General features: G+C 49.0%; 8 protein-coding genes across 9 annotated transcripts in view; 5 read left to right on the top strand and 3 right to left on the bottom strand.

The window, feature by feature from the left end:
* The window catches only part of LOC142204646 (zinc finger HIT domain-containing protein 1-like), a 3,972-nt gene extending 1,240 nt beyond the window's left edge, over nt 1-2,732 (top strand). For both annotated transcript variants that reach the window (XM_075275954.1, XM_075275953.1), the window contains exons 2-5: nt 66-233; nt 1,961-2,040; nt 2,372-2,541; nt 2,626-2,732. In XM_075275954.1, coding sequence (XP_075132055.1) covers nt 66-233; nt 1,961-2,040; nt 2,372-2,541; nt 2,626-2,647 — 440 coding nt within the window. In that variant the 3' untranslated portion in view covers nt 2,648-2,732. The remainder of the gene's footprint in view (nt 1-65; nt 234-1,960; nt 2,041-2,371; nt 2,542-2,625) is intronic.
* A 1,660-nt stretch (nt 2,733-4,392) lies between these two features.
* LOC142204645 (olfactory receptor 5AP2-like) lies at nt 4,393-5,385 on the bottom strand. The gene has a single exon (XM_075275952.1). The coding sequence runs from the start codon at nt 5,383-5,385 to the stop codon at nt 4,456-4,458; it is 930 nt and encodes a 309-aa protein (XP_075132053.1). The 3' UTR covers nt 4,393-4,455.
* Nucleotides 5,386-11,697: 6,312 nt separating this feature from the next.
* On the bottom strand, nt 11,698-12,621 carry LOC142204203 (olfactory receptor 5AR1-like). Its single transcript, XM_075275514.1, has one exon. The coding sequence runs from the start codon at nt 12,619-12,621 to the stop codon at nt 11,698-11,700; it is 924 nt and encodes a 307-aa protein (XP_075131615.1).
* An 8,851-nt stretch (nt 12,622-21,472) lies between these two features.
* On the top strand, nt 21,473-22,432 carry LOC142204202 (olfactory receptor 5B12-like). The gene has a single exon (XM_075275513.1). It carries the CDS (start codon nt 21,473-21,475, stop codon nt 22,430-22,432), a length of 960 nt encoding a protein of 319 aa, XP_075131614.1.
* Nucleotides 22,433-28,974: 6,542 nt separating this feature from the next.
* LOC142204201 (olfactory receptor 5B21-like) lies at nt 28,975-29,916 on the top strand. The gene has a single exon (XM_075275512.1). The coding sequence runs from the start codon at nt 28,975-28,977 to the stop codon at nt 29,914-29,916; it is 942 nt and encodes a 313-aa protein (XP_075131613.1).
* Nucleotides 29,917-43,121: 13,205 nt separating this feature from the next.
* Nucleotides 43,122-44,123, top strand: LOC142204200 (olfactory receptor 5AR1-like). Its single transcript, XM_075275511.1, has one exon. It carries the CDS (start codon nt 43,122-43,124, stop codon nt 44,121-44,123), a length of 1,002 nt encoding a protein of 333 aa, XP_075131612.1.
* Nucleotides 44,124-51,089: 6,966 nt separating this feature from the next.
* Nucleotides 51,090-52,125, top strand: LOC142204644 (olfactory receptor 5AP2-like). The gene has a single exon (XM_075275951.1). It carries the CDS (start codon nt 51,091-51,093, stop codon nt 52,060-52,062), a length of 972 nt encoding a protein of 323 aa, XP_075132052.1. The 5' UTR covers nt 51,090; the 3' UTR covers nt 52,063-52,125.
* Nucleotides 52,126-60,764: 8,639 nt separating this feature from the next.
* On the bottom strand, nt 60,765-67,133 carry LOC142204643 (zinc finger HIT domain-containing protein 1-like). Its single transcript, XM_075275950.1, has 5 exons — nt 67,036-67,133; nt 63,334-63,501; nt 61,575-61,654; nt 60,946-61,115; nt 60,765-60,861 (listed from the first exon to the last, which is right to left on the bottom strand). The coding sequence occupies exons 1-5, from the start codon at nt 67,055-67,057 to the stop codon at nt 60,840-60,842; spliced, it is 462 nt and encodes a 153-aa protein (XP_075132051.1). The 5' UTR covers nt 67,058-67,133; the 3' UTR covers nt 60,765-60,839.
* Between the last annotated feature and the right edge of the window lie 4,956 nt (nt 67,134-72,089).

The raw sequence follows: 72,089 nt of genomic DNA, 5'->3' as shown, positions 1-72,089 counted from the left end.
GTATGGTACTCTGCTGTATCTAATCCCTCCTATGTGATACTGTCTGCTGTATCTAATCCCCTCAGTCCGCTCTAATGACCCCTCTCAGCGGAGGGTCTTAGATACGGCCACCCGGCAGCGCCGCCTGTGCCGTCAGTTGGAGGCTTTGGAGAAGGACAATTTCCAGGACGATCCGCACAACAACCTCCCCCAGCTCAAGAGACTGCCCCAGTTTGATGACGAGAACGAGACAGGTCAGTGATGGGGAGGGGCCTGTGTAGTGGGCGTGGTCTGGATTGCTCTGAGGGTGTGGTCTATTTATCTGGGGGAGTGGTCTGTATTACTGTGGGGGAGTGGTCTGTATTACTGTGGGGGAGTGGTCTGTATTACTGTGGGGGAGTGGTCTGTATTACTGTGGGGGAGTGGTCTGTATTACTGTGGGGGTGTGGTCTGTATTACTGTGGGGGAGTGGTCTGTATTACTGTGGGGGTGTGGTCTGTATTACTGTGGGGGTGTGGTCTGTATTACTGTGGGGTGTGGTCTGTATTACTGTGGGGGTGTGGTCTGTATTACTGTGGGGGAGTGGTCGGTATTACTGTGGGGGAGTGGTCTGTATTACTGTGGGGGAGTGGTCGGTATTACTGTGGGGGAGTGGTCTGTATTACTGTGGGGGAGTGGTCGGTATTACTGTGGGGGAGTGGTCTGTATTACTGTGGGGGAGTGGTCGGTATTACTGTGGGGGAGTGGTCTGTATTACTGTGGGGGAGTGGTCTGTATTACTGTGGGGGAGTGGTCGGTATTACTGTGGGTGTGTGGTCTGTATTACTGTGGGGTGTGGTCTGTATTACTGTGGGGGAGTGGTCTGTATTACTGTGGGGGAGTGGTCGGTATTACTGTGGGTGTGTGGTCTGTATTACTGTGGGGTGTGGTCTGTATTACTGTGGGGGAGTGGTCTGTATTACTGTGGGGTGTGGTCTGTATTACTGTGGGGGAGTGGTCTGTATTACTGTGGGGGAGTGGTCTGTATTACTGTGGGGGTGTGGTCTGTATTACTGTGGGGGAGTGGTCGGTATTACTGTGGGGGTGTGGTCTGTATTACTGTGGGGGAGTGGTCTGTATTACTGTGGGGGTGTGGTCTGTATTACTGTGGGGGTGTGGTCTGTATTACTGTGGGGGAGTGGTCTGTATTACTGTGGGGGAGTGGTCTGTATTACTGTGGGGGTGTGGTCTGTATTACTGTGGGGGAGTGGTCTGTATTACTGTGGGGGTGTGGTCTGTATTACTGTGGGGGAGTGGTCTGTATTACTGTGGGGGTGTGGTCTGTATTACTGTGGGGGTGTGGTCTGTATTACTGTGGGGGAGTGGTCTGTATTACTGTGGGGGTGTGGTCTGTATTACTGTGGGGGAGTGGTCTGTATTACTGTGGGGGTGTGGTCTGTATTACTGTGGGGGTGTGGTCTGTATTACTGTGGGGGTGTGGTCTGTATTACTGTGGGGGTGTGGTCGGTATTACTGTGGGGGTGTGGTCGGTATTACTGTGGGGGTGTGGTCTGTATTACTGTGGGGGAGTGGTCTGTATTACTGTGGGGGAGTGGTCTGTATTACTGTGGGGGAGTGGTCTGTATTACTGTGGGGGTGTGGTCTGTATTACTGTGGGGGTGTGGTCTGTATTACTGTGGGGGTGTGGTCTGTATTACTGTGGGGGTGTGGTCTGTATTACTGTGGGGGTGTGGTCTGTATTACTGTGGGGGTGTGGTCTGTATTACTGTGGGGGTGTGGTCTGTATTACTGTGGGGGTGTGGTCTGTATTACTGTGGGGGTGTGGTCTGTATTACTGTGGGGGAGTGGTCTGTATTACTGTGGGGGTGTGGTCTGTATTACTCTGGGGTGTGGTCTGGCTGGTTGTCATGGTCACTGTGAGGAGATCACTGCTGCCCCCGGTGCTGGAGGGAGGAATAACAACACCCCATTTATCTTATAGGGAAGAAGAAGAAGAAGACGCGAGGAGATCACTTCAAGCTGAGATTCCGCAAGAACTTCCAGGCCCTACTAGAGGAGCAGGTGGGTCACCATGTCACCCTGTAGGGGGCGGGGCAGACTCCTAGCTCCACCCCTGTATCACCCTGCAGGGGGCGGGGCATGCTCCTAGCTCCTCCTCTCTATCCCCTGCAGGGGGCGGGGCATGCTCCTAGCTCCTCCTCTCTATCCCCTGCAGGGGGGCGGGGTGGGCTCATAGCTCCTCCTCTCTATCCCCTGCAGGGGGCGGGGCATGCTCCTAGCTCCTCCTCTCTATCCCCACCCTGCAGGGGGTGGGGCAGGCTCCTAGCTCCACCCCTGTATCACCCTGCAGGGGGCGGGGCAGTCTATCTCTGACATATCCCCTCTCTTCCAGAACCTGAGCACCTCGGAGGGCCCCAACTACCTGACCGCTTGTGCCCCTCCCTCCAACTTCCCTCAGCGTCACTTCTGCTCTGTGTGCGGCTTCCCCTCCCACTACTGCTGTGTGTCCTGCGGGGCGCGCTATTGCTGTGTGAAGTGTCTGGGGACGCACCAGGAGACCAGGTCAGGAAGCTCCGCCCTCATCCCCTATGTCTCCTCCCATTTGGCTGCTCCGCCCTCTTAACCCCTTCTTGTCTGTTGTTTCAGGTGTCTGAAGTGGACGGTGTGACGCTCTGCAGAGCTGTAAATTCTGTAAATAGGAAGATTTGTAAGAATATTTTATTTACTGCTGAATAAACATTTCTACCTGGAGGAGGAGTCTGCAGTGTTTATTGTACAAGAAGGAGGAGTCTCCAGTATTTATTGCACAAGGGGGAGGAGTCTCCAGTATTTATTGTACAAGGAGGAGAGGGATACGGCTGCAGTATATATTGTACAGGAGGAGGGGGATGCGGCTGCAGTATATATTGTACAGGAGGAGGGGGGATGCGGCTGCAGTATATATTGTACAGGAGGAGGGGGATGCGGCTGCAGTATATATTGTACAGGAGGAGGGGGATGCGGCTGCAGTATATATTGTACAGGAGGAGAGGGATGCGGCTGCAGTATATATTGTACAGGAGGAGGGGGACGCGGCTGCAGTATATATTGTACAGGAGGAGGGGGGATGTGGCTGCAGTATATATTGTACGGGGAGGAGGGGGGATGCAGCTGCAGTATATATTGTACAGGAGGAGGGGGGATGCAGCTGCAGTATATATTGTACAGGGAGGAGGGGGATGCGGCTGCAGTATATATTGTACCGGAGGAGGGGGATGCGGCTGCAGTATATATTGTACAGGAGGAGGGGGACGCGGCTGCAGTATATATTGTACAGGAGGAGGGGGGATGTGGCTGCAGTATATATTGTACGGGGAGGAGGGGGATACGGCTGCAGTATATATTGTACAGGAGGAGGGGGACGCAGCTGCAGTATATATTGTACAGGAGGAGGGGGACGCGGCTGCAGTATATATTGTACGGGGAGGAGGGGGATGCGGCTGCAGTATATATTGTACAGGAGGAGGGGGATGCGGCTGCAGTATATATTGTACAGGAGGAGGGGGATGCGGCTGCAGTATATATTGTACAGGAGGAAGGGGGATGCGGCTGCAGTATATATTGTACAGGAGGAGGGGGATGCGGCTGCAGTATATATTGTACAGGAGGAGGGGGGATGCGGCCTCAGTATATATTGTATAGGAGGAGGGGGGGATGCGGCCTCAGTATATATTGTATAGGAGGAGGGGGATGCGGCTGCAGTATATATTGTATAGGAGGGGGGATGCGGCTGCAGTATATATTGTACAGGAGGAGGGGGATGCGGCTGCAGTATATATTGTACAGGGAGGAGGGGGATGCGGCTGCAGTATATATTGTACAGGAGGAAGGGGGATGCGGCTGCAGTATATATTGTACAGGAGGAGGGGGATGCGGCTGCAGTATATATTGTACAGGAGGAGGGGGATACGGCTGCAGTATATATTGTACAGGGAGGAGGGGGGATGCGGCTGCAGTATATATTGTACAGGGAGGAGGGGGATGCGGCCTCAGTATATATTGTATAGGAGGAGGGGGGGATGTGGCTTCAGTATATATTGTACAGGAGGAGGGGGATGCGGCTGCAGTATATATTGTATAGGAGGGGGGATGCGGCTGCAGTATATATTGTACAGGGAGGAGGGGGATGTGGCTGTAGTATATACTGTACAGGAGGAGGGGGATGCGGCTGCAGTATATATTGTACAGGAGGAGGGGGGATGCGGCTGCAGTATATATTGTACAGGAGGAGGGGGGATGCAGCTGCAGTATATATTGTACAGGAGGAGGGGGGATGCGGCTGCAGTATATATTGTACAGGAGGAGGGGGGATGCGGCTGCAGTATATATTGTACAGGGAGGAGGGGGATGCGGCTGCAGTATATATTGTACTAAGTCCCTTTTTGGGTGGCGTTAGTTCTTCATGGATACCTGTAGGTGCGGTGAGCCCAGAATTTCTCAGCCAGATCTGTGCATGACCCCGACAATCACCCGTTTCACCTCCTGGTTCCTTAAGCTGTATATGAGAGGATTCAGCATTGGTATCATGACCGAGTAGAAGACCGAGACCACCTTGTCTTGTTTTCCAAAGTCTGAGGCAGGAGGACGTAGGTAGATGAAGAAGACTGTTCCGTAGAAGATGGAGACACATGTGAGATGGGAAGAACATGTACTGAAGGCCTTCCTCCGACCCTCTGTAGACTTCATCCTCAGAATGGAGGAGATTATTAGAGAGTACGAGACCAAGACCGTCACCATAGAGCCGATGCCACAAGAACACGTGAAGAAGATGGTCACCATTTCACATAGAAGAGTGCGAGAGCAAGACAGCTTGAGTAGTGGTGGGATGTCGCAGTAGAAGTGCTCCAGAAGGTTCGGCCCGCAGAATCGCAGGTGGAATATACAACTGGTTTGCACTGTTGACTGCAAGAAGCCAATGGATGAGGTGAGGAGAACCAGAGCCAGACATTTCCTCCTGGTCATTATTGAGATGTAATGGAGAGGATGACAGATGGCGACATAGCGGTCGTATGACATACTGGAGAGCAGGAGAGCTTCAGTGACTGCCAGGCCGGCAAAGAAGAAGAGCTGCAAGGCACAACCATGGAATGAGATAGACTTCATCTTGGAAAGCAGGTTGAAGAGCATCTTGGGGGTCACCACTGAGGAGTAGCAGAGGTCAACTATGGAGAGATAAGACAAGAAGTAGTACATGGGACCATGGAGGCTGGCGGTGCCATGCACAATAGCCACCATGCCAACGTTACCCATGACAGTTACTGTGTAGACCGCCAAGAAGAGCATGAAGAGGACCGGGACGAGCTTCTCATTATCTGTTAGTCCTGTAAACAGGAATAACATCACTTGTGTCCGGTTGGCGACTTCCATTGACCTCTGTAAAGATGGAAATGACAAATCAGATCTGTCCATGTGTGGGGCTTAGCCTTGTGATGGGTCAGGTCACTTGGGTGACTCTCAGCTGAGTGGGCGACGTGTTGGGTGACTATTGGATGAAGTGACTGAACAAAAGAAAACTCTAATCCCATCAATATTTGCCCCTTGGAGGAGGAGCCTGGAAGTGATGATCCCCCCCCCCCCCTTCCCCTTTCAAGTTTATAAATCCTTCTCATTGTTATCTAGAACCTTCTATGTGAAGCATCGGAGGCCTCTGTGATATCCCGGTCGGAAGATACCAGAAAACTAAAAGAGAACTTAGCAGTGTGGTGAAACCGGAAAGGGGAATACAACGATCCAAAGTGAAGGCTTCTCGTCATCTCCTGTTCCGAAAGCAGAACCTTTATCTCCAGCTTTGTGGACAAGAGGCAAAGATGAGCCCAAATATTCTGTAATAACTCTATAACTCTCACTAAGATGAAGCAACCTGAACGAAACACTGTGCGATGTTCTCTTCAGTATGTGTAACTTCATACAAGCCGGGATTCGTGTGTCGGAGTGATGAGTTGGGCTCCTGATGGATATCACAACTCCCCGTACACCTTTACTCCATCACTTCTCATTACAATGGTGGTGCACAGTATTCAGCAGCGTCTTCGTGATCTGAACTTCTTTGGTGGTTTTCGTGTTGTACCCTCAAAGAGTGTTATTCATGGATCCCTTCTCACGCCGGATCCTGTGGTCACCAATTAAATTCAAAGGGGTTTAAAAGTGATCCTGGAAGCTGTAGGCCAGTAAGTCTGACTTCTCTGGTGGGTGAGATATTCTAAGTGATGCCATACTGGAGAATTACAAATGTAAATAATCTTATAACGCCCAATCAGCATGGGATTCTGAGGAATCGGTCCTGTCAGGCTAATCTGATCAACTTGTATGAAGAGGTCAGTTCAAGACTGGACATGGGTAATGCAGTGGATGTGGTGTATCTGGACATGGGTAATGCAGTGGACGTGTTGTACCTGGACATGGGTGATGCAGTGGACGTGTTGTACCTGGACATGGGTAATGCAGTGGACGTGGTTTATCTGGACATGGGTAATGCAGTAGACGTGGTGTACCTGGACATGGGTAATGCAGTGGACGTGGTGTACCTCGACATGGGTAATGCAGTGGACGTGGTGTACCTGGACATGGGTAATGCAGTGGACGTGGTTTATCTGGACATGGGTAATGCAGTAGACGTGGTGTACCTGGACATGGGTAATGCAGTGGACGTGGTGTACCTGGACATGGGTAATGCAGTGAACGTGGTGTATCTGGACATGGGTAATGCAGTAGACGTGGTGTACCTGGACATGGGTAATGCAGTGAACGTGGTGTATCTGGACATGGGTAATGCAGTAGACGTGGTGTATCTGGACATGGGTAATGCAGTGGACGTGTAGTACCTGGACATAGGTAATGCAGTGGACGTGGTGTATCTGGACATGGGTAATATAGTGGACATGGGTAATGCAGTAGACATGGTGTACCTGGACATGGGTAATGCAGTAGACGTGGTGTATCTGGACATGGGTAATATAGTGGACATGGGTAATGCAGTAGACGTGGTGTATCTGGACATGGGTAATATAGTGGACATGGGTAATGCAGTAGATGTGGTGTACCTGGACATGGGTAATGCAGTGGACGTGGTTTATCTGGACATGGGTAATGCAGTAGACGTGGTGTACCTGGACATGGGTAATGCAGTGGACGTGGTGTACCTGGACATGGGTAATGCAGTAGACGTGGTGTACCTGGACATGGGTAATGCAGTGGACGTGGTGTACCTGGACATGGGTAATGCAGTGGACGTGGTGTATCTGGACATGGGTAATGCAGTGGACGTGGTGTACCTGGACACGGGACTCTCCATTGACGTTCTCTAACCACAACCTTCTGACATTCTCTGCCCTCTCCTCTGTAATAGACACCCCAACCCCTAAACCAATATGCCCTGCAGGAACCTTACCTGCTTTGACATCCGCACGTTCTTAGACTTTCTCCTACCACTCGCTGACATATCCTCACTCCAGGACGCAGTTGCCGCTGCCGCCTTCTATAATACCATCCCCATCCCCTTCAACCCTTGACTCTGTGGCCCCTTCACAAACACCAGAACCCGACCGATCTATAGGTAACCATTGCACACCGACCTGACTAAACTGAGACGTGACTCGCTGGTTTCAGAACGCCTCTGGAAGAAAAGCCACTGCCAGGAAGACTTCCTCAGGTATAAAGAAGCAGCACTCACATTCAGGAACGCACTCACCTCTGCTAAGCAGGTCTACTTCACCACACTCATATCTGCACTCTATCGCAACCTCAAGCAGCTATTCACTACCTTCATCTCCGTCCTCCTGCCCCCCCTCTGACATCACTTATCTCAGCTGACGAATTTGCCTTTTATTTTAAAAGTAAAATTGACACCATCAGAGACAGTCTCACTCTAGACTCCCGACAACCCCTCTACCCAACTACTCGCTGCTCCTCATCCCTGACCTGTTTCTCCTCCATCACTGATGAAAAACTCTTCTCCCTTATCTCCAAATCCCACCTCACCTCCTGCGTGCTCGACCCGATCCAGTCACATCTCATCCCTAACCCATCTCTTCAATCTATCCCTAACCAATGGATCCTTCTCCTCCGCCTTCAAACACGCCACTGTCACTCCTATACTTAAGAAACCGTCCCTCGCCCCGTCCTCTCCTGCCAACTATCGTCCCATCTCACTGCTCCCGTACGCCTCAAAACTGTTTGAGCAGCACGCCCACTCCGAACTCTCCTCCTATTTCTCATCCAACCTGCTCTTTGACGGACTCCAGTCAGGCTTCAGACCCCGGCACTCCACTGACACTGCCCTAGCAAAAGTCACCAATGACCTGCTAACCGCCAAAGCCAAGCGCCATTACTCTGTCCTCCTCCTCCTCGACCTCTCCTCTGCCTCTGACACAGTTGACCACTTTCTCCTGTTAGAAATTCTCTCATCCCTTGGTATCTCAGACCTGGCCCATTCCTGGATCTCCTCATACCTCACTCACCGCACATTCAGCGTCTCCCACTCGCACACCACCTCCTCACCTCGCCCTCTCTCTGTAGGTGTCCCCCAAGGCTCCGTCCTAGGACCCCTCCTGTTCTCCATCTACACCCTTGGCCTGGGCCAACTCATAGAATCTCATGGCTTTCAGTACCATTGCTATGCCGATGACACCCAAATCTACATCTCTGGACCAGACATTACCACTCTACTGGCCAGAATTCCAGATTGTTTAGCGGCCGTAGCCTCCTTTCTCTCCTCCCGCTTTCTCAAACTCAACATGGAGGAAACAGAGTTCATTATCTTCACCCCTCCCCGTATGGCCCCTCTACCTGACCCATCTATCAAAGTTAATGGAACCACAATTACCCCTGTCCCACAGGCCCGATGTCTTGGGATAACCCTGGACTCTGACCTATCCTTCAAGTCACACGTTCAAACCCTCAACACCTCCTGCCGCCTCCAACTCAAGAACATCCACCGAATCCGCTCCTTCCTCACCCCAGATCCTGCAAAGACGCTCATCCAGGCCCTCATAATCTCCCGCTTAGACTACTGCAACACCCTTCTCCATGGACTCCCAGCTAACACCCTCGCCCCCCTCCAGTCCACCTTAAACTGTGCTGCTCGCTTAATACAGCTCTCCCCCCGATCTTCATCCCCCCAATCTATCTGTCTATCTATCACCATGCTTAATTCCCTCAGAATGGCGATATATGGCGATTTCTCCCCTTTTTAGTGTTTTGTAGGCAGCATCGCACTTCTTCCTGGGTTAAACAGGAGGGCTCTATGTTTTAAGGACACTTTGACCAGGGTTTATACTGATTGCCATTTTGAAGTCGGGAATGAATTTTTTTTGCCCTGAAATGGGACAATTGGCAAAAACTTCATGGGTTTTTTTTTGTCTTCCTCTGGACAGTAGGGGACTGTATGGTTATAGGTTGGACTTGATGGACTGACTGTCTTCATCCAACTTCATCTACTATGGAACCTTTGAGACACCTATGACAAGAAACTACAAGATCTTATTCAACATGTGAAAGAGCCGACAATGGGCAAAATTGTGTTTTGTGTCATCATCCCACCGAAACTTGTTCAATGCTCCAGATACTGAGGAGCACATTGCGCGTTGTTTTGTCCTGGCCAGAGTTATTACAGAATATTGAGTGAATCTCCCTGTATAATCGGGCAGGCTCATTGACACATTCAGATCCAGGGATCGGGATCTGTACGACTTACGTGGCATGTCAATAGGGATGGTGTCCCATATCTACAGGTTATACATTAGTGGGGCTGCATTGACCAAAGCCATAAATCCATCCAGTTCAACCACTGGAGGTAAGAGGCTGAATATGAGGGGTTGAGTGTGGACGGGTGGTCTTCTTCCATGTGACAAGTCTTCCAGTTCTCTCTGATAAGGTCATAGTCACGTTTATGACTAATTGACCAATAATCTCGGGTAAATGTCGTCCTCCTAATTAATAAGGCTGAGGGGCGGCGGTCACATCGCTCTGTGCTGGTCTTCATTCTTTCCTCAGCTATAATGTATACTGACGCACTTATAATAATATATATAATAGTATCAGAGACAGGAAGTGATACAACAACAACGGAAGGTTCATATTCATTCCTGATTGGTGTGATACAACTCAATCAAACAGAAAAAGTATATGCAGTGCCATATATACTCAGCTACTCTCATTTCTGCGTGGTGACCTTGGGGCGCTGTCTTGTGGCAGAAAGCCAAGCATTTGTTTTCTTTACTAGATACTAACCAAAGGTTGAAATCTTGCAAAATATTCCAATATCCTTACAAAAGGCCTAAAAGTTGAATACGGGTATTGATACAAACAGAATAGATATTACAATTACAGGTTAAATATCATACCAGTGGTGTCACAATGAATCATTTATAGCTGAGCTTATGGACATGATGTTTTCCTTCTCCCCTTGTAACCAAGTCAGGGGCACTCTCATAACCCCCTGAATAAATTCTCTCATTCTGAACATGGACCGCGTAAACCCTCCATTATCTTACACAGAGTTTACACAATAAAGGCTGGGCAATCTCGGAACGGGAGATCCGGCTCTTGTGACTGCGTCCTGGCACGATACCTGCAACTAGCCCAGAAATTGCAGTGTATGTGAACCCCCCTGGAGCCACAAAACCTGTGTCCACGTCAGGGGTCACAGGCTGTCGTTCTCCCAGAGACCAGGACCCCACTACTTCACAATCTTTCTGGGGGTCCAGTAATGGCCATACTTGACGGGGCAGGAGTCCCCTGCTCTGCAACCCCACTGCTAATCCAGGGATCCAAACGGGGACTAATCTCTGGCCTCTTTAACTATAGGGAGTCACCATATAAAAAATAAACTACTCTACCACACCTGCAACGGGATGTGCGACACACACTCAACGGGGTGTGTGATTATCTCAGGTCTCCCTTATCGATCATGCCCAATCCGACAGACACTTAGCCAATTGCGACTTACAAACAAATCAGGTTCTTGGAACTACACAGCGGGGGCGTCCTAGTTGCTCAGGCAGACCCCAGGGGCCGACAGAGCTGTCCCCAGACTCACACGAGACCGTCCAATACACAGATAAGCCACAGATTCATAGAATCAGCAGACTTACCGTGTTTTAGTGGAGGTGATCAGGCTCCTAAATTGGACGATCCAGGTGGGCTCAGCGTCGGCCAGGGTGGTCTCTCGCCCCCTCGAGTGTCGCCCCACGTTAGGTGCCAGCTGATAAGGTCATAGTCGCGTTTATGACTAATTGACCAATAATCTCGGGTAAGTGTCGTCCTCCTAATTAATAAGGCTGAGGGGGCGGCGGTCACATCGCTCTGTGCTGGTCTTCATTCTTTCCTCAGCTATAATGTATACTGACGCCCTTATAATAATATATATAATAGTATCAGAGAAAGGAAGTGATACAACCACAACGGAAGGTTCATATTCATTCCTGATTGCTATGGGACATCTCAATCACATAGAAAAAGTATATGCAGTGCCATATATAGCCGCTACTCCCGGTCCTGCGTGGTGACCTTGGGGCGCGGTCTTGTGGCAGCAAGCTAAGCACTTGTTTTTCTTGCACCCATCCTGGATACAGGCGCCATCTTATCATATAACATTATAGCAGTTTCAAGCATAAGCGACTACATCTAGCATTCAGCTTTAAGGATAACAATGTTTGTTCATACATGACATGATTATAACCTTCACATCTTTACTACCACCATGAGGACCTTCTTCACCTCCTGGTTTCTTACACTGTAGATAAGTGGATTCAGCATAGGCATCATCACTGTATAGAAGACCGAGGCCACCTTGTCCCGTTTACCAAAGTCACTGGTGGGAGATCGTAGATAGACAAAGAAGACCGAGCCGAACAAGATGAAGACTGATGTGAGATGGGCAGAACATGTAGTGAAGGCCTTCCGCCTGCCCTCAGCTGACTTCATGTGCAGGATGGAATAGACAATGAATATATACGAGACCAAGATGGTCAAGAAGGATCCGATGCCACAGGATGAAATGATGAAAATGGTCACCATATTGCAGGTGAAGGTATCCGAGCAGGACAGTCTGAGCAGAGGAGAAACATCACAATAGAAGTGCTCTATATGGTTGGATCCGCAGAACTCTAGACTAAACATACAACTCGTCTGAGCTGAAGACTGCAAGAAGCCAACAGTGAAGGAGAAGAAGACGAGACTCCAACATTTCTTCTTGGTCATTATGAAGATGTAATGGAGAGGGTGGCAGATAGCCACATACCGGTCATAGGACATGCTGGAGAGAAGAAAAGCTTCAGTAGCTGCCATGGCAGCAAAGAAGAAGAATTGTAGCGCACAACCAATAAATGAGATGGTCTTCTTTATGGATAGAAGGTCCACAAGCATGTTGGGAGTTATAACTGATGAGCAGGTGAGGTCCACCATGGAGAGGAAACACAAGAAGAAGTACATAGGAGTTTGGAGCTTGGGGGTTTGCAGGACAAGAACCACCATACCAATGTTACCTACTAATGTCACCAAGTAGACCATCAAGAAGAACACGAAAAGAATCGGAGCCAGAATTACACCATCGGTGATTCCTGAAAACAAAAACATGTCTATGTGTGTCTTGTTTGCGGTTTCCATCCTGCATCGGGTTCCTGTAAGGAGTAGATAGATAGAGGTTGTAAATATCTAAATCTCTTAAGAGGCCCCCAACCTTGTCTTGTCTGAGGGCCACACTGTCAGGTTGTATCACTCCCAAGAACCACATCCACGTCCCAAGTTAGAAAATTCTCAGAAAATTAAAACATTGTGAAAAACATTCAATATTGTAGACAACACAAAACACCTTCCAAGGTTTCCCCAGTCCTGACAAGGTCCCTCAATCTGGTTCAGTCGCCTCACAATCTGGGCTGACTTGACAGATATCCAGAAGACAGTCACTGACACCCTCAAGGAGGGCAAGACACTGAAGGTCAGAGAGTGCTGTATCCAAGAATATTAACCCCCTAATGGTCACATTAAAATTGCAAAAACCCTTCTGAAATTGTCACTTTTTAGTGATCTAACACATTTTAGCTGAGGATCAGTGTGGAGTCTCCCCAGTCAGTGATGGTTTGGGGGCCATGTCATCTGCTGGGGTTGGTCCACTGTGTTATATCAGGTCAGTGCAGCATCTACCAGTACTTCATGTCTCCCTCTGTGGATGAGCTTTATGGAGATGCCGATTCCATTCTCCAGCAGGACTTGGCGCCAGGTTGAGGAGGCAGAGTCACATGTACAGTCACATGATTCTCCAGCCGTGGCCGTGGTATGGACAAGATTGATGGTGGAGGCCGAAAAAGTGGTGGCAGATGCTCATCAGTTATAAGGAACATAAAGCCCAGGAGGAAAGACAGAACTTGGGGCTTTGTACTGTGTATAGGGGACAACAATGGGGCATTGTACTGTGTATAGGGGACAACAATGGGGCATTGTATTGTGTATAGGGGACAACAATGGGGTCGACCACCTTATACGGCACACAAATTCCTCATCCTGGATTTTTTCCCTTAAATCAGAGCTTTCTACAAACCTCTATGAATTCTTTGTGTTTTACAAATCAAGAAATAAATAAAAATATGATCCTTAGAAGACCTTACAATTTGGTAAATCCAACCTCAGATGAAGAACACACAAGAGATTCCGCCGGGTCCTCCTTTTACACACTAGACTAAAGTACAGAAGTAGTGAATAGAAAATGAAGTCTACCCTGACTGTATCATCAGCACCTGTGACCACCTCAATAACAGCAGAAGTTGTGGCAGTTTGCTGCTCTGGAGCATTGAGGTGTGTGAAAACACAATGCTAAGGAGGAAAGACATCAGCAATGATCTTAGAGAAGCCATTGTTGTTGCTTCCCATCAATCTGGGAGGAATTATACGGCCATTTCCAATCTTCTAGAAAGATGATTTACAAGTGAAGATCATTGAGGACAGATGACAATCTTCCCAGGTCCGGACGTTCCTGTGTATTCCCCTGAAGGTCAGACTGTGCAATGACTCTCGGTTCTCATGTTACATGTTCAGGTTCCTGCTAGTACAGGTAGTAAAAGACTGAACAGGTCTGGCGTGTGTGGAAGGGTTTGTCAGGAGAAAGATATAGTAGCCTAACTTAAAGGGGTTGTCCAAGATTTGGCGCAAACAACAAAAACAACATACCTATCCTCGTAGCTGTGTCCTGTAGGACTGGTCCCCTTTGTCTCCTGTGCTGGGACTCGCTGTGCCAGAAGATGAGAGGCTCACAGGACCGCTGAGACCGAGTCACATACAGCACCGGTTCCTTGAGGTCACTGGTTGGTCATGTGAACCTCTCGGCCTCCAGCCCAGGAGAGACAAAGAAACTGGACAATGAAGTTCTGGAGATAAGAGAATTGCTCCAAATCCTGGATGACTCCTATAGGTTTGGAAAGCGGCCTCTGAGCAAACTGCAAGACGTCTGGAGCAACGTTCTACAGACAGATGAGACCAGAGTGGAGATGTTTGGCTATAATGCACACGGCCATGTGAAAACCCAAAATATCAGCACAAACCTCTCATACTGACTGTCCAGCCCCGTGGTGGAGGGAGATGATTGGGGCTTCTTCTGCATCCTCAGAGTCTGGACACCTTGATGTCACGGAATGAGCCACAAACTCCTCGGTATACCAAAGTATCCTAGAGCCGGATCCGAGGCCGTCTATCCAAGAGCTAAAGCGTGGCCGAGACTAGGACATGTAACAGGACAATGACCTACAGCAGAGTGGATGGAAAAGAGAAGACTCACACTGTTGTGGTGACCTAGTCTCAGTCCAGACCTCAACCCAATGGAAATTCAGTGGCCGGAGCTTCAGAGAGCTGAGCAAACACCAATGTGAACAAACCTCAATAACCTAAAGCAACTTTGTGGAGAAGAGTAGGCCCGGATTCCTCTAGAACAATGTGAGAGATGGATAAAGTCATCCAGAAAACCAGAACTTCAGCTTATTATTCTATAGGTCTTTCTACAAGTTGCTGCTTCACGAAGGGGGGGGGGGGGGGGGGGGGCACTTACTTTTTCATGTGGCTTTTCCATTGTGGCCTAGTTTTTGGTATATAATGACCTGGTAGAATCTGTTGTGTGTTCTCCTTCATCTGAGGTTGGATTTACTGAATTTTATGACCCTCTTATTCTTATTCATAATGTTCAATCAGTGTCTAGTCACGTACCCTGCTGGACGGACTTGTCATTCTGGTTATGGCTGGATAGCCTTCTCCGGAGTCTCGTGGAGTCGTGTGCGTGCGCTCTATTGTACGAGACGTCTGAATCATTGACATCTAGCTTTGTATAGAAGATCTGGTGTCTCAGGAGAAGGATCGTCTGCAGCTCCGAGATCTCAGTGACAATTATGAAGGTGATTAGAGACTCATTAACAGGGATTGTTCCTGGCGGCATCGCACCGCGACCAGGGAATATTCACCTCTCACTAGTGTAAGGACATTGTGGTAACCCATGACTAAATCTGATCAAGAAGACAAAACACGTACGGAGGAATTGTAAGGTTATGCTCGGACTTGTAGTGCCTCAGTCTTTATTGTGTATTTATAACTAGATTATCCTGGGACTTGTGGTACCACAAGGATGCTCGGCTGTATAGCTAGAGGTATAAGCAGTAGGATGCTCATCTGTCTAGCTAGAGGTATAACCAGTAGGATGCTCAGCTGTATAGCTAGAGGTATAACCAGTAGGATGCTCAGCTGCATAGCTAGAGGTATAACCAGTAGGATGCTAAGCTGTATATCTAGAGGTATAACCAGTAGGATTCTGGGCTGTATAGCTAGAGGTATAATCAGTAGGATGCTCAGCTGTATAGCTAGAGGTATAACCAGTAGGATGCTCAGCTGTATAGTTAGAGGTATAACCAGTAGGATGCTGGGCTGTATAGCTAGAGGTATAACCAGTAGGATGCTGGGCTGTATAGTTAGAGGTATAACCAGTAGGATGCTGGGCTGTATAGCTAGAGGTATAACCAGTAGGATGCTGGGCTGTATAGCTAGAGGTATAACCAGTAGGATACTCAGTTGTATAGCTAGAGGTATAACCAGTAGGATGCTGGTCTTTATAGCTAGTGGTACATCCAATAGGATACTGGGCTGTATAGCTAGAAGTATAACCAGTAGAATGCTCAGCTGTATAGCTAGAGGTATAACCAGTAGGATGCTCAGCTGTATAGCTAGAGATATAACCAGTAGGATACTCAGCTGTATAGCTAGAGGTATAACCAGTAGGATGCTCCGCTGTATAGCTAGAGATATAACCAGTAGGATACTCAGCTGTATAGCTAGAGATATAACCAGTAGGATACTCAGCTGTATAGCTAGAGGTATAACCAGTAGGATGCTCAGCTGTATAGCTAGAGATATAGTAGGATGCTCAGCTGTATAGCTAGAGGTATATCCAGTAGGATGCTCAGCTGTATAGCTAGAGGTATAACCAGTAGGATGCTCATCTGTATAGCTAGAGATATAACCAGTAGGATACTCAGTTGTATAGCTAGAGGTATAACCAGTAGGATTCTGGGCTGTATAGCTAGAGGTATAATCAGTAGGATGCTCAGCTGTATAGCTAGAGGTATAACCAGTAGGATGCTCAGCTGTATAGTTAGAGGTATAACCAGTAGGATGCTGGGCTGTATAGCTAGAGGTATAACCAGTAGGATGCTGGGCTGTATAGTTAGAGGTATAACCAGTAGGATGCTGGGCTGTATAGCTAGAGGTATAACCAGTAGGATGCTCCGCTGTATAGCTAGAGATATAACCAGTAGGATACTCAGCTGTATAGCTAGAGATATAACCAGTAGGATACTCAGCTGTATAGCTAGAGGTATAACCAGTAGGATGCTCAGCTGTATAGCTAGAGATATAGTAGGATGCTCAGCTGTATAGCTAGAGGTATATCCAGTAGGATGCTCAGCTGTATAGCTAGAGGTATAACCAGTAGGATGCTCATCTGTATAGCTAGAGATATAACCAGTAGGATACTCAGTTGTATAGCTAGAGGTATAACCAGTAGGATGCTCAGCTGTATAGCTAGAGATATAACCAGTAGGATACTCAGCTGTATAGCTAGAGGTATAACAAGTAGGATGCTCAGCTGTATAGCTAGAGGTATAACCAGTAGGGTGCTGTGCTGTATAGTTAGAGGTATAACCAGTAGGATGCTGGGCTGTATAGAAAGAGGTGTATCCAGTAGAATGCTCAGCTGTATAGCTAGAGGTATAACCAGTAGGAAGCTCGGCTGTATAGCTAGAGGTATAACCAGTAGGAGGCTGGGCTGTATAGCAAGAGGTGTATCCAGTAGAATTCTCAGCTGTATAGCTAGAGGTATAACCAGTAGGATGCTCGGCTGTATAGCTATGGGGGTGACCTCCAGACTTGGTCTTCTGTTTCAGCCACTGTCGGAGAATTGCAGGCAGCGCCTCACCTCTAATGAGATGCTCCCGGAGGGGGGCGGCAGCCCGGGTGATTTTTTTTTCTTTTTTTTACTTTTTTTAACTTTTTTACTACTTTTTTTCATCACATCGCCTACGCTGATACTTAGATGTCTGACGAGAGAAGAGGATCGCGGAGGCAGCGGGAGCAGTAGCAGCGCGATCGGTAAGTATAATACCTTTTTTTTTGTTTTCTAATAGGTCGCTACCTGCTGTAGTATCTCCAGCATAGCGGCATATTTACCAACCTCCCCGGACCTGCTTACTGCCGCCCCTGCTTCCCCTTATACTATAGGCCGCGGAGGCCGGCAGTGAATAGCCAGGGGGGCCAGGCCACGATCCCACTGCCGCTATTATTATACTCTGGGGTCTTTTTGGACCCCGAGTATAATAATCGGAGCCCCAGGGAAGGTGAGGGAACATAATAATCACTGTTATTCACCTCTCCGGGATCCGATGTTACTCCTAGCAGGCTTCAGGCCTATATGGTAATGTGTCAGACGTCACGTGATCTGGGATATTACCATATAGAGCCTGAGCCTGCTAGGATTAAAGAGGACCTTTCATGGGTTTGGGCACAGGCAGTTCTATATACTGCTGAATTCAGTACTCTGTCAGCTTTCCTGATCTGTGCCCCGGGTGAAGAGCTATTGGTGCCGGTACCGTAGCACTTTACAGTCAGTCTATCAGGAACATCCTTCTTCCCAGCAGCGCCTATATCGCTGTACAGTGTGAGCGGCCCCCTCCCCTCCTGATAATACTCGTCTATGGGCAGCGCTATAGGCGCTGTTGGGAAGAAGGATGTTCCTGATAGACTGACTGTAAAGCGCTACGGTACCGGCACCAATAGCTCTTCACCCGGGGCACAGATCAGGATTCAGTGCACTGTAAGCTTTCCAGCAGTATATAGAAATGCCTGTGCCCAAATCAGTGAAAGGTCCTCTTTAACATCAGATCCCGGAGAGGTGAGTAACAGTGATTATTATGTTCTCTCATCTCCCCTGGGGCTCCAATTATTATACTCGGGGGTCTGAAAAGAGTATGAGTATAATAATAGTGCTTGAAGGGTCCACTGTGGCCCCTGTAACCTCTATTATGTTCCACAGTCTATTGTGCCACTGTGGAGTATAATATAGGCTGCAGGGGCCACTGTGGGATATATAGGGGCTGCTGTGGGATAAATATATATATATATATATATATATATATATATATATATATAAATATATAGGGGCCGCTGTGGGATATATATATATCTCTATAGGGGTTGGATGTGTGGAGTAGTGAGGAGTCAGACATGTCTGTGTTTCAAACTTTACAGAGACAAGTCACAGCTGGAAGAAGTGGTGATGGCGGTCCAAAGGGAAGAAACGGGAAATGTGGGGAGACGTCTCCTGTGAGTGTTACTGCATAGTACTTATTGTAATTCCCCCTCTGCTGTCTGAGGTGGACGATCATAAGATGAACAACTCCCCCCCCCCCCCCCCCCGGAATCAATCGGGAAGGGGGCGTCTTTCGATCGTCCGCCTCAGGCAGCAGAGGGGCTAGGCTTACCACTGATTGCAGGGCTCATTTTGGCTTACCAGGTTTCCTCGCTGGTGGTGTCAATGTTCTCCCTGTATGATACGTGAGGCCCGGGGGGTTGGAGCAACCTATCCTGACCTGACTACCACTCACTAGACCGCAACAGACCACTGCAGCCGACCATACACTGACCATAACAGACCCAAACTGGCTAGGAGCAGGAGGTTTATAGGATACCATCTAAGTCCTCCCATCCAGACCCCACAGAGCAAATGTCACTCCCATTACTATATAAGAATGGCGGATTAACTCTCAAGAAACCAACACAAAGCAGGTAAAAGTGCACTGAACATTACAGACCAGTGCAATCCACATAAATCCTTATTATAACCCTAAAATACATCGTTTACCATAAGGAGTGTCCATGTGGGGCGCTGCATGTGTATGGAGACGTAAGAAAGAGAGGTGAAGGCTACACTGAGGGATATTATCATATGTGGTCGATAAAACGGGAGCCCGCACAAACTGTACCGCAAATGTATGGAGGATCCTGACTGCTAGGTTTGACCTCAGGCCTGTCTAATGGAGAAAAAATGACTAAGAGGTCAAGACCTGTTGGGGAATAAACTAAGACTGGCAGCGGAGTCTCAATAAATTTCCACCACTGGGTTGTGATTCTTGGACCTTCCGATCACTAGTTCTAATCCCGGCAGAATCTCTGACCAAGGACCTTTGTTTGTGTCGTGTAAATGGGATCATTAACGAATATTCCCAGGTAATGATTTACTAGAGCCGCCAATTACATGTAACGAGTCACTAATTGGCTTCATTCTACAATTATCACTATTCCCCAGACCTTCTCCTGGGACACCAGGCTTCTTATAAGGAGGAGGCAGAGGAGTCAGCCGTCTATCACAGAGGAGCGCACGGATCATGTGACCCGGCTTCACGCCACTTCCATAATGAGAATCCAACCCTGATTACTATGATGGGCCCCTCCAGCTGGGTAATTGACTATTTACAATGGTTTCGATGTTTCGTCCCTTGGGTGAGCTCAGTCAGACTATGAAGGATCATAGGATTCCTCTATTATATAGGTGACTGTATTGGATACGCCGGTATCATCAGTCTACCACAGTGGTATGTCAGAGGGGGGTGAGAGGGGAGTCGCTCCTTCTGCTAGATGTGTCCAATTCTATCAGAAGATCCTCCAAGCTCCACGGAACAAGAACGACTCGAAGTATAAGATTATTTTCACCTTCCTCCTTTTATTTTTAAAACTGTTTTCTTGTGTGTAAGATAAAGGATAAAGGATCTTTTCTATAGAAGCGCTGAGCTCTTTTGTATGACATTGTTACATTTAGGGTTACTTTGTGTTCGCTCTCGGAACCCATTACCTTTCTGAAGTGTGTTTGTGTCTGTCCGTTGGATAGAGATGGATATATGTGAGCGGGGATCCCACTGAGCCTAAAGAAAGTGGTGGTGACAGGATATATTGGGGGGTGTGGACTGTGGTGGGGTGACATTTATACTCAATGAGTTGAACTGTGACAGCTGCACGCACGTTGCATGTTACCACAGTCCATATCTGACACTGGGGCTCTGACGTAACAGGGGCAACCAGGCCTAAAAGGGAGAGAGGTCTACAGGTGACTCTCAGGACACTAGGGTGGGATAAACCTGCTGATCTCCTTTTTGATTCCAGTCGGTTCATGATAAATGTGTCCTCCCTGCCGCATTCTGCCCTGGAGTGAGAAGATTTATGGTACTCGGCCTTCCACTGGCAGAAAGGAGAGAATTAACCCCAAAAAATAAGAGTTGGTCAGCAGAATATAGTCCAGGAGGTATCCTAATGAGAAGGCTGTGGCATTGTGGGTGGTGGGAGTGATGGGAAACTTGTAGACAAAGATACTTAATGAAGAAATCTTCATGGCAGGCTGATCCAAACAAAGAAGCATCAAGGTGAATGAAATGCATGGCTGGCCCACAGATGATGGGTCTGAGGAAAGTTGGTCTCGGGGGATGGGAGACAAGCTGTGTTTTTGTGCCAGGTCCTATGAGATTTTTTTTATGTTGGATCCTAGTGATGGCTCCAAAAGTAAGAAGCCAAAAGTATCTAGACAGTAAAGTGTGCTGATGTTAGGAGTAGCCATCAAGGTGGTCTGGGCCTGGTGGAGAAGAAAATGCCTACAGAGAAGACGTCACTTGTGAGTCACTGGATTTATAGAGGAGCTGTCGCCTCTCGTGACCGACCTGTTATAGTAAATCCTCTGTTACTCTGTATTCCTATAGTATTCCTCCTACACAGATATATCTAAGGCCTATGTCCAGACTCTTTATAACACAACAGACAGATGTTAATAATGGCGCTCTACCTGCAGTACTCAGATATCTGATAGGATCCTACAGAGTCAGGCGATGGTTTGAGGTCTACTCCTACTTACAACCTGTATCTATCTTCTCACTACAGGAACTGTAACACAATGGCCACCACCAACAAGACCCACGTAGCGTTTTTTTACTTGTCAGGAATCACCGATGAGGTAACTCTGGTCCCGATTCTTTTCGTGTTCTTCTTGATGGTCTACTTGGTGACATTAGTAGGTAACATTGGTATGGTGGTTCTTGTCCTGCAAACCTCTAAGCTCCACACTCCTATGTACTTCTTCTTGAGCTTCCTCTCCATGGTGGACCTCATCTACTCATCCATCGTAACTCCTAAGATGCTTGTGGACCTTCTATCCATGAAGAAGACCATCTCATTTACCGGGTGCACTCTACAGTTATTCTTCTTTGTTGCCATTGCAACTACTGAGGTCTTTCTTCTCTCCAACATGTCCTATGACCGGTATGTGGCTATCTGCCACCCTCTCCATTACATCTCCATAATGACCAAGGAGAAATGTTGGTATCTCGTCCTCTTCTCCTTCACTGTTGGCTTCTTGTTCTCCACAGCTCAGACTAGTTGTGTGTTTAGTCTAGATTTCTGTGGTCCTACTCTTATAGGCCACTTCTTGTGTGACATCCCTCCCCTGCTTAGACTGTCCTGCTCAGATACCTTCATCTGTGATGTGGTGACCATTTTCATGATCTCCTTAGGCAGCATTGGGTCCTTGTTGACCATCTTGGTCTCATATACATTCATTGTCTCCTCCATCCTCCACATGAAGTCAGCGGAGGGCAGGCAGAAGGCCTTCAGTACATGTTCTGCCCATCTCATGTCCGTCTTCATCCTTTATGGCTCTACCTACTTTGTCTATCTACGATCTCCCACCAGTGACTTTGATCAAAGAAACAAGGTGGCCTCGGTCTTCTATACAGTGATAACACCTATGCTGAATCCACTTATATACAGTGTACGAAACCAGGAGGTGAAGAAGGTCCTCATGATGGCAGCGGGGAGAACAAGAACATGTTTCAATCTGAAGAAGACTCCACTTTAGGTTCCTCCTCCACCATTTCTTTTCATCCTCCAGCTCTCCGCTGTTGGCAGGTCTGTTATTCACATAGGACTTTATTTGTACTCTGAGTGATCCCACAAAGTCTCAGCTTATTAAAGGGGGATCCCAGATGAAAACATGTATCACCTATTCACAAGATTGTGAGGATAAGGAGCATAGTCCTCCACTAGCATTGGGTCCTTGTTGACCATCTTGGTCTCATATATATTCATTGTCTCTTCTGTCCTCCACATGAAGTCAGCTGAGGGCAGGCGGAAGGCCTTCACTACATGTTCTGCCCATCTCACATCAGTCTTCATCTTGTTTGGCTCTGTCTTCTTTGTCTATCTACGATCTCCCACCAGTGACTTTGGTAAATGGGACAAGGTGGCCTCGGTCTTCTATACAGTGATAACACCTATGCTGAATCCACTTATCTACAGTGTAAGAAACCAGGAGGTGAAGAAGGTCCTCATGGTGGTAGTAGAGAGAACTCGAAGAAGACTCCATCTAAGATAAACCTTCATCTGATCTCCTTTCATCCGGGACCTCTCCACTTTCCTAATTGAATAGAATTGACTTACGTCAGTGTCTATAACTGTTAACGGATCTATTGTTCACATATGTCCCTATATTGTACTGTGACTGATCCTACTGTAAGTCTTCAGTCAATAAAGGCTATTCCAGTTGTACATATTTATCACCTAGATTGTGTGGTAAGGAGCAATACACTCAGATGTTATAATGCCTATGATATGCTGCCACTGGTGTCCTGCTCCTCCTGGCAGCAATGCCCACTGACTTACCCACCAGACAGTGTCCCGGCACCCGGCTCTTCCTCGACTGAGACTAATGTCCTCCTCTTCTCTCTCTGCTGTCCGTGCTTACCACCTCTCTTGCTCTCTATGGTTCTAGTTTGCTAGACTTGCAGTAGTTATGGCTGTTGTCTGATCTCTTCTGACCACTGTATTGACCCTTGATTTGTCCCTGTACGTGCGTGCTTTCTGTTCCCCTCCTGTCTGATATTTGTGCCCGACCACTTGCTTGGACCTGAGCTCTGATCTTTGCCACCTGCCCTGACCACCTGCTCGTTCCTGACCACTCTCCTGACTGATCCCTGGTGTCTCGCATTGGCAATGTGGTTTAGTGACACAGGGGCCACAACCTCCTGACTTTGATGTTCTCTGACACCCTTTATAAGCCAATGAGCTGCCTTGTCCTGGCCATTGGTTGTCAGCTGGGTGTCCGCTTAGTCTCTTTATATGATACTAGCTTTTACCCGTGACTTCATCCGCGGAACCCTGACCCCCTGCGGGACCCACCTGGAGCTGTGCGTAGGCTTGTTCCTTTGCCTTGTGTCCGCAGGGCCCTTCCTAGACCTGTGGGTCCATGGACCCTCGGGGCGCACCCTGCGGCCCGCTGGAACTGTTTACCTCCTCTCCCTCCTGGCGCCCGCCACCCCCCTTTCTCCCTACCCAATTCCCCATGTGGTCACTCCTTCCTCCTACCCCGTGCCCCTTTGCCCCCCAGGAACGTGCCCCTTTCCCCCCCCTACCCCATGCCCCCTTCCCCCGTCTTACCTTCCCCGTGCCCCCCACCCTGCGGCCTGCTGGAACTCTTTACCTCCTCTCCCTCCTGGTGGCCGCCACTCCCCTTTGTCCCTACCCGCTTCCCCATGTGGTCACTCCTTCCTCCTACCCCATGCCCCCTTCCCCCGTCTTACCTACCCCGTGCCCCCTTTACCCCGCCACCAGACCCTGCTGACTGTGTGTCCCCTTTCCCCCTACCAACCTGTGGCCCCGTCCTCACCACAACCTGGGCTTCCCGTGTACCGATGTTCCGACTTGTAGTGTCCAGAGACGGCAGACGCTGCAGGACAGCTGGTCGAACCAGCGTTCCAGAGCGCGGCGCAGGCGACCCCCTGTCCGGCCGCGGCAGAGTACTGCGGTCCCGTGGTGAGGTCACACAGGTGGGGCAGTGTATGGACTTGTCGCTGCCCCAGAGTAGAGGCCCTTGAGCAGGACGCTCCGGACCTCTCAGAGACGCCATGTTGGTATGGACGATGGCTGGACGATAACTCCACCCATATAGAGAAGCGGTGCCCAATCAGGTGAGCTGCTGAAAGGGCTGGGATGACGTCATCCCAGGTCTTACAGCGTCCCAGGTCCTGCAGCAAATTGAACCGTGAGAAGCACCGGGCACCAGAATGAATTGCAGTGGTGTACGGGAATTCCATGTAGCCTATCCTTCAATCCGGGACAAATCCGTTCGCCCGTGTAGGTGTGATTGAGGAACAAACACACAAACCTCCAAACACACAAACTGTCACCTTTATAATATTAGTAGGATTCAGCCCTGACTTAGTTCTTAATCCCTGGGATAGTTCTTTAAATATGGCGCACACTCTCAAGCAGATCGGCCGTCACAGCCAGTCATTGTTTTACATGGCAGAGATCCCAATAACAGGGCATTCAGTAGTTTTGTGACCTCTGAAACCTCCCATCCCCCATCCCCCCAGACGTGGACACATAAAGAAGTGTCAAAGAATAAAATCATTTTCTACCTCTTTCAAAGTTTGGGATTTTTGCAGCCCGACATCCAGCGGATTATTATGGCGGGAGTCGGGTATTTACATATGGCGGCCGCACACGCACTATTGACCCTTCCATCATGACCCCTAAACTTAATATACTCACTTACCCTTAGTGCCCCTGGGGCCCAGCCAGTCCTTCTTCTGGTAAGGCCTTGGCGCAGAGATATCACAGGAGACATCCAGTGGTCATGGCAGCCTAGAGATTATGAAGGGTCCCCGGCCTGTCCTTACCATGTACCTGCCGAGGCTTGTCTGTTTCACTACTCATATAGCGATTTACTCATAGACGGCAATACAGTAGTACTGTTATCTACGAGACAAGCAAACTGAAAATCGCAGGTTCAAGTCCCCTAAGGGCTAAAAAAAAGGGAAAAGGAAAAAAATTTAAAAAAGTTTTTAAAAACATAAAAATAAATTAATTATACATCCCCACGCCCAAAAACACTCACTATACAAACTTATAAAAGATCTGAATGACCAGATCCATCATGAAATCTATCACCAAATCCATCACCAGATCCACCATCAAATCCATCACCAGATCCACCATCAAATCCATCACCAGATCCATCACCAAATCCATCACCAGATCCATCACCAAATCCATCACCAGATCCACCATCAAATCCATCACCAGATCCACCATCAAATCCATCACCAGATCCACAATCAAATCCATCACCAGATCCATCACCAAATCCATCACCAGATCCATCACCAAATCCATCACCAGATCCACAATCAAATCCATCACCAGATCCACAATCAAATCCATCACCAGATCCACAATCAAATCCATCACCAGATCAATCACCAGATCCACCATCAAATCCATACCAGATCCACCATCAAATCTATCACCAGATCCACCATCAAATCCATCACCAGATCCACCATCAAATCCATCACCAGATCCACAATCAAATCCATCACCAGATCCATCACCAAATCCATCACCAGATCCATCACCAAATCCATCACCAGATCCACAATCAAATCCATCACCAGATCCACAATCAAATCCATCACCAGATCCACAATCAAATCCATCACCAGATCCACCATCAAATCCATACCAGATCCACCATCAAATCTATCACCAGATCAATCACCAGATCCACCATCAAATCCATACCAGATCCACCATCAAATCTATCACCAGATCCACCATCAGATCCATCACCAAATCCATCACCAGATCCACAATCAAATCCATCACCAGATCCACAATCAAATCCATCACCAGATCCACAATCAAATCCATCACCATATCCATCACCAAATCCATCACCAAATCCATCACCAGATCCATCACCAAATCCATCACCAGATCCACAATCAAATCCATCACCAGATCCATCACCAAATCCATCACCAGATCCACAATCAAATCCATCACCATATCCATCACCAAATCCATCACCAGATCCATCACCAGATCCACAATCAAATCCATCACCAGATCCACAATCAAATTCATCACCAGATCCATCACCAAATCCATTGCCAAATCTATCATCAGATCCATCACCAGATCCATCACCAAATCCATCACCAGATCCATCACCAAATCCATTGCCAAATCTATCATCAGATCCATCACCAGATCCACAATCAAATCCATCACCAGATCCATCACCAAATCCATTGCCAAATCTATCATCAAATCCATCACCAGATCCACAATCAAATCCATCACCAAATCCATCACCAGATCCACAATCAAATCCATCACCAGATCCATCACCAAATCCATCACCAGATCCACAATCAAATCCATCACCAGATCCATCACCAAATCCATCACCAGATCCACAACCAAATCCATCACCAGATCCACCACCAGATCCACCATCAAATCCATCACCAAATCCATCACCAGATTGTGTATACACAATAATAACATAGATAATAGAGATGAGCGAACGCCGTTCGATGGAATATCAGGCTGTTCGTGATATTTGATTCCAATCGAATACAAGGCCACAAACACAGTAACAATTTTTGTCCCCTCCCACCTTCCCTGGCGCGTTTTTTGCACCAATAACTGCGCAGGGGAGGTGGGACGGGAACTACGACAACGGAGGCAGTGAAAAAAATTGAAAAAACCCATTGGCTGACGAAATCATGTGACCTCTGATTCATAAGAATAGCGTCGGCCATCTTCGTCTCATTTTCGTTTTGGAGTGATAGGGAGAGTGCGGTCTCAGGGCGATACAGGGCATTCTAGCTTTGGTTAGGCCGGAAATAACAGATCTTTTCAGAGCTTAATATAAAATCTATCTGCAAATCATACAGCAGGAGACGCGGGCGAGGATACCCAGCTGTATATCCACCCCACAGTCCAGGTACTGGAGAGAAGCTGCCAGCACCCAATTTACTCTTCCTCCTCCTCCTCCTACAACCCCAGCCCCTACTTCTGTATGTGAATTTTTTTTTCTTTTCTTTTTTCTTTTTTTATATAAAAGAAAAAATTCCATTATCCCCCCCCCCCCCATTGCAACTCAATTTTTTAGGGCTCCAGCCCAAGGGTCTGAAATCTAATTTTTTAGGGGTCACCCCAAGGGCCAAAAACTAAATCTCTGCTGTTTAAAGGCTCACCTCACCCAAATAACCAACAAATCTCTGCTGGTGAAGGCTGAACTAAGTGACAGGGCCTAAATCTCTGCGGGTAGAGGCTGAAGTCACCTGAAGGGCCTCAATCTCTGCTGGAGCTCAGCTTAAGGGCCTGCAACTTCATTTGGAAGGGCTCATGTTAAGGGCTAGAAAAGTGAATTTTGAAGGTCTCCCCACATCACACACATCCACAATGACAGGTCAGGGGGGGACTGAAGGATTTCCCATTGTCTATTCCATCTGTGGCTGTCATGGGGAATGTGATATAAAGGAGGGCTTGGTAATGTTTGTGGAGCTTACATTGGGGTTTGTGTCCATCCATTTGGGGAGTAAAGAAGGTTTCCAGGTATTTTCCCCCCACTTTGATAGAGGTTGTAGTGAGTGTGTATAGTGTGTAGTTGTTAGGCTGTGATGTTGGGGTAATAGAGGGGCTTTGGTGTGTTAGATGCCCCCAGACATGCGCCCCCTGCTGTCCCAGTTGTATTGCAGAGGTGTTGGCATCATTTCCTGTGGTGTCATAGTGGACTTGGTGACTCTCCTGAGGTGAATGGTGGGATCCCCTGAAACGAAGCATTTTCTCCCATAGACTATAATGGGGTTCCATATTCCTTCCAATAGTCACATATTGAGGTGCTATTCGTAACGGATAACGAACATGGAATATTTTACTGTTCGCTCATCTCTAATAGATAATAATTCTCTGGAGTATTCTGATGAATAAATATCTGAGGACAGTGAAGTTCTCATGAGAATAGTAATGAGTCACTAGTGGCTGGAGTCTACGTTGCAATAATCTCCCATCCCCCAGGACCGCAGACTATAACTCCTGGGCACCAGGCTTGGTATAACTAAGGGTCTATCTATACAATAATAACTGGATGAGAGAAGAGATATGAGCCGTGTACACATCACACAGGTAACACAATCCTACCACAGAACCATCTATTAGAGGTAGTGCTGAGGAACAAACAAGATCTCAGTCCCAACCTCGTCTGCTCTTCAGTCCAGACCATAGTGGAGGATCCAATCTACTTGACTCAATAAGATCTGGTTGATGGTAAATGGTCAGAAGGTTTATCAAAGAATCCAGAAGATGTTCCCAGGAAGTGAGGAGCTCCATATTGTCATTTCTCATAGTGATCCACGTAAGTCTCCATAAATGGGGCATCTTTGGGTCATGTATGAACCTCTGTATTGCAGCCATATGATGCTGCTCCTACTAAGGATGTCTTCTTGTCATCCATTATGTCAGGTAATCTTCTAGATTTTGTCTTCACTTTGTTTTGTAGGACTTGTTAGAAGTTGCGACTTATTTATATTTACACTCAAGGACAAGATGAATCAGAGCCGGCAATGGCGACCGACAATGTTTGAGTTTTCGGGATTGACTAATGATACAAATCTTTCAATCTTCCTCTTCATGTTCTTCCTCCTGGTTTATGTGATCACTGTGGTGGGTAACATTGGGTTAGCCATCATTGTCCATAAGACGTCCACCCTCCACACTCCCATGTACGTCTTCCTCAGTTACCTCTCGATGGTGGACCTCTTCTACTCCTCAGTTATTGTTCCTAAAATGGTCTCCGATATTCTTAGCAGGAAGAAGTTCATCTCATTTTATGGCTGTGCTCTTCAATTCTACTTCTTTGCGGCTTTCGCTAGTATCGATGTTCATCTCCTGTCCAATATGGCCTACGACCGATACGCCGCTATCTGCTACCCTCTACATTACGTGTCCATAATGACCAGGACTAAATGTCTCCGTATGGTTCTCATAGCTTTTGCTCTTGGCTTCTTTCAGTCATCCATACAGACCAGTTGTATCTTCAGTCTTCAATATTGTGGCTCAAATTTTATTGACCACTTCTACTGTGACATCCCCCCATTGCTGAAACTCTCCTGCTCTGATACTTTCACGTGTGACATGGTCATCATGTTCCTCATTGGATTTTATGGCATAGCTTCTCTGGCCACCATACTGGTCTCCTACATCTATATCTTGGTGGCCATTCTACAGATAAAGTCTACTAAGGGCAGACAGAAAGCCTTCAGCACCTGCTCCTCACACATCATCTGCGCCTCCATCTTCTATGTCTCCGTGTTCCTCACATACTTACGTCCTCCTTCCAATCTCATTGATAAGCATAGTAAGGTGGCTTCCATCTTCTATTCTGTCATGACGCCCATGTTGAATCCTCTCATCTACAGCCTGAGGAACCAAGAGGTGAAGACCATCATTGTCCAAATCATACACCGTCTAGGTAGTAAAAAGATGTAAGGTCACCAAAGTTATGGGACGTGAGTTCGGATCTTCTCATACTAACCCACAAGATATAGATAAGAAAATATGTGAACCCGTAATAAGACGTCAGCTATAAGACAATATATCACATGATCTATGTAATGGCTGAGCTCATACATCTCGGGAGGTTTTTTGAGGTTGGTCACACGGTTGGTGAATCAGAAGTTGTTCTGGGCTTTTTTTCATTGTCTTCCCTTCTAAACATCTTCAAGATGAACTGGAGATAAACTAGAAACCTCCAGATCTGTCACGAGCATGAAGAGTGACCGTGTACATGAACAACCAGAGACATCGTCCACCCAGGACCGTCATACACAACAGTTTCTAACTATAACATTTGTCACTGGGTTTATATCAGGACTAGGGTTGAGCCGATCTTGAGATTTCAGGATTGTTTTTAAAATCCGATTTCCGATCATTTTCCAGCCGACCCCGATTGTGAAATTTGCTTGATCGCCAATCGGGATCCCATTTTTCCCGATCCCGATCATTCAACCCTAATCAGGACATACTAGAGATTGTCCAAAATCACAATTTATGGAGATGGAGATGTCCATGAGAAGGTCCATCAAATGAGCTGGTTCTGAGATCTTATGCCTGGCTGTCACATACAAGATGTCACTGCTTGGGGAGGCGTTTTTGGAAATTCCTCCCAATCTAGTCCTTACATTTTCTATCTCAATGAGCTCATTTTTGTCTTCTGTTGCCTCACGTGTCATGACTACGAGATTATATGACTAGAAGGTTGTACTTTTTGTAACTAGTGAATGTCACCTAGAGATAGTATATTGGTTTGTGATGGAGAATAGTCTACATGTAAATGATCCAGGAGAGGAAGAATTGTCCAGATTGGAGAATACAGAAGGAAATCTGAGGAACAATCCTGGTCAACATCAGCCGAGGTAAGGGAAGAGATTGTGGCAGTAAATCCTACAAAATCCACAAAATTAAAGAACTTTACTAAAGCAAATTTGTGCAGCTCAGGAGACAGGCGGCAGAAATCTTACTAATGGAATCGAGGGCTTATTCAGACCTTCATTGTTCACACCCAAGTTCTCCACAGTCAAGCAATCCTAGCAATTTTATGGAGGTGTTTTGTCAATGGATTAACCAATTTTTGTGACCAATTTTCCAAAATTTGGAACGTCTTGGATCCATATAAAATGGATAGAATGTTGATGGCGTCTGTGAGTTGTCCCTGATTTTCATGGACTCGTAGACTTCAAAATTGGGTGTTATCAGTCCACTGAATGGACCAAAATCAGGGAAATCTCCGTGGTGAGCATAAACAGCCCATGAGTGTGAATGATGGCAGGGCCGGTCTTGGGCAAAATGGGGCCTTGGGTGAGACTTTGAATGGGGCCCTAAATTCTAAGATACCGAAACAACATCACAATTCAGTAACTGAATACACAAATAATCATTATAAACTGTACTTTTAATTATATTAAATAAATTCAATGTAATATAAACCAAACATTATTAACTTTAACTCGGCATCCTAATGGCTGGGTTCACATCTGAGCATTCAACTGGTTATGTCTCTAGCTGTACAGCCCAGCATCCTACTGGTTACACCTCTAGCTATACAGCTGATCATCCTACTGGTTATACCTTTAGCTATACAGCTCAGCATCCTACTGGTTATATCTCTAGCTATACAGCTGAGGTTCCTGCTGGTTATGTCTCTAGCTATACAGCCCAGCATCCTACTGGTTACACCTCTAGCTATACAGCTGAGCATCCTACTGGTTATATCTCTAGCTATACAGCTGAGCATCCTACAGGTTATACCTCTAGCTATACAGCTCAGCATCCTACTGATTATACCTCTAGCTATACAGCTCAGCATCCTACTGGTTATGTGTCTAGCTATACAGCTGAGCATCCTACTGGTTATACCTCTAGCTATACAGCTGAACATCCTACTGGTTATACCTCTAGCTATACAGCTGAGCATCCTACTGGTTATACCTCTAGCTATACAGCTGAACATCCTACTGGTTATACCTCTAGCTATACAGCTGAGGATCCTACTGGCTATACCTCTAGCTATACAGCTGAGGATCCTACTGGTTATAACTCTAGCTATACAGCTGAACATCCTACTGGTTATATCTCTAGCTATACAGCCCAGCATACTACTGGTTATACCTCTAGCTATACAGCTGAGCATCCTACTGGTTATACCTCTAGCTATACACCCGAGCATCCTACTGGTTATACCTCTAGCTATACAGCCGAGCATCCTACTGGTTATACCTCTAGCTATACAGCTGAACATCCTACTGGTTACACCTCTAGCTATACAGCTGAGCATCCTACTGGTTATACTACTAGCTATACAGCTGAGCGTCCTACTGGTTAAACCTCTAGCTATACAGCTGAACATCCTACTAGTTATATCTCTAGTTATACAGCCCAGCTTCCTACTGATTATATCTCTAGTTATACAGCCCAGCATCCTACTGGTTATATCTCTAGCTATACAGCTCAACATCCTACTGGTTATACCTCTAGCTATACAGCCCAGCATCCTACTGCTTATAAATAGAGGTATAACACCTCTAGCTATACAGCTGAACATCCTACTGGTTATACCCCTAGCTATACAGCTGAGTATCCTACTGGTTATACCTCTAGCTATACAGCCGAGCATCTTACTGGTTATATCTCTAGCTATACAGCTGAGCATCCTACTAGTTGTATCTCTAGTTATACAGCCCAGCATTCTATTGGTTATATCTCTAGTTATACAGCCCAGTGTCCTGCTGGTTATATCTCTAGCTATACAGCTCAGCATCCTACTGGTTATACCTTCAGCTATACAGCCAAGCATCCTACTGGTTATACCTCTAGCTATACAGCTCAGCATCCTACTGGTATACCTCTAGCTATTTAGCCCAGCATCCTACTGGTTATACCTCTAGCTATACAGTCCAGCATCCTACTGGTTATACCTCTAGCTATTCAGCTGAGCATCCAACTGGTTATACCTCTAGCTATACAGCTCAGCATCCTACTGGTTATACCTCTAGCTATACAGCCGAGCATCCTACCGGTTATATCTCTAGCTATACAGATGAGCATCCCTGTGGTACCACAAGTCCCAGGATAATCTAGTTATAAATACACAATAAAGACTGAGGTACTACAAGTCTGAGCATAACCTTACAATTCCTCCGTACGTGTTTTGCCTTCATGATCAGTTTTAGTCATGGGTCGGTCACGGTGCGATGCCGCCAGGAACAATCCCTGGTAATGAGTCTCTAATCACCTTCATGATTATTATCGAGGTCTCGGAGCTGCAGACGATCCTTCTCCTGAGACACCAGATCTTCTATACAAAGCTAGATGTCAATGATTCGGACGTCTCGTACAATAGAGCGCACGCACACGACTCCACGAGACTCCGGAGAAGGCTATCCAGCCATAACCAGAATGACAAGTCCGTCCAGCAGGGTACGTGACTAGACATTGCTGTAGGTCATTGTCCTGTTACATGTCCTAGTCTCGGCCACGCTTTAGCTCTTGGATAGACGGCCTCGGATCCGGCTCTAGAATACTTTGGTATACCGAGGAGTTTGTGGCTCATTCCGTGACATCAAGGTGTCCAGACTCTGAGGATGCAGAAGAAGCCCCAATCATCTCCCTCCACCACGGGGCTGGACAGTCAGTATGAGAGGTTTGTGCTGATATTTTGGGTTTTCACATGGCCGTGTGCATTATAGCCAAACATCTCCACTCTGGTCTCATCTGTCTGTAGAACGTTGCTCCAGACGTCTTGCACTTTGCTCAGAGGCCACTTTCCAAACCTATAGGAGTCATCCAGGATTTGGAGCAATTCTCTTATCTCCAGAACTTCATTGTCCAGTTTCTTTGTCTCTCCTGGGCTGGAGGCCGAGAGGTTCACATGACCAACCAGTGACCTCAAGGAACCGGTGATGTATGTGACTCAGTCTCAGCGGTCCTGTGGGCCTCTCATCTTCTGGCACAGCGAGTCCCAGCACAGGAGACAAAGGGGACCAGTCCTACAGGATACAGCTACGAGGATAGGTATGTTGTTTTTGTTGTTTGCTCCAAATCCTGGACAACCCCTTTAAGTTAGGCTACTATATCTTTTTCTCCTGACAAACCCTTCCACACACGCCAGACCTGTTCAGTCTTTTACTACCTGTACTAGCAGGAACCTGAACATGTAACATGAGAACCGAGAGTCATTGCACAGTCTGACCTTTAGGAGAATACACAGGAACGTCCGGACCTGGGAAGATTGTCATCTGTCCTCAATGATCTTCACTTGTAAATCATCTTTCTAGAAGATTGGAAATGGCCGTATAATTCCTCCCAGATTGATGGGAAGCAACAACAATGGCTTCTCTAAGATCAGTGCTGATGTCTTTCCTCCTTAGCATTGTTTTTTCACACACCTCAATGCTCCAGAGCAGCAAACTGCCACAACTTCTGCTGTTATTGTTGCTGTTATGCCCCATTGTTGTCCCCTATACACAGTGTAATGCCCCATTGTTGTCCCCTATACACAGTGTAATGCCCCATTGTTGTCCCCTATACACAGTGTAATGCCCCATTGTTGTCCACTATACACAGTGTAATGCCCCATTGTTGTCCCCTATACACAGTATAATGCCCCATTGTTGTCCCCCTATACACAGTGTAATGCCCCATTGTTGTCCCCTATACACAGTGTAATGCCCCATTGTTGTCCCCTATACACAGTGTAATGCCCCATTGTTGTCCCCTATACACAGTATAATGTCCCATTGTTGTCCCCTATACACAGTGTAATGCCCCATTGTTGTCCCCTATACACAGTATAATGCCCCATTGTTGTCCCATTATACACAGTGTAATGCCCCATTGTTGTCCCCTATACACAGTGTAATGCCCCATTGTTGTCCCCTATACACAGTGTAATGCCCCATTGTTGTCCCATTATACACAGTGTAATGCCCCATTGTTGTCCCCTATACACAGTGTAATGCCCCATTGTTGTCCCCTATACACAGTATAATGCCTCATTGTTGTCCCCTATACACAGTGTAATGCCCCATTGTTGTCCCCTATACACAGTGTAATGCCCCATTGTTGTCCCCTATACACAGTATAAGGCCTCATTGTTGTCCCCTATACACAGTGTAATGCCCCATTGTTGTCCCCTATGCACAGTGTAGTGCCCCATTGTTGTCCCCTATACACAGTGTAGTGCCCCATTGTTGTCCCCTATACAGTGTAATGCCCCATTGTTGTCCCCTATACACAGTGTAATGCCCCATTGTTGTCCCCTATACAGTGTAATGCCCCATTGTTGTCCCCTATACAGTGTAATGCCCCATTGTTGTCCCCTATACACAGTGTAATGCCCCATTGTTGTCCCCTATACAGTGTAATGCCCCATTGTTGTCCCCTATACAGTGTAATGCCCCATTGTTGTCCCCTATACACAGTGTAATGCCCCATTGTTGTCCCCTAAACACAGTGTAATGCCCCATTGTTGTCCCCTATACACAGTGTAATGCCCCATTGTTGTCCCCTAAACACAGTGTAATGCCCCATTGTTGTCCCCTATACAGTATAATGCCCCATTGTTGTCCCCTATACACAGTGTAGTGCCCCATTGTTGTCCCCTATACACAGTGTAGTGCCCCATTGTTGTCCCCTATACACAGTGTAATGCCCCATTGTTGTCCCCTATACAGTGTAATGCCCCATTGTTGTCCCCTATACACAGTGTAATGCCCCATTGTTGTCCCCTATACACAGTGTAATGCCCCATTGTTGTCCCCTATACACAGTGTAATGCCCCATTGTTGTCCCCTATACACAGTGTAATGCCCCATTGTTGTCCCCTAAACACAGTGTAATGCCCCATTGTTGTCCCCTATACAGTATAATGCCCCATTGTTGTCCCCTATACACAGTGTAATGCCCCATTGTTGTCCCATAAACACAATGTAATGCCCCATTGTTGTCCCCTATACACAGTGTAATGCCCCATTGTTGTCCCCTATACACAGTGTAATGCCCCATTGTTGTCCCCTATACACAGTGTAATGCCCCATTGTTGTCCCATTATACACAGTGTAATGCCCCATTGTTGTCCCCTATACACAGTATAATGCCCCATTGTTGTCCCCTATACACAGTGTAATGCCCCATTGTTGTCCCCTATACACAGTGTAATGCCCCATTGTTGTCCCCTATACACAGTGTAATGCCCCATTGTTGTCCCCTATACACAGTGTAATGCCCCATTGTTGTCCCCTATACACAGTGTAATGCCCCATTGTTGTCCCCTATACACAGTGTAATGCCCCATTGTTGTCCCCTATACACAGTGTAATGCCCCATTGTTGTCCCCTATACACAGTGTAATGCCCCATTGTTGTCCCCTATACACAGTGTAATGCCCCATTGTTGTCCCCTATACAGTGTAATGCCCCATTGTTGTCCCCTATACAGTGTAATGCCCCATTGTTGTCCCCTATACACAGTGTAATGCCCCATTGTTGTCCCCTATACACAGTGTAATGCCCCATTGTTGTCCCCTATACACAGTGTAGTGCCCCATTGTTGTCCCCTATACACAGTGTAATGCCCCATTGTTGTCCCCTATACACAGTGTAATGCCCCATTGTTGTCCCCTATACACAGTGTAATGCCCCATTGTTGTCCCCTATACACAGTGTAATGCCCCATTGTTGTCCCCTATACACAGTGTAATGCCCCATTGTTGTCCCCTAAACACAATGTAATGCCCCATTGTTGTCCCCTATACACAGTGTAATGTCCCATTGTTGTCCCCTATACACAGTGTAATGCCCCATTGTTGTCCCCTATACACAGTGTAATGCCCCATTGTTGTCCCATTATACACAGTGTAATGCCCCATTGTTGTCCCCTATACACAGTATAATGCCCCATTGTTGTCCCCTATACACAGTGTAATGCCCCATTGTTGTCCCCTATACACAGTGTAATGCCCCATTGTTGTCCCCTATACACAGTGTAATGCCCCATTGTTGTCCCCTATACACAGTGTAATGCCCCATTGTTGTCCCCTATACACAGTGTAATGCCCCATTGTTGTCCCCTATACACAGTGTAATGCCCCATTGTTGTCCCCTATACAGTGTAATGCCCCATTGTTGTCCCCTATACAGTGTAATGCCCCATTGTTGTCCCCTATACACAGTGTAATGCCCCATTGTTGTCCCCTATACACAGTGTAATGCCCCATTGTTGTCCCCTATACACAGTGTAATGCCCCATTGTTGTCCCCTATACACAGTGTAATGCCCCATTGTTGTCCCCTATACACAGTGTAATGCCCCATTGTTGTCCCCTATACACAGTGTAATGCCCCATTGTTGTCCCCTATACACAGTGTAATGCCCCATTGTTGTCCCCTATACAGTGTAATGCCCCATTGTTGTCCCCTATACACAGTGTAATGCCCCATTGTTGTCCCCTATACACAGTGTAATGCCCCATTGTTGTCCCCTATACACAGTGTAATGCCCCATTGTTGTCCCCTATACACAGTGTAATGCCCCATTGTTGTCCCATTATACACAGTGTAATGCCCCATTGTTGTCCCCTATACACAGTATAATGCCCCATTGTTGTCCCCTATACACAGTATAATGCCCCATTGTTGTCCCCTATACACAGTGTAATGCCCCATTGTTGTCCCCTATACACAGTGTAATGCCCCATTGTTGTCCCCTATACACAGTGTAATGCCCCATTGTTGTCCCCTATACAGTGTAATGCCCCATTGTTGTCCCCTATACACAGTGTAATGCCCCATTGTTGTCCCCTATACACAGTGTAATGCCCCATTGTTGTCCCCTATACACAGTGTAATGCCCCATTGTTGTCCCCTATACAGTGTAATGCCCCATTGTTGTCCCCTATACAGTGTAATGCCCCATTGTTGTCCCCTATACACAGTGTAATGCCCCATTGTTGTCCCCTAAACACAGTGTAATGCCCCATTGTTGTCCCCTATACACAGTGTAATGCACCATTGTTGTCCCCTAAACACAGTGTAATGCCCCATTGTTGTCCCCTATACAGTATAATGCCCCATTGTTGTCCCCTATACACAGTGTAGTGCCCCATTGTTGTCCCCTATACACAGTGTAGTGCCCCATTGTTGTCCCCTATACACAGTGTAATGCCCCATTGTTGTCCCCTATACAGTGTAATGCCCCATTGTTGTCCCCTATACACAGTGTAATGCCCCATTGTTGTCCCCTATACACAGTGTAATGCCCCATTGTTGTCCCCTAAACACAGTGTAATGCCCCATTGTTGTCCCCTATACACAGTGTAATGCCCCATTGTTGTCCCCTATACACAGTGTAATGCCCCATTGTTGTCCCCTATACACAGTGTAATGCCCCATTGTTGTCCCATTATACACAGTGTAATGCCCCATTGTTGTCCCCTATACACAGTATAATGCCCCATTGTTGTCCCCTATACACAGTGTAATGCCCCATTGTTGTCCCCTATACACAGTGTAATGCCCCATTGTTGTCCCCTATACACAGTGTAATGCCCCATTGTTGTCCCCTATACAGTGTAATGCCCCATTGTTGTCCCCTATACACAGTGTAATGCCCCATTGTTGTCCCCTATACACAGTGTAATGCCCCATTGTTGTCCCCTATACACAGTGTAATGCCCCATTGTTGTCCCCTATACACAGTGTAATGCCCCATTGTTGTCCCATTATACACAGTGTAATGCCCCATTGTTGGCCCCTCTACACAGTATAATGCCCCATTGTTGTCCCCTATACACAGTATAATGCCCCATTGTTGTCCCCTATACACAGTGTAATGCCCCATTGTTGTCCCCTATACACAGTGTAATGCCCCATTGTTGTCCCCTATACAGTGTAATGCCCCATTGTTGTCCCCTATACAGTGTAATGCCCCATTGTTGTCCCCTATACACAGTGTAATGCCCCATTGTTGTCCCCTATACACAGTGTAATGCCCCATTGTTGTCCCCTATACAGTGTAATGCCCCATTGTTGTCCCCTATACAGTGTAATGCCCCATTGTTGTCCCCTATACACAGTATAATGCCCCATTGTTGTCCCCTATACACAGTGTAATGCCCCATTGTTGTCCCCTATACACAGTGTAATGCCCCATTGTTGTCCCCTATACACAGTGTAATGCCCCATTGTTGTCCCCTATACAGTGTAATGCCCCATTGTTGTCCCCTATACACAGTGTAATGCCCCATTGTTGTCCCCTATACACAGTGTAATGCCCCATTGTTGTCCCCTATACACAGTGTAATGCCCCATTGTTGTCCCCTATACACAGTGTAATGCCCCATTGTTGTCCCCTATACACAGTGTAATGCCCCATTGTTGTCCCCTATACACAGTGTAATGCCCCATTGTTGTCCCCTATACACAGTGTAATGCCCCATTGTTGTCCCCTATACACAGTGTAATGCCCCATTGTTGTCCCCTATACAGTGTAATGCCCCATTGTTGTCCCCTATACACAGTGTAATGCCCCATTGTTGTCCCCTATACACAGTGTAATGCCCCATTGTTGTCCCCTATACACAGTGTAATGCCCCATTGTTGTCCCCTATACACAGTGTAATTCCCCATTGTTGTCCCCTATACACAGTGTAATGCCCCATTGTTGTCCCCTATACACAGTGTAATGCCCCATTGTTGTCCCCTATACACAGTGTAATGCCCCATTGTTGTCCCCTATACACAGTGTAATGCCCCATTGTTGTCCCCTATACACAGTGTAATGCCCCATTGTTGTCCCCTATACACAGTGTAATGCCCCATTGTTGTCCCCTATACACAGTGTAATGCCCCATTGTTGTCCCCTATACACAGTGTAATGCCCCATTGTTGTCCCCTATACACAGTGTAATGCCCCATTGTTGTCCCCTATACACGGTATAATTGACCTACCATCAAGGTCCCAGGAACTGTGGTTATAACTGTAATTTTGTTTCTTTACATCTCCAAAACGCCACAAACTCTCCTGAAGAGCTATGCAATTAGTGAAACGCGTTGAGAGGGCTTAGTCATCCATTACTGAGTGGTGTGAACTGGAGCGTAGATAATACCAGGCTGTTTCATTGTATTGTAGACATTGATCAACCTGTGTTAGTATCTGGCGGTGGCCACATCCCGACCAGCCTAACATTGCTGCACACTTAGTCAAGGGCTTGTTGGCTGACACTGCTGGTATTTCTGGAGACGATCAGGGTATTCGTCCCTTTTGGCAGGAGGTGAAGTGTCTCATTATTCGAGGGGTTCCATTGGATTCTCTTACTTACCTGCTTAACCTTCCCCCCTCTCACCTTGGTAAGACACTTATTGCCTTACATTGGAAACGAACCTTGCCCCCCTCTGGCCTTGATTTGGTGGCTCGCCTTAAAGAAGTGCGTAGCATGGAGTCTCCGCCGGCCTCCCTTAACCACACCTTGGATGCATTTCAGGCTGTGTGGTCATCCTGGGACGCTTATTGTACTTTGAATGGTCTCTGATCCCCTCCCCCCAGTATATCACTGACCAGTATATACTTTGTGCTTTGGCCTTTGTACTGTCTGTTTCTGTACGTTGAAAACCTTTTCAATAAAAATTACAGTTGACAAAAAAAATAAAATACACAGAAGGCACCGAAGTGATTTGCCTGAGCCATGAATTCAAAATCTGCTATAAAAAAAAATGGTATTTTTGTACTCACCATAAAATCCTTTTCTCGTTGTATTCACTGGGGGACACAGCACCATGAGATATAGACCCGGCCACTAGGAGGTGACACTAGGAGAATGAAAAGCTGTCGGCCCCCCCTCATAGTCTATACCCTCTCACAGACAATGTACTCCGCCAGTGTGTAGGAGATAGGAGAGACACAAAAGAAAAAAAGAAGATGGAACCAACAACCACCACCAAGTCCTGAACCCGGGAAGAACAAACCAACCCTGGGAAGACACAACTATCAGGAAAACAAGGGAGGGATCTGAGTCCCCCAGTGAATACAACAAGAAAAGGATTTTACGGTGAGTACAAAAAAATCTCATTTTTTCGCTTACTTCACTGGGGGGGACAGCATTAGGGTGGGAAAACAGACAACCATGCGAACAACCCTGTGCACAGCCACTTGCAGAACCTTCCAATCCAAGCTGAAGCCACAGAATGGATCTGGTAAAACTTTGTGAAGGCGTGAATGAAAGCACCTTGCAGACCTGGGTGGCAGGAGCCTGATGCTGAATAGCCTAGGAAGCCCCGACAGACCTAGTAGAGTGAGCCAGCACACGGAAGGGCAGGTCCTTATCCTTAAGCCGATAGGCCTCCTTGATCACAGACCAAATCCATCTGGAGAGGGAAGCCTTGGAAGCAGCAGGCCCTTGCGAGGGCCCTCTGGGAGCACAAACAAAGCGTCTGAGCGACGGAAAGCTTCAGTGAGTGACAAGTAGATCCAAATCACACAGACAACGGCCAGGAAGTGAAGAGAACGCTCCGAAAGATACGTAGGATCAGGACAAAAATACGAGAGTGTCAACTGCAAGTGTTGGAGGGACCCGGGACCTGGCCATATAGAACTTGTGGTTCATGCGCCAGGCAAAGAGGTCGACGTCGGGTGAACCCCTCCAGAAGCACAGCTAGAGGAAGATTTCCTAATGAAGGGACCACTTGCCCGGGACAAGTATTTCTTGGCTTAGTCCGCCGCCCAGTTGTCTACGCCTGGACTGCCGAAAGACCCGGAACATGAAGCTCTGCCCACCTGAGAGAGCAAGAGGCCTCCAAAAAGGCCACATGGCTCCTGACGCTGTCCCCGTCGATCAGGTAGGCGACCGCAGTGGAGCTGTCAGTCTGGACTTGGACTGGACGCCCAATGAGACAGGGTCAGGAAGACGACCCTCTGTTCCAGTAGATTGATCTGGAGAGAGGATTCCACTGTGGATGAGAGGCCATTTACAGTCAAGACATCGAAGACCACTCCCCAGCCAGAAAGGCTGGTGTTGGTGGTGATCACCTGCAATGGATGGGGAGAAAGGACTTTCCCAGGGAAATTTCTGGGGAGGAGAGCCACCAGAGAAGCTCTCAATGGACCTAAAGAGGCAGACGAATTAAGCAGTCGAGGCTAGACGGAAGCCTGTCCTAACATGCCAGAATCATCAGCTGAAGAGGCTGCAAATGGAACTAGGCAAAGGGGACTGCCTCAAAGATCGAGATCATCGTGTCCAGGACCCCCATGCACAACCGAAAATAACAAGAACAGTTTCTCTGAAGGCAAGTCACACTGGACCGAAGGACCAGAATCTTGGGCTCTGGGAGGAGGATCTTGCTCTGGTGGGTGTCGAGAATCATTCCCAGAAATTCCATGCACTGATACGGCACAAGACAGGACTTATCCTTGTTGATGAGCCAGCCAAACTGAAGGAGGAGGTCCAAGGTGATCTGCAAGCTGGAGACGTTGTCCATCATGGAGGGAGCTTTGACAAGGAGGTCAACCAGGTGTGAATCCCAGCAACTCCACTGGAACAGAGGATGGCCATGAGGGACGCCATCAAGGTAAGGTGGAGGTAAGCATCGCAGATGTCAATGGGTGATAGAAATTCACTCTATTGGGAGGCTTTATTTGGAGGCCGATTTTGAGGTGGATTCAGCATCAAAATCCTCGCCAAAAAAATCTGTGTGAACTGACCCTTTCCTTCACCCTTACTGACCCTGGCCTCAGAGGTAAGCTTCTCTAAACCCTCCCTAAAAAGCTGGCCTCGTTCATCCCGGGAAAAGGGGAGAGCTACAACTGCCTTCTTGGAGGCGGCCTCAGTGTTCCAGAAACTAATCCAGACCGTACGACGGATAGCTACAGTGTTGGCAGCCACCTTGGCAGAACTGAGACTGAGGGAAAACTGAGGGACCGTCAGGGTTGCGGAAACCTTGGAAGGTGTTTTGTGTTGTCTACAATATTGAACTTTTCCACAATGTTTTAATTTTCTGAGAATTTTCTAACTTGGGACATGGATGTGGTTCTTGGGAGTGATACAACCTGACAGTGTGGCCTTCAGACAAGACAAGGTTGGGGGCCTCTTAAGAGATTTAGATATTTACAACCTCTATCTATCTACTCCTTACAGGAACCCGATGCAGGATGGAAACCGCAAACAAGACACACATAGACATGTTTTTGTTTTCAGGAATCACCGATGGTGTAATTCTGGCTCCGATTCTTTTCGTGTTCTTCTTGATGGTCTACTTGGTGACATTAGTAGGTAACATTGGTATGGTGGTTCTTGTCCTGCAAACCTCTAAGCTCCACACTCCTATGTACTTCTTCTTGTGTTTCCTCTCCATGGTGGACCTCACCTGCTCATCAGTTATAACTCCCAACATGCTTGTGGACCTTCTATCCATAAAGAAGACCATCTCATTTATTGGTTGTGCGCTACAATTCTTCTTCTTTGCTGCCATGGCAGCTACTGAAGCTATTCTTCTCTCCAGCATGTCCTATGACCGGTATGTGGCTATCTGCCACCCTCTCCATTACATCTTCATAATGACCAAGAAGAAATGTTGGTGTCTCGTCCTCTTCTCCTTCACTGTTGGCTTCTTGCAGTCATTGGCTCAGACTAGCTGTATGTTTAGTCTAGAGTTCTGTGGATCCAACCATATAGAGCACTTCTATTGTGATGTTTCTCCTCTGCTCAGACTGTCCTGCTCGGATACCTTCACCTGCAATATGGTGACCATTTTCATCATTTCAACGTGTAGCATCGGATCCTTCTTGACCATCTTGGTCTCGTATATATTCATTGTCTATTCCATCCTGCACATGAAGTCAGCTGAGGGCAGGCGGAAGGCCTTCACTACATGTTCTGCCCATCTCACATCAGTCTTCATCTTGTTCGGCTCGGTCTTCTTTGTCTATCTACGATCTCCCACCAGTGACTTTGGTAAACGGGACAAGGTGGCCTCGGTCTTCTATACAGTGATGATGCCTATGCTGAATCCACTTATCTACAGTGTAAGAAACCAGGAGGTGAAGAAGGTCCTCATGGTGGTAGTAGAGAGAACTGGAAAACTTGTCAATTGGAAGAAGACCACTCATCCACACTCGACCCTTCATATTCAGCCTCTTACCTCCAATGGTTGAACTGGATGGATTTATGGCTTTGGTCAATGCAGCCCCACTAATGTATAACCCGTAGATATGGGACACCATCCCTATTGACACTCCATGTAAGTCGTACAGATCCCGATCCCTGGATCTGAATGTGTCAATGAGCCTGCCCGATTATACAGGGAGATTCACCCAATATTCTGTAATAACTCTGGCCAGGACAAAGCAACCCGCAATGTGCTCCGCAGTATCAGGAGCATTGAACACGTTTTGGTGGTGATACAATATGCAATTTTGCCCTCTGACATGTTGAATAAGCGATCGCAGATTCCTGTGCTGGGTGTCCCAAAGGTTTATTGGTGACCGCAGGTCCTGGCGTGAAATGGGATCCAGGAACAACACTCTTTGGGGATACGACACGAAAACCACCAAATAGGTTCACATCACGAAGACGCTGCTTAATACTGTAGGAGAGGTCGAGTGACGGAGTGAAGGTGTACGGGGAGTGCCCTCCTGGAAGTTGGAAATGGAGGTAAAACATTGTGATAGCTGTCAGGCGCCAACTCATCACCCCGACACAGGGACCCCGGCTTGTTTGAGGCCACACATACTAAGGAGCACATCGCACGGTGTTTCGTTCACGTTGCTTCGTCCTAGTGAGAGTTGTTACAGAATATTCGGGGTCTCTTTCGAGTGAATCTCCTACAGTTAAGGAAGCAATAATGAGATACAGCGACACATACCAACCTGCTTGTTGATGGTTTCCAAATAATAACATTTGACCCCGGCCCAGAGACGCTCACTCCTGTATTTTAAGACGTTGTCAGGATTTCTGGCAATAAGCAGTTTTACAATCTATAGAGCTCTGGTGGGACAGAGTCAGAAATATCACCTCTGGGGTATTCTCACGTGTTTTTGGGGCTGCTTTGGGATTCTGGTTTACTATAATTCTGACTGAAGCTCCAGATTAAAGGAATAGCATTAAGAATTAAATCCGGCCCCAGAATCGGTCGTTGTCTTGGCGAGTCTCCTCAGTGCGACGATGACTATGGAGGGGATGACAATATTACATAGGAGGTTATTGGGGACACTGGACAATCGGGCGGAGGCTCTAGGACCCTGTTGGCATCTGTATACAAGATGAGATACAGCAGGACATGGAAGTATATACAGGCTCTGTACTGTATCCTGTGGGCTGTAGACCCTGCACACTTGTAGGTCGCCGACGTCCCAGCTGGTCCCCATGGTGGATAGATGATAAATCTGGTGACCGAGCAGGACCAGGAAGTGTTGTAATCTGATGGAGACATTCCTAGGAATACCTTGTGTGCGGGGGCGAGCATTATCCTACTGAAAAAATGGTATCAAGGAAGACAAGAGACGCCTTACACAGCTCCACATAGGGGGACATCACAAAGTTACCTTTCTAAGTCCGGGATCCCCGAGATTGTACCGATCTGCAGAATATCGGGAACGTGAAGCCGCACAGTGAAGTACAAGCTGTCCTGCAAAAAATAAGCCTCGTAGGGCTCTGCCAGCAGAAGGATAGGAAGGGTTAAGAAACAAATTTGGTGCAAAAGGGCTAAGGCCAGGGTTAGCGCTGTCAGTCTTAAAGGGGTTGGCCAGCAGTTAAAAATACCCATAACTGATCTGTCAGTAATTGATGATGGACCTGAAGGCTCCGGCCTGGTTATGACCCTCAGGTGATGTGACCTAAACCATCACTGACTGACTTCACTATAGTAAATAGGGGGGAGAACAAAGTTATTTTGACGCAACTCCAGCATACAATGTAAGATAAATCCCATTCCACAATGAATGGTCTCCCCACTGTGACTGTACAACACTCCTTTAGAGACCCTTTAGTGGAGAGGTCACACGGGCTCATCTTTGCCCCTTGTTCACAAGGTGGAGATCAACCTTCTGCTTTCGGAACAGGAGACACTGGATCTTATAAGAGCGCTTGTATTCCCCTTTCCGGTTTCACCACACTGCTAAGTTCTCGTTTAGTTTTCTGGTATCTTCAGGCCGGGATATGACAGAGGCCTCCGATGCTTCACATGGAAGGTTCTAGATAACAATGAGAAGGATTTATAGACCTGAAAGATCTGTGAACCATCTACTATAGAGAAGACTCCAGACCAGGCCATTCCAGGAGGACCAGCCAGAAGATGGTGGAAGACGTCTTTAAGAAGACAGAACTTCATTACAAGGCCTACAGTACAGAAAACCCCTGCAGAGGTCACAGTGCAGGAGGTGACCATTAGAGAGGGGGCCACACATGACATCTACATGGGAAAGTGCCAAAAAGAGACCACAAGTGACCAGGTAGAATGTAACACAACACAAGACATCTCTAAGGAGCCCAGAACTTCATCTTGGGCATTACAGGAAGCTGTCACCACTAAACAGGCCATAGTTCAGGGGGTGACCATTCGAGGTCAGGGTACATGTGATATCTAGATGTGCTAGTAGAAGGTAGAGGCCACCACTGTCCACGAGGGAAAGTTCAGAGCCAAGGAAGTCAGAAGACACTTCAAGGAAACCCAAACTTACACTTTGGGAACTACAAACAGTCTTACCACTACTCGGGTCACAGTGCAGAAGACTTCCATTAGAGAGAAGTATGTAAGTGATCTCTACACAGGGGAGCCACGACGAGACCACCACTGTCCAGTGCCAGTACCCAGGTCATGGTGCAAGGGCTGACCATCACAGATAAGGGCGCACATAACATCAAGATGGAGGCGCCCGACCCCTGTGTTCTTATCAGAGAAACCATCACAACTGGAAGTGAACCCCAAAGAGGAGGGAGGAAGTCAAGAAATGTCTGTTGGAGGTCGTGGCTGCCGATGGCCGAATATCACGGTTTATAGCCGGGGGGCACTTACTTTTTCCATGGAAGGAGATGACACATCGGGGTATTCTCTTATTCTCTTATGCAAATAAATGAAGTCAATTTTTTTCTTGTTAACTTCTAATAATAAAAAAATCTATTAAAAATAATAACCAGAGACGCTGAAGCTCGTCAGCCGGGATAATTGGCTTGTTTATAATTATCTGTAATTTATGGCAATTAACGAGAGACAGAAGAATATCCCCCTTCCCCCTCCCCGGGGGCCTGACTACTATAAGGAACCCAGGGATTACAGGGATAGCAGGTGAAGAGGACCCGGATGTCATGAGTCTGTGTCACACACGTAAGAAGCACACAGGTAAGAGACCCCTGACCCAACCCAACCCAACACCCACACAGGAAAGAGACCCCAACCCAACACCCACACAGGAGACCCCTGACCCAACACCCACACAGGAGACCCCTGACCCAACACCTACACAGGAGACCCCTGACCCAACACCCACACAGGAGACCCCTGACCCAACACCCACACAGGAGACCCCTGACCCAACACCCACACAGGAGACCCCTGACCCAACACCCACACAGGAGACCCCTGACCCAACACCCACACAGGAAAGAGACCCCTGACCCAACACCCACACAGGAAAGAGACCCCCAACCCAACACCCACACAGGAAAGAGACCCCAACCCAACACCCACACAGGAGACCCCTGACCCAACACCCACACAGGAGACCCCTGACCCAACACCCACACAGGAGACCCCTGACCCAACACCCACACAGGAAAGAGACCCCTGACCCAACACCCACACAGGAAAGAGACCCCAACCCAACACCCACACAGGAAAGAGACCCCTGACCCAACACCCACACAGGAAAGAGACCCCAACCCAACACCCACACAGGAGACCCCTGACCCAACACCCACACAGGAGACCCCTGACCCAACACCCACACAGGAGACCCCTGACCCAACACCCACACAGGAGACCCCTGACCCAACACCCACACAGGAAAGAGACCCCTGACCCAACACCCACACAGGAAAGAGACCCCCAACCCAACACCCACACAGGAAAGAGACCCCAACCCAACACCCACACAGGAGACCCCTGACCCAACACCCACACAGGAGACCCCTGACCCAACACCCACACAGGAGACCCCTGACCCAACACCCACACAGGAAAGAGACCCCTGACCCAACACCCACACAGGAAAGAGACCCCAACCCAACACCCACACAGGAAAGAGACCCCTGACCCAACACCCACACAGGAGACCCCTGACCCAACACCCACACAGGAAAGAGACCCCAACCCAACACCCACACAGGAAAGAGACCCCTGACCCAACACCCACACAGGAGACCCCTGACCCAACACCCACACAGGTAAGAGACCCCAACCTAACACCCACACAGGTAAGAGACCCCAACCCAACACCCACACAGGAAAGAGACCCCAACCCAACACCCACACAGGAAAGAGACCCCAACCCAACACCCACACAGGTAAGAGACCCCAACCCAACACCCACACAGGTAAGAGACCCCAACCCAACACCCACACAGGAAAGAGACCCCAACCCAACACCCACACAGGAAAGAGACCCCAACCCAACACCCACACAGGAAAGAGACCCCAACCCAACACCCACACAGGAGACCCCTGACCCAACACCCACACAGGTAAGAGACCCCAACCCAACACCCACACAGGTAAGAGACCCCAACCCAACACCCACACAGGAAAGAGACCCCAACCCAACACCCACACAGGAAAGAGACCCCAACCCAACACCCACACAGGAAAGAGACCCCAACCCAACACCCACACAGGTAAGAGACCCCAACCCAACACCCACACAGGAAAGAGACCCCTGACCCAACACCCACACAGGAAAGAGACCCCTGACCCAACACCCACACAGGAAAGAGACCCCAACCCAACACCCACACAGGAGACCCCTGACCCAACACCCACACAGGTAAGAGACCCCAACCCAACACCCACACAGGAAAGAGATCCCAACCCAACACCCACACAGGTAAGAGACCCCAACCCAACACCCACACAGGAAAGAGACCCCAACCCAACACCCACACAGGAGACCCCAACCCAACACCCACACAGGTAAGAGACCCCAACCCAACACCCACACAGGAAAGAGATCCCAACCCAACACCCACACAGGGAAGAGACCCCAACCCAACACCCACACAGGAAAGAGACCCCAACCCAACACCCACACAGGAAAGAGACCCCTGACCCAACACCCACACAGGTAAGAGACCCCAACCTAACACCCACACAGGTAAGAGACCCCAACCCAACACCCACACAGGAAAGAGACCCCAACCCAACACCCACACAGGAGACCCCAACCCAACACCCACACAGGTAAGAGACCCCAACCCAACACCCACACTGGTAAGAGATCCCAACCCAACACCCACACAGGAAAGAGACCCCAACCCAACACCCACACAGGAAAGAGACCCCAACCTAACACCCACACAGGTAAGAGACCCCAACCCAACACCCACACAGGAAAGAGACCCCAACCCAACACCCACACAGGAGACCCCAACCCAACACCCACACAGGTAAGAGACCCCAACCCAACACCCACACAGGAAAGAGATCCCAACCCAACACCCACACAGGAAAGAGACCCCAACCCAACACCCACACAGGTAAGAGACCCCAACCCAACACCCACACAGGAAAGAGACCCCAACCCAACACCCACACAGGAGACCCCAACCCAACACCCACACAGGTAAGAGACCCCAACCCAACACCCACACAGGAAAGAGATCCCAACCCAACACCCACACAGGGAAGAGATCCCAACCCAACACCCACACAGGGAAGAGACCCCAACCCAACACCCACACAGGAAAGAGACCCCAACCCAACACCCACACAGGAAAGAGACCCCTGACCCAACACCCACACAGGTAAGAGACCCCAACCTAACACCCACACAGGTAAGAGACCCCAACCCAACACCCACACAGGAAAGAGACCCCAACCCAACACCCACACAGGAGACCCCAACCCAACACCCACACAGGTAAGAGACCCCAACCCAACACCCACACTGGTAAGAGATCCCAACCCAACACCCACACAGGAAAGAGACCCCAACCCAACACCCACACAGGAAAGAGATCCCAACCCAACACCCACACAGGAAAGAGACCCCAACCCAACACCCACACAGGAAAGAGACCCCAACCTAACACCCACACAGGTAAGAGACCCCAACCCAACACCCACACAGGAAAGAGACCCCAACCCAACACCCACACAGGAGACCCCAACCCAACACCCACACAGGTAAGAGACCCCAACCCAACACCCACACAGGAAAGAGATCCCAACCCAACACCCACACAGGAAAGAGACCCCAACCCAACACCCACACAGGTAAGAGACCCCAACCTAACACCCACACAGGTAAGAGACCCCAACCCAACACCCACACAGGAAAGAGACCCCAACCCAACACCCACACAGGAGACCCCAACCCAACACCCACACAGGTAAGAGACCCCAACCCAACACCCACACAGGAAAGAGATCCCAACCCAACACCCACACAGGAAAGAGACCCCTGACCCAACACCTACACTGGTAAGAGTCCCCAAACCAACACCTACACAGGAAAGAGACCCCTGACTCAATACCCACACAGGAAAGAGACTCTCGACCCACCACCCACACTGGTAAGAGTCCCGAACCCAACACCTACACAGGAAAGAGACCCCAAACCAACACCCACAAAGGAAAGAGTCCCTAACCCAATACCTACACGGGAAAGAGACCCCTGACCCAACACCCACACAGGAAAGAGTCTCCAACTCAACACAGGAAAAAGACCCCTGACCCACCATCCACACCTTCTGTCTCTCCATGTCACCCCAGACAGACTGGATGATGATGAGATCAGGGCTATATCTGGGGGGCGGATCATCACTTCCAGGCTCCTCCACCAAGGGGCAAATATTGATGGGATTAGAGTTTTCTTTTGTTCAGTCACTTCATCCAATAGTCACCCAACACGTCGCCCACTCAGCTGAGAGTCACCCAAGTGACCTGACCCATCACAATGCTAAGCCCCACACATGGACAGATCTGATTTGTCATTTCCATCCTTACAGAGGTCAATGGAAGTCGCCAACCGGACACAAGTGATGTTATTCCTGTTTACAGGACTAACAGATAATGAGAAGCTCGTCCCGGTCCTCTTCATGCTCTTCTTGGTGGTCTACACAGTAACTGTCATGGGTAACGTTGGCATGGTGGCTATTGTGCATGGCACCGCCAGCCTCCATGGTCCCATGTACTACTTCTTGTCTTATCTCTCCATAGTTGACCTCTGCTACTCCTCAGTGGTGACCCCCAAGATGCTCTTCAACCTGCTTTCCAAGATGAAGTCTATCTCATTCCATGGTTGTGCCTTGCAGCTCTTCTTCTTTGCCGGCCTGGCAGTCACTGAAGCTCTCCTGCTCTCCAGTATGTCATACGACCGCTATGTCGCCATCTGTCATCCTCTCCATTACATCTCAATAATGACCAGGAGGAAATGTCTGGCTCTGGTTCTCCTCACCTCATCCATTGGCTTCTTGCAGTCAACAGTGCAAACCAGTTGTATATTCCACCTGCGATTCTGCGGGCCGAACCTTCTGGAGCACTTCTACTGCGACATCCCACCACTACTCAAGCTGTCTTGCTCTCGCACTCTTCTATGTGAAATGGTGACCATCTTCTTCACGTGTTCTTGTGGCATCGGCTCTATGGTGACGGTCTTGGTCTCGTACTCTCTAATAATCTCCTCCATTCTGAGGATGAAGTCTACAGAGGGTCGGAGGAAGGCCTTCAGTACATGTTCTTCCCATCTCACATGTGTCTCCATCTTCTACGGAACAGTCTTCTTCATCTACCTACGTCCTCCTGCCTCAGACTTTGGAAAACAAGACAAGGTGGTCTCGGTCTTCTACTCGGTCATGATACCAATGCTGAATCCTCTCATATACAGCTTAAGGAACCAGGAGGTGAAACGGGTGATTGTCGGGGTCATGCACAGATCTGGCTGAGAAATTCTGGGCTCACCGCACCTACAGGTATCCATGAAGAACTAACGCCACCCAAAAAGGGACTTAGTACAATATATATTGCAGCCGCATCCCCCTCCTCCTGTACAATGTATACTGCAGCCGCATCCCCCCTCCTCCCTGTACAATATATACTGCAGCCGCATCCCCCTCCTCCCTGTACAATATATACTGCAGCCGCATCCCCCTCCTCCCTGTACAATATATACTGCAGCCGCATCCCCCTCCTCCCTGTACAATATATACTGCAGCCGCATCCCCCCTCCTCCTGTACAATATATACTGCAGCCGCATCCCCCCTCCTCCTGTACAATATATACTGCAGCCGCATCCCCCTCCTCCTGTACAGTATATACTACAGCCACATCCCCCTCCTCCCTGTACAATATATACTGCAGCCGCATCCCCCCTCCTCCTGTACAATATATACTGCAGCCGCATCCCCCCTTCTCCTGTACAATATATACTACAGCCGCATCCCCCTCCTCCTGTACAATATATACTGCAGCCGCATCCCCCTCCTCCCTGTACAATATATACTGCAGCCGCATCCCCCCTCCTCCTGTACAATATATACTGCAGCCGCATCCCCCCCTCCTCCTGTACAATATATACTGCAGCCGCATCCCCCCCTCCTCCTGTACAATATATACTGCAGCCGCATCCCCCCTTCTCCTGTACAATATATACTGCAGCCGCATCCCCCCTCCTCCCTGTACAATATATACTGCAGCCGCATCCCCCCCTCCTCCTGTACAATATATACTGCAGCCGCATCCCCCCTCCTCCTGTACAATATATACTGCAGCCGCATCCCCCCTCCTCCCTGTACAATATATACTGCAGCCACATCCCCCCTCCTCCTGTACAATATATACTGCAGCCGCATCCCCCCTCCTCCTGTACAATATATACTGCAGCTGCATCCCCCCTCCTCCTGTACAATATATACTGCAGCCGCATCCCCCTCCTCCTGTACAATATATACTGCAGCCGCATCCCCCCTCCTCCTGTACAATATATACTGCAGCCGCATCCCCCCTCCTCCCTGTACAATATATACTGCAGCCGCATCCCCCTCCTCCCTGTACAATATATACTGCAGCCGCATCCCCCTCCTCCTGTACAATGTATACTGCAGCCGCATCCCCCTCCTCCTGTACAATATATACTGCAGCCGCATCCCCCCTCCTCCTGTACAATATATACTGCAGCCGCATCCCCCTCCTCCTGTACAGTATATACTACAGCCGCATCCCCCTCCTCCCTGTACAATATATACTGCAGCCGCATCCCCCCTCCTCCTGTACAATATATACTGCAGCCGCATCCCCCCTTCTCCTGTACAATATATACTACAGCCGCATCCCCCTCCTCCTGTACAATATATACTGCAGCCGCATCCCCCTCCTCCCTGTACAATATATACTGCAGCCGCATCCCCCCTCCTCCTGTACAATATATACTGCAGCCGCATCCCCCCCTCCTCCTGTACAATATATACTGCAGCCGCATCCCCCCCTCCTCCTGTACAATATATACTGCAGCCGCATCCCCCCTCCTCCTGTACAATATATACTGCAGCCGCATCCCCCCTCCTCCCTGTACAATATATACTGCAGCCGCATCCCCCCCTCCTCCTGTACAATATATACTGCAGCCGCATCCCCCCTCCTCCTGTACTATACTGCAGCCGCATCCCCCCTCCTCCTGTACAACATATATTGCAGCCGCATCCCCCCTCCTCCCTGTACAATATATACTGCAGCCACATCCCCCCTCCTCCTGTACAATATATACTGCAGCCGCATCCCCCCTCCTCCTGTACAATATATGCTGCAGCTGCATCCCCCCTCCTCCTGTACAATATATACTGCAGCCGCATCCCCCTCCTCCTGTACAATATATACTGCAGCCGCATCCCCCCTCCTCCTGTACAATATATACTGCAGCCGCATCCCCCCTCCTCCCTGTACAATATATACTGCAGCCGCATCCCCCTCCTCCCTGTACAATATATACTGCAGCCGCATCCCCCTCCTCCCTGTACAATATATACTGCAGCCGAACCCCCTCCTCCTGTACAATGTATACTGCAGCCGCATCCCCCTCCTCCTGTACAATATATACTGCAGCCGCATCCCCCCTCCTCCTGTACAATATATACTGCAGCCGCATCCCCCTCCTCCTGTACAGTATATACTACAGCCACATCCCCCTCCTCCCTGTACAATATATACTGCAGCCGCATCCCCCCTCCTCCTGTACAATATATACTGCAGCCGCATCCCCCCTTCTCCTGTACAATATATACTACAGCCGCATCCCCCTCCTCCCTGTACAATATATACTGCAGCCGCATCCCCCCTCCTCCTGTACAATATATACTACAGCCGCATCCCCCTCCTCCCTGTACAATATATACTGCAGCCGCATCCCCCTCCTCCTGTACAATATATACTGCAGCCGCATCCCCCCTCCTCCTGTACAATATATACTGCAGCCGCATCCCCCTCCTCCTGTACAGTATATACTACAGCCACATCCCCCTCCTCCCTGTACAATATATACTGCAGCCGCATCCCCCCTCCTCCTGTACAATATATACTGCAGCCGCATCCCCCCTCCTCCTGTACAATATATACTACAGCCGCATCCCCCTCCTCCCTGTACAATATATACTGCAGCCGCATCCCCCCTCCTCCTGTACAATATATACTACAGCCGCATCCCCCTCCTCCCTGTACAATATACACTGCAGCCGCATCCCCCTCCTCCTGTACAATATATACTGCAGCCGCATCCCCCTCCTCCCTGTACAATATATACTGCAGCCGAATCCCCCCTCCTCCTGTACAATATATACTGCAGCCGCATCCCCCCTCCTCCTGTACAATGTATACTGCAGCCGCATCCCCCTCCTCCTGTACAGTATATACTACAGCCGCATCCCCCTCCTCCCTGTACAATATATACTGCAGCCGCATCCCCCCTCCTCCTGTACAATATATACTGCAGCCGCATCCCCCCTTCTCCTGTACAATATATACTACAGCCGCATCCCCCTCCTCCTGTACAATATATACTGCAGCCGCATCCCCCTCCTCCCTGTACAATATATACTGCAGCCGCATCCCCCCTCCTCCTGTACAATATATACTGCAGCCGCATCCCCCCCTCCTCCTGTACAATATATACTGCAGCCGCATCCCCCCCTCCTCCTGTACAATATATACTGCAGCCGCATCCCCCCTCCTCCTGTACAATATATACTGCAGCCGCATCCCCCCTCCTCCCTGTACAATATATACTGCAGCCGCATCCCCCCCTCCTCCTGTACAATATATACTGCAGCCGCATCCCCCCTCCTCCTGTACTATACTGCAGCCGCATCCCCCCTCCTCCTGTACAACATATATTGCAGCCGCATCCCCCCTCCTCCCTGTACAATATATACTGCAGCCACATCCCCCCTCCTCCTGTACAATATATACTGCAGCCGCATCCCCCCTCCTCCTGTACAATATATGCTGCAGCTGCATCCCCCCTCCTCCTGTACAATATATACTGCAGCCGCATCCCCCTCCTCCTGTACAATATATACTGCAGCCGCATCCCCCCTCCTCCTGTACAATATATACTGCAGCCGCATCCCCCCTCCTCCCTGTACAATATATACTGCAGCCGCATCCCCCTCCTCCCTGTACAATATATACTGCAGCCGCATCCCCCTCCTCCCTGTACAATATATACTGCAGCCGAACCCCCTCCTCCTGTACAATGTATACTGCAGCCGCATCCCCCTCCTCCTGTACAATATATACTGCAGCCGCATCCCCCCTCCTCCTGTACAATATATACTGCAGCCGCATCCCCCTCCTCCTGTACAGTATATACTACAGCCACATCCCCCTCCTCCCTGTACAATATATACTGCAGCCGCATCCCCCCTCCTCCTGTACAATATATACTGCAGCCGCATCCCCCCTTCTCCTGTACAATATATACTACAGCCGCATCCCCCTCCTCCCTGTACAATATATACTGCAGCCGCATCCCCCCTCCTCCTGTACAATATATACTACAGCCGCATCCCCCTCCTCCCTGTACAATATATACTGCAGCCGCATCCCCCTCCTCCTGTACAATATATACTGCAGCCGCATCCCCCCTCCTCCTGTACAATATATACTGCAGCCGCATCCCCCTCCTCCTGTACAGTATATACTACAGCCACATCCCCCTCCTCCCTGTACAATATATACTGCAGCCGCATCCCCCCTCCTCCTGTACAATATATACTGCAGCCGCATCCCCCCTCCTCCTGTACAATATATACTACAGCCGCATCCCCCTCCTCCCTGTACAATATATACTGCAGCCGCATCCCCCCTCCTCCTGTACAATATATACTACAGCCGCATCCCCCTCCTCCCTGTACAATATACACTGCAGCCGCATCCCCCTCCTCCTGTACAATATATACTGCAGCCGCATCCCCCTCCTCCCTGTACAATATATACTGCAGCCGAATCCCCCCTCCTCCTGTACAATATATACTGCAGCCGCATCCCCCCTCCTCCTGTACAATGTATACTGCAGCCGCATCCCCCTCCTCCTGTACAATATATACTGCAGCCGCATCCCCCTCCTCCCTGTACAATATATACTGCAGCCGCATCCCCCTCCTCCTGTACAATATATACTGCAGCCGCATCCCCCCCTCCTCCTGTACAATATATACTGCAGCCGTATCCCCCTCCTCCCCGTACAATATATACTGCAGCCGCATCCCCCTCCTCCCTGTACAATATATACTGCAGCCGCGTCCCCCTCCTCCTGTACAATATATACTGCAGCTGCATCCCCCTCCTCCTGTACAATATATACTGCAGCCGCATCCCCCCTCCTCCTGTACAATATATACTGCAGCTGCATCCCCCCTCCTCCTGTACAATATATACTGCAGCCGCATCCCTCTCCTCCTGTACAATATATACTGCAGCCGCATCCCTCTCCTCCTGTACAATATATACTGCAGCCGCATCCCCCCTCCTCCTGTACAATATATACTGCAGCCGCATCCCCCTCCTCCTGTACAATATATACTGCAGCTGCATCCCCCTCCTCCTGTACAATATATACTGCAGCCGCATGCCCCCTCCTCCTGTACAATATATACTGCAGCCGCCTCCCCCTCCTCCCTGTACAATATATACTGCAGCCACATCCCCCCTCCTCCTGTACAATATATACTGCAGCCGCATCCCCCCTCCTCCTGTACAATATATACTGCAGCCGCATCCCCCTCCTCCTGTACAATATATACTGCAGCCGCATCCCCCCTCCTCCTGTACAATATATACTGCAGCTGCATCCCCCCTCCTCCTGTACAATATATAATGCAGCCGCATCCCTCTCCTCCTGTACAATATATACTGCAGCTGTATACCCCTCCTCCCTGTACAATATATATTGCAGCCGCATCCCCCCTCCTCTCTGTACAATATATACTGCAGCCGCATCCCCCCTCCTCCTGTACAATATATACTGCAGCCGCATCCCCCCTCCTCCTGTACAATATATACTGCAGCCGCATCCCTCTCCTCCTGTACAATATATACTGCAGCTGTATACCCCTCCTCGCTGTACAATATATACTGCAGCCGCATCCCCCTCCTCCCCGTACAATATATACTGCAGCCGTATCCCCCTCCTCCTGTACAATATATACTGCAGCCGCATCCCCCTCCTCCTGTACAATATATACTGCAGCCGCATCCCCCCTCCTCCTGTACAATATATACTGCAGCCGCATACCCCTCCTCCCTGTACAATATATAGTGCAGCCGCATCCCCCCTCCTCCTGTACAATATATACTGCAGCCACATCCCCCTCCTCCTGTACAATATATACTGCAGTCGCATCCCTCCTCCTCCTGTACAATATATATACTGCAGCCGCATCCCCCTCCTCCTGTACAACATATACTGCAGCCGTGTCCCCCTCCTCCCTGTACAATATATATTGCAGACTCCTCCTCCTTGTACAATAAATACTGCAGACTCCTCCTCCCTGTACAATACTGCAGACTCCTCCTCCCTGTACAATAAATACGGCAGCCGCATCCCCCTCCTCCTGTACAATATATACTGCAGCCGCATCCCCCCTCCTCCTGTACAATATATACTGCAGCTGCATCCCCCCTCCTCCTGTACAATATATACTGCAGCCGCATCCCTCTCCTCCTGTACAATATATACTGCAGCCGCATCCCCCCTCCTCCTGTACAATATATACTGCAGCCGCATCCCCCTCCTCCTGTACAATACATACTGCAGCCGCATCCCCCTCCTCCCTGTACAATACATACTGCAGCCGCATCCCCCTCCTCCCTGTACAATATATACTGCAGACTCCACCTGTACAATATATACTGCAGCCGCATCCCCCTCCTCCCTGTACAATATATACTGCAGCCGCATCCCCCTCCTCCCTGTACAATATATACTGCAGCCGCATCCCCCTCCTCCTGTACAATATATACTGCAGCCGCATCCCCCCTCCTCCGGTACAATATATACTGCAGCCGCATCCCCCCATCTCCGGTACAATATATACTGCAGCCGCATCCCTCTCCTCCTGTACAATATATACTGCAGCCGCATCCCTCTCCTCCTGTACAATATATACTGCAGCTGTATACCCCTCCTCCCTGTACAATATATATTGCAGCCGCATCCCCCCTCCTCTCTGTACAATATATACTGCAGCCGCATCCCCCCTCCTCCTGTACAATATATACTGCAGCCGCATCCCCCCTCCTCCAGTACAATATATACTGCAGCCGCATCCCTCTCCTCCTGTACAATATATACTGCAGCCGCATCCCCCCTCCTCCTGTACAATATATACTGCAGCCGCATCCCCCCTCCTCCTGTACAATATATACTGCAGCCGCATCCCCCCTCCTCCTGTACAATATATACTGCAGCCGCATCCCCCTCCTCCTGTACAATACATACTGCAGCCGCATCGCCCTCCTCCCTGTACAATACATACTGCAGCCGCATCCCCCTCCTCCCTGTACAATATATACTGCAGACTCCACCTGTACAATATATACTGCAGCCGCATCCCCCTCCTCCCTGTACAATATATACTGCAGCCGCATCCCCCTCCTCCCTGTACAATATATACTGCAGCCGCATCCCCCTCCTCCTGTACAATATATACTGCAGCCGCATCCCCCCTCCTCCGGAACAATATATACTGCAGCCGCATCCCCCCATCTCCGGTACAATATATACTGCAGCCGCATCCCTCTCCTCCTGTACAATATATACTGCAGCCGCATCCCTCTCCTCCTGTACAATATATACTGCAGCTGTATACCCCTCCTCCCTGTACAATATATATTGCAGCCGCATCCCCCCTCCTCTCTGTACAATATATACTGCAGCCGCATCCCCCCTCCTCCTGTACAATATATACTGCAGCCGCATCCCCCCTCCTCCAGTACAATATATACTGCAGCCGCATCCCTCTCCTCCTGTACAATATATACTGCAGCCGCATCCCCCCTCCTCCTGTACAATATATACTGCAGCCGCATCCCCCCTCCTCCTGTACAATATATACTGCAGCCGCATCCCAGCCGCATCCCCCCTCCTCCTGTACAATATATACTGCAGCCGCATCCCCCCTCCTCCCTGTACAATATATACTGCAGCCGCATCCCCCTCCTCCCCGTACAATATATACTGCAGCCGTATCCCCCTCCTCCTGTACAATATATACTGCAGCCGCATCCCCCCTCCTCCTGTACAATATATACTGCAGCCGTATCCCCCTCCTCCCTGTACAATATATACTACTGCCGCATCCCCCTCCTCCCTGTACAATATATACTGCAGCCGCATCCCCCCATCTCCGGTACAATATATACTGCAGCCGCATCCCCCCTCCTCCTGTACAATATATACTGCAGCCGCATCCTCCTCCTCCTGTACAATATATATTGCAGCCGCTTCCCCCCTCCTCTCTGTACAATATATACTGCAGCCGCATCCCCCCTCCTCCTGTACAATATATAGATGCAGCCGCATCCCCCCTCCTCCAGTACAATATATACTGCAGCCGCATCCCCCCTCCTCCTGTACAATATATACTGCAGCCGCATCCCCCCTCCTCCTGTACAATATATACTGCAGCCGCATCCCCCCTCCTCCTGTACAATATATTCTGCAGCCGCATCCCCCCTCCTCCTGTACAATATATACTGCAGCCGCATCCCCCCTCCTCCAGTACAATATATACTGCAGCCGCATCCCCCTCCTCCTGTACAATATATACTGCAGCCGCATCCCTCCTCCTCCTGTACAATATATACTGCAGCCGCATCCCCCCTCCTCCTGTACAATATATACTGCAGCCGCATCCCCCTCCTCCTGTACAATATATACTGCAGCCGCATCCCCCTCCTCCTGTACAATATATACTGCAGCCGCATCCCCCTCGTCCTGTACAATATATACTGCAGCCGTGTCCCCCTCCTCCCTGTACAATATATATTGCAGACTCCTCCTCCTTGTACAATAAATACTGCAGACTCCTCCTCGTACAATATACTGCAGACTCCTCCTCCTTGTACAATAAACACTGCAGACTCCTCCTCCTGGTAGAAATGTTTATTCAGCAGTAAATAAAATATTCTTACAAATCTTCCTATTTACAGAATTTACAGCTCTGCAGAGCGTCACACCGTCCACTTCAGACACCTGAAACAACAGACAAGAAGGGGTTAAGAGGGCGGAGCAGCCAAATGGGAGGAGACATAGGGGATGAGGGCGGAGCTTCCTGACCTGGTCTCCTGGTGCGTCCCCAGACACTTCACACAGCAATAGCGCGCCCCGCAGGACACACAGCAGTAGTGGGAGGGGAAGCCGCACACAGAGCAGAAGTGACGCTGAGGGAAGTTGGAGGGAGGGGCACAAGCGGTCAGGTAGTTGGGGCCCTCCGAGGTGCTCAGGTTCTGGAAGAGAGGGGATATGTCAAAGATAGACTGCCCCGCCCTCTGCAGGGGTTAGAGAGGAGGAGCTAGGAGCATGCCCCGCCCCCTGCAGGGGATAGAGAGGAGGAACTAGGAACATGCCCCGCCCTCTGCAGGGGTTAGAGAGGAGGAGCTAGGAGCATGCCCCGCCCCCTGCAGGGGATAGAGAGGAGGAACTAGGAACATGCCCCGCCCCCTGCAGGGTGATACAGGGGTGGAGCTAGGAGCCTGCCCCACCCCCTGCAGGGTGGGGATAGAGAGGAGGAGCTAGGAGCATGCCCCGCCCCCTGCAGGGGATAGAGAGGAGGAGCTATCAGCCTGCCCTGCCCCCTGCAGGGTGATACAGAGGAGGAGCTATGAGCCCACCCCGCCCCCTGCAGGGGATAGAGAGGAGGAGCTAGGAACATGCCCCGCCCCCTACAGGGTGACATGGTGACCCACCTGCTCCTCTAGTAGGGCCTGGAAGTTCTTGCGGAATCTCAGCTTGAAGTGATCTCCTCGCGTCTTCTTCTTCTTCTTCCCTATAAGATAAATGGGGTGTTGTTATTCCTCCCTCCAGCACCGGGGGCAGCAGTGATCTCCTCACAGTGACCATGACAACCAGCCAGACCACACCCAAGAGTAATACCGACCACACCCCCAGATAAATAGACCACACCCTCAGAGCAATACAGACCACACCCACACAGTAATACAGACCACTCCCCCACAGTAATACCGACCACACCCCCACAGTAATACAGACCACACCCCCACAGTAATACAGACCACACCCCCACAGTAATACCGACCACACCCCCACAGTAATACAGACCACACCCCCACAGTAATACAGACCACTCCCCCACAGTAATACAGACCACTCCCCCACAGTAATACAGACCACTCCCCCACAGTAATACAGACCACACCCCAGAGTAATACAGACCACACCCCCACAGTAATACAGACCACACCCCACAGTAATACAGACCACTCCCCCACAGTAATACAGACCACACCCCCACAGTAATACAGACCACTCCCCCACAGTAATACAGACCACACCCCCACAGTAATACAGACCACTCCCCCACAGTAATACAGACCACACCCCCACAGTAATACAGACCACACCCCCACAGTAATACAGACCACACCCCCACAGTAATACAGACCACTCCCCCACAGTAATACAGACCACACCCCCACAGTAATACAGACCACACCCCACAGTAATACAGACCACACCCCCACAGTAATACAGACCACTCCCCCACAGTAATACAGACCACACCCCAGAGTAATACAGACCACACCCCCACAGTAATACAGACCACACCCCCACAGTAATACAGACCACTCCCCCACAGTAATACAGACCACTCCCCCACAGTAATACAGACCACACCCCCACAGTAATACAGACCACACCCCCACAGTAATACAGACCACACCCCCACAGTAATACAGACCACTCCCCCACAGTAATACAGACCACTCCCCCACAGTAATACAGACCACACCCCCACAGTAATACAGACCACTCCCCCACAGTAATACAGACCACACCCCAGAGTAATACAGACCACACCCCCACAGTAATACAGACCACACCCCCACAGTAATACAGACCACTCCCCCACAGTAATACAGACCACACCCCAGAGTAATACAGACCACACCCCCACAGTAATACAGACCACTCCCCCACAGTAATACAGACCACTCCCCCACAGTAATACAGACCACACCCCCACAGTAATACAGACCACTCCCCCACAGTAATACAGACCACACCCCCACAGTAATACAGACCACACCCCCACAGTAATACAGACCACACCCCCACAGTAATACCGACCACTCCCCCACAGTAATACAGACAACTCCCCCACAGTAATACAGACCACACCCCCACAGTAATACAGACCACACCCCCACAGTAATACAGACCACACCCCCACAGTAATACAGACCACACCCCCACAGTAATACAGACCACACCCCCACAGTAATACCGACCACTCCCCCACAGTAATACAGACCACACCCCCACAGTAATACAGACCACTCCCCCACAGTAATACAGACCACACCCCCACAGTAATACAGACCACACCCCCACAGTAATACAGACCACTCCCCCACAGTAATACAGACCACACCCCCACAGTAATCCAGACCACGCCCACTACACAGGCCCCTCCCCATCACTGACCTGTCTCGTTCTCGTCATCAAACTGGGGCAGTCTCTTGAGCTGGGGGAGGTTGTTGTGCGGATCGTCCTGGAAATTGTCCTTCTCCAAAGCCTCCAACTGACGGCACAGGCGGCGCTGCCGGGTGGCCGTATCTAAGACCCTCCGCTGAGAGGGGTCATTAGAGCGGACTGAGGGGACAGGAGGGATTAGATACAGCAGAGAGCACCACACAGGAGGGATTAGATATAGCAGAGAGTATAACACAAGAGGGATTAGATACAGCAGAGAGCAACACACAGGAGGGATTAGATACAGCAGAGAGTATAACACAAGAGGGATTAGATACAGCAGAGAGCAACACACAGGAGGGATTAGATACAGCAGAGAGTACCACACAGGAGGGATTAGATACAGCAGAGAGTACCACACAGGAGGGATTAGATACAGCAGAGAGTAACACACAGGACAGGATTAGATACAGCAGAGAGTACCACACAGGAGGGATTAGATACAGCAGAGAGTACCACACAGGAGGGATTAGATACAGCAGAGAGCACCACACAGGAGGGATTAGATACAGGAGAGAGTACCACACAGGAGGGATTAGATACAGCAGAGAGAACCACACAGGAGGGATTAGATATAGCAGAGAGCACCACACAGGAGGGATTAGATACAGCAGAGAGTACCATACAGGAGGGATTAGATACAGCAGAGAGTACCATACAGGAGGGATTAGATACAGCAGAGAGCACCACACAGGAGGGATTAGATACATCAGAGAGTACCACACAGGAGGGATTAGATACAGCAGACAGTACCACACAGGAGGGATTAGATACAGCAGAGAGCACCACACAGGAGGGATTAGATACAGCAGAGAGTACAACACAGGAGGGATTAGATACAGCAGAGAGTACAACACAGGACAGGATTAGATACAGCAGACAGTATCACACAGGAGGGATTAGATACAGCAGAGAGTACCATACAGGAGGGATTAGATACAGCAGACAGTATCACACAGGTGAGGATTAGATACAGCAGACAGTATCACACAGGATAGGATTAGATACAGCAGACAGTATCACACAGGAGGGATTAGATACAGCAGAGTATCACACAGGAGAGATTAGATACAGCAGAGAGCACCACACAGGAGGGATTAGATACAGCAGAGAGTACCACACAGGAGGGATTAGATACAGCAGAGAGTAACACACAGGAGGGATTAGATACAGCAGAGAGCACAACACAGGAGGGATTAGATACAGCAGAGAGTACAACACAGGACAGGATTAGATACAGCAGACAGTATCACACAGGAGGGATTAGATACAGCAGACAGTATCACACAGGAGAGGATTAGATACAGCAGACAGTATCACACAGGAGGGATTAGACACAGCAGACAGTATCACACAGGAGAGGATTAGATACAGCAGACAGTATCACAGAGGAGGGATTAGATACAGCAGACAGTATCACACAGGAGGGATTAGATACAGCAGAGAGCACAACACAGGAGGGATTAGATACAGCAGAGAGTAACACACAGGAGGGATTAGATACAGCAGAGAGTAACACACAGGAGGGATTAGATACAGCAGAGAGCACAACACAGGAGGGATTAGATACAGCAGACAGTATCACACAGGAGGGATTAGATACAGCAGAGAGTATCACACAGGAGGGATTAGATACAGCAGAGAGTACAACACAGGAGGGATTAGATACAGCAGACAGTACCACACAGGAGGGATTAGATACAGCAGACAGTACCACACAGGAGAGATTAGATACAGCAGACAGTACCACACAGGAGGGATTAGATACAGCAGACAGTATCACACACGATAGGATTAGATACAGCAGACAGTAGCACACAGGAGGGATTAGATACAGCTCAGTATCACACAGGATAGGATTAGATACAGCACAGTATCACACAGGATCGGATTAGATACAGCACAGTATCACACAGGATAGGATTAGATACAGCACAGTATCACACAGGATAGGATTAAATACAGCAGACAGTATTACACAGGATAGGATTAGATACAGCAGACAGTAGCACACAGGAGGGATTAGATACAGCAGACAGTATCACACAGGAGGGATTAGATACAGCAGAGAGTACAACACAGGAGGGATTAGATACAGCAGACACTACCAGACAGGAGAGATTAGATACAGCAGACAGAATCACACAGGAGGGATTAGATACAGGAGACAGTACCACACAGGATAGGATTAGATACAGCAGACAGTATCACACAGGGTAGGATTAGATACAGCAGACAGTATCACACAGGAAGGATTAGATACAGCAGAGAGTATCACACAGGAGGGATTAGATACAGCAGACAGTATCACACAGGATAGGATTAGATACAGCAGACAGTATCACACAGGATAGGATTAGATACAGCAGACAGTAGCACACAGGAGGGATTAGATACAGCTCAGTATACAGTATCACACAGGATAGGATTAGATACAGCACAGTATCACACAGGATCGGATTAGATACAGCACATTATCACACAGGATAGGATTAGATACAGCAGACAGTATCACACAGGATAGGATTAGATACAGCAGACAGTATCACACAGGATAGGATTAGTAGCACACAGGAGGGATTAGATACAGCAGACAGTAGCACACAGGAGGGATTAGATACAGCAGACAGTATCACACAGGATAGGATTAGATACAGCAGACAGTATCACACAAGATATGATTAGATACAGCAGACAGTATCACACAGGATAGGATTAGATACAGCAGACAGTATCACACAGGATAGGATTAGTAGCACACAGGAGGGATTAGATACAGCAGACAGTACCACACAGGATAGGATTAGATACAGCAGACAGTATCACACAGGAGGGATTAGATACAGCAGACAGTATCACACAGGAGGGATTAGATACAGCAGACAGTACCACACAGGATAGGATTAGATACAGCAGACAGTACCACACAGGAGGGATTAGATACAGCAGACAGTATCACACAGGAGGGATTAGATACAGCAGACAGTATCACACAGGTGAGGATTAGATACAGCAGAGTGTGACACAGGATAGGATTAGATACAGCAGACAGTACCACACAGGATAGGATTAGATACAGCAGACAGTATTACACAGGGTAGGATTAGATACAGCAGAGTGTATCACACAGGATATGATTAGATACAGCAGACAGTATCACACAGGATAGGATTAGATACAGCAGACAGTATCACACAGGGTAGGATTAGATACAGCAGACAGTATCACACAGGATAGGATTAGATACAGCAGACAGTATCACACAGGAGGGATTAGATACAGCAGACAGTATCACACAGGATAGGATTAGATACAGCAGACAGTATCACACAGGAGGGATTAGATACAGCAGAGTATCACACAGGAGGGATTAGATACAGCAGACAGTACCACACAGGATAGGATTAGATACAGCAGACAGTATCACACAGGATAGGATTAGATACACAGCTGAGGACATGACGTGCACTGTAATGAGCTTTGTTTCTCTCCCTGTATCACACATGAGGGGCTTAGATACACTACTGATCACGTGACGTTATTATTGCTGACCTCTGACCCCTCACGTGACTCTTGTGTCTCCTATAACCCCGGGGCCGGGTCTCCGCCCTGAGGCTCGCTCAGTAACCCCTTCACTGCCGCTCCCGGTCTCACCTGACGGTTTCTTCTCCTGCATGCCGGTTCTTCTCTCCCGTCTCTCGGTCCTTCCAAACCACCCGGCAATTCACACTGCGCATGCTCGGGATGAAATCCTCACGACAGGAGCTTACTGCGCAGGTGTAAAACGCGTTATCCAACATGAAAAGAGCGCATGCGTGTACAAGCGGCGGGACCAGAGCCCTGATGTCTGCTACAAACTGACGATCTGCCGCGCAACCACTAGAGGGCGGCAAAGACCGGACATCACCGGCAGCGGCTACACGCGGCTCCGGACACACAGAAGATGCGGCTTTTTTTTTCTGTTTTTGCGTTTTTTTACTGCGATTTGGCAGTCGAAAGCCAGAGAATACCGCACTGACAAACCGGCAGAGCTGTGTGGTAGGAGAGGGTTAATAATCCCCCAGCTAGTCCTACACAGCAACCAATCAGAGCACAGCTCTCATCACAACCAATCAGAACACAGCTCACATCACAACCAATCAGAGCACAGCTTTCATCACAACCAATCAGAACACAGCTCTCATCTTGTTAGCGCCATATCAGGACACGACCTCCCACTTTGGGCGGGGTTTCTTGGCGCCCGTTTCCCCTCTGCACTGTCCGTATTTTTGGGGACTGTTACAGATGTGTCTGGCCTCGCCCAGGACCGTCCACAAACCCCCCATTAGCGCCCCCTGTGGGACATATCTGTGGCCGCCATGTTTGCTGTGACGTCTGTTCCCTCTGGGCGCGGTTACGTTTTTTACATAAGGTTTGACCTTCGTGTATTGGGCGGTGGCCGGGGGTCTTGTGTTTTCACTACTTGGGGGTATATTCCGTAGATTTTGTGCGTCTTCTGGTGATGTGACTCGCGCTCATATTACTCTGCAGTTTACCTCTTGTCTCTCTTTGAGATACGTCACCACTAGTGACTGCTCATTCAGTATTATTTGTGTAATGACAGTCACCTCTATTACAGAAGTGTCTGACCCCTGTATAAGCAATGCCGCCCCTGCTACCTCTTGTGTCACCCCCTCTACCTCATAGATTGTAAGCTCTTTTGAGCAGGGCCCTCAGTCCCATTGTGTGAAGTGACTTTCTTTGTTATGTATGTCTGTATCTGAACCCTACAAATTGTACAGTGCTGCCGAATATGTTGGCGCTATATAAATAAAATGTATTATTATTATACGTCGCTGTTCACATGGCGGTAACTGGAAAACCCATCACATATGACAGAGCGCAGCACAGGTAGATGAGGGGTCGCCTGTGGACACCCCATTATTAGGCAGCCCCTCCATGGCCTCCTGTGCTGTCTGTCCACATGGCAACACCCCCATAGCTGTATGGGACAGGAGGATGGCGCCATTATGGATACACAATGCAGAGAGATCCGTGATGACTCCCCCCACCCCCATTGATTTGGAGCGCACGGGAGGGATTTAGGGGAAGCGACCCCACATATAACCATGAGAGGGCATCAGTAAATAATACTGTGTGCAGGGGCCACTATGGGACATAATACGGTGTGCAGGGGCCACTATGGGACATAATACTGTGTACAGGGGCCACTATGGGACATAATACTGTGTGCAGGGGCCACTATGGGACATAATACTGTGTGCAGGGGCCACTATGGGGGATAATACTGTGTGCAGGGGCCACTATGGGACATAATACTGTGTGCAGGGGCCACTATGGGACATAATACTGTGTGCAGGGGCCACTATTGGCTATAATACTGTGTGCAGGGGCCACTATGGGGACATAATACTGTGTGCAGGGGCCACTATGGGACATAATACTGTGTGCAGGGGCCACTATGGGGGATAATACTGTGTGCAGGGGCCACTATGGGACATAATACTGTGTGCAGGGGCCACTATGGGACATAATACTGTGTGCAGGGGCCACTATGGGACATAATACTGTGTGCAGGGGCCACTATGAGGAATAATACTGTGTGCAGGGGCCACTATGGGACATAATACTGTGTGCAGGGGCCACTATGGGACATAATACTGTGTGCAGGGGCCACTATGGGGGATAATACTGTGTGCAGGGGCCACTATGGGACATAATACTGTGTGCAGGGGCCACTATGGGACATAATACTGTGTGCAGGGGCCACTATTGGCTATAATACTGTGTGCAGGGGCCACTATGGGGACATAATACTGTGTGCAGGGGCCACTATGGGGGATAATACTGTGTGCAGGGGCCACTATGGGGTATAATACTGTGTACAGGGGCCACTATGGGACATAATACTGTGTGCAGGGGCCACTATGGGGGATAATACTGTGTGCAGGGGCCACTATGGGACATAATACTGTGTACAGGGGCCACTATGGGGATAATACTGTGTGCAGGGGCCACTATGGGACATAATACTGTGTACAGGGGCCACTATGGGACATAATACTGTGTGCAGGGGCCACTATGGGACATAATACTGTGTGCAGGGGCCACTATGGGGGATAATACTGTGTGCAGGGGCCACTATGGGACATAATACTGTGTGCAGGGGCCACTATGGGACATAATACTGTGTGCAGGGGCCACTATGGGGGATAATACTGTGTGCAGGGGCCACTATGGGGGATAATACTGTGTGCAGGGGCCACTATGGGACATAATACTGTGTGCAGGGGCCACTATGGGACATAATACTGTGTGCAGGGGCCACTATTGGCTATAATACTGTGTGCAGGGGCCACTATGGGGACATAATACTGTGTGCAGGGGCCACTATGGGGGATAATACTGTGTGCAGGGGCCACTATGGGACATAATACTGTGTACAGGGGCCACTATGGGACATAATACTGTGTGCAGGGGCCACTATGGGACATAATACTGTGTGCAGGGGCCACTATGGGGGATAATACTGTGTGCAGGGGCCACTATGGGACATAATACTGTGTGCAGGGGCCACTATGGGACATAATACTGTGTGCAGGGGCCACTATGGGACATAATACTGTGTGCAGGGGTCACTATGGGACATAATACTGTGTGCAGGGGCCACTATGGGACATAATACTGTGTGCAGGGGCCACTATGGGACATAATGCTGTGTACAGGGCCACTATGGGACATAATACTGTGTGCAGGGGCCACTATGGGACATAATACTGTGTGCAGGGGCCACTATGGGACATAATACTGTGTGCAGGGACCACTATGGGACATAATACTGTGTGCAGGGACCACTATGGGACATAATACTGTGTGCAGGGGCCACTATGGGGTATAATACTGTGTGCAGGGGCCACTATGGGGTATAATACTGAGTGCAGGGGCCACTTTGGGGTATAATACTGTGTGCAGGGACCACTATGGGGTATAATACTGTGTGCAGGGGCCACTATGGGGTATAATACTGTGTGCAGGGGCCACTATGGGACATAATACTGTGTGCAGGGGTCACTATGGGGCATAATACTGTGTGCAGGGGCCACTATGGGACATAATACTGTGTGCAGGGGTCACTATGGGAAATAACACTGTGTGCAGGGGCCACTATGTGACATAATAATGTGTGCAGGGGCCACTATGGGACATAATACTGTGTGCAGGGGTCACTATGGGACATAATACTGTGTGCAGGGGCCACTATGGGACATAATACTGTGTGCAGGGGCCACTATGGGACATAATACTGTGTGCAGGGGCAACTATGGGACATAATACTGTGTGCAGGGGCCACTATGGGACATAATACTGTGTGCAGGGGCCACTATGGGACATAATACTGTGTGCAGGGGCCACTATGGGACATAATACTGTGTGCAGGGGCCACTATGGGACATAATACTGTGTGCAGGGGCCACTATGGGACATAATACTGTGTGCAGGGGCCACTATGGGACATAATACTGTGTGCAGGGGCCACTATGGGACATAATACTGTGTGCAGGGGCCACTATGGGACATAATACTGTGTGCAGGGGCCACTATGGGACATAATACTGTGTGCAGGGGCCACTATGGGACATAATACTGTGTGCAGGGGCCACTATGGGACATAATACTGTGTGCAGGGGCCACTATGGGACATAATACTGTGTGCAGGGGCCACTATGGGACATAATACTGTGTGCAGGGGCCACTATGGGACATAATACTGTGTGCAGGGGCCACTATGGGACATAATACTGTGTGCAGGGGCCACTATGGGACATAATACTGTGTGCAGGGGCCACTATGGGACATAATACTGTGTGCAGGGGCCACTATGGGACATAATACTGTGTGCAGGGGCCACTATGGGACATAATACTGTGTGCAGGGGCCACTATGGGACATAATACTGTGTGCAGGGGCCACTATGGGACATAATACTGTGTGCAGGGGCCACTATGGGACATAATACTGTGTGCAGGGGTCACTATGGGACATAATACTGTGTGCAGGGGCCACTATGGGGACATAATACTGTGTGCAGGGGCCACTATGGGGGATAATACTGTGTGCAGGGGCCACTATGGGGACATAATACTGTGTGCAGGGGCCACTATGGGACATTATACTGTGTGCAGGGGTCACTATGGGGCATAATACTGTGTGCAGGGGCCACTATGGGACATAATACTGTGTGCAGGGGCCACTATGGGACATAATACTGTGTGCAGGGGTCACTATGGGACATAATACAGTGTGCAGGGGCCACTAGGGGACATAATACTGTGTGCAGGGGCCACTAGGGGACATAATACTGTGTGCAGGGGCCACTATGGGACATAATACTGTGTGCAGGGGCCACTATGGGACATAATACTGTGTGCAGGGGCCACTATGGGGACATAATACTGTGTGCAGGGGCCACTATGGGACATAATACTGTGTGCAGGGGCCACTATGGGACATAATACTGTGCAGGGGCCACTATGGGACATAATACTGTGTGCAGGGGCCACTATGGGACATAATACTGTGTGCAGGGGCCACTATGGGACATAATACTGTGTGCAGGGGCCACTAGGGGACATAATACGGTGTGCAGGGGCCACTATGGGACATAATACTGTGTGCAGGGACCACTATGGGGGATAATACTGTGTGCA

This window comes from Leptodactylus fuscus, chromosome 5, assembly GCF_031893055.1.
Source record: "Leptodactylus fuscus isolate aLepFus1 chromosome 5, aLepFus1.hap2, whole genome shotgun sequence".
In the NCBI taxonomy this organism is placed as follows: Eukaryota; Metazoa; Chordata; class Amphibia; order Anura; family Leptodactylidae; genus Leptodactylus; species Leptodactylus fuscus.
This window is presented reverse-complemented; position numbering and strand designations above follow the sequence as displayed.

Coding starts and splice junctions, on each gene's coding strand:
- LOC142204201 (XM_075275512.1), top strand. CDS start 28,975: ATGAATCAGAGCCGGCAATGGCGACCGACAATGTTTGAGTTTTCGGGA.
- LOC142204200 (XM_075275511.1), top strand. CDS start 43,122: ATGGAAACCGCAAACAAGACACACATAGACATGTTTTTGTTTTCAGGA.
- LOC142204643 (XM_075275950.1), bottom strand. CDS start 67,057: ATGCAGGAGAAGAAACCGTCAG. Junction 61,116..61,574: donor AGGCCCTACTAGAGGAGCAG/GTGGGTCACCAT, acceptor CCTCTCTTCCAG/AACCTGAGCACCTCGGAGGG. Junction 60,862..60,945: donor GGGACGCACCAGGAGACCAG/GTCAGGAAGCTC, acceptor CTGTTGTTTCAG/GTGTCTGAAGTGGACGGTGT.
- LOC142204203 (XM_075275514.1), bottom strand. CDS start 12,621: ATGGAAACCGCAAACAAGACACACATAGACATGTTTTTGTTTTCAGGA.
- LOC142204645 (XM_075275952.1), bottom strand. CDS start 5,385: ATGGAAGTCGCCAACCGGACACAAGTGATGTTATTCCTGTTTACAGGA.
- LOC142204644 (XM_075275951.1), top strand. CDS start 51,091: ATGGACAGATCTGATTTGTCATTTCCATCCTTACAGAGGTCAATGGAA.
- LOC142204202 (XM_075275513.1), top strand. CDS start 21,473: ATGGCCACCACCAACAAGACCCACGTAGCGTTTTTTTACTTGTCAGGA.